Source organism: Peromyscus eremicus, unplaced genomic scaffold, assembly GCF_949786415.1.
Source record: "Peromyscus eremicus unplaced genomic scaffold, PerEre_H2_v1 PerEre#2#unplaced_67, whole genome shotgun sequence".
In the NCBI taxonomy this organism is placed as follows: Eukaryota; Metazoa; Chordata; class Mammalia; order Rodentia; family Cricetidae; genus Peromyscus; species Peromyscus eremicus.
The window spans coordinates 781,909-853,997 of NW_026734308.1; the positions used below are offsets into that span (position 1 = coordinate 781,909).

Genomic DNA, 72,089 nt, shown 5'->3' on the forward strand with positions numbered 1-72,089 from the left:
GGTCAGGGTAATCCATGAGCTTCCAAAACACTATCAGCTAATGTTGCCCTTGATTGTCTCAGAATTTGAAAACTTAACTCTTTTGTTAAAGTCTCAATGCATTTCAGACACAGATGTTTGGGGAATTGAACTGAACCTGACCTGGAACCTCTTTCCTGAAAAGTGGCTTTCAAAAGTGAAAAGCTGCAAAGGGAAAGGATCAATCACTAGACCTATCCAGAGGTTTCAAGGGCTGTCTAATCAGACTTAAAACACACTCAACAAGAGGTGAGCCCTGTCTGGTACTGTAAACATAGACAACCAGTTAAGCACGGAGAGGGCATAGACCCAAGAGGTGAACCTGCTGCTGCCAGTTTAACTAACCAGCATACATTCCAGCTGTTTTCTAAATACCTATCTTTATACACACAGATGAATATAGTTCTCACCCCTCATCAAAGAAACTTCTTTTTGCAACATATGGAGACTATCACAAAGTTCCACAAATAATTCACTGTAAAGTACCCAACTCCAGTTGACACATCTGCAGTGAATATGGGAAAAGGGGCTGGTTAAAGTAACCCAGCCTGACCCTGGAGCCCAGAACCAGGGAAAGAAACACAGCCTGGGTCTGGGAACTGAGCCAGAGAAAGAAAAATTATCCCCAAATCCAGAACCTAAGAAACATGCCCTGACTCTGAAACCATTACCAAAGAAACACTCTTGGTCCCTAGAATCAGAGTCAGTGAAAGAAATATGCCCTAGCCTTAGAATTAGTGTCAAAAAGCTAAGAAAGGCCAGTAAAATAAAAACACAGTTTGGCTCTGAGATCAAGGCTAACTCTGCCCCTAACCCATAAAACTAACCAATCCCTGAGCAGAAAAATCTAACCAATCTTTGGTTGACTCCACCCCCAAGATATTCTATATAGAGCACCCTGCATGTTCAGTTGTGGGCTATTCTCTCAACCCTGTTAGAGGCAGCCACTCTACTGGACTCCTCTTTCTCAAATAAATTCCTTTCTCAAAAGAGTTTTAGGTGTGAAGATCTTAATTCACCCTTTCATGCTGAGCTGTCCTAGAAGCTCCAGGCCTGGCTCTCCTGAGAAGTCAGAATACCTTCCCTTCCAGGGCTGAGCTGTCTCATTCAGATCCAGTTCTCAGAGCTGTCCTAGCAGCTCAAGGTATCTGGGAGACCTTCCCCTCCAGGGCTGATCTGTCCTAAGCAAGTCAAGGTATCTGGGATGCCTCCAGGGCTGAGCTGTCCTAGCAGCTTGAGGTATCCCAGATACCTCACCCTCTAGGGCTGAGCTTTCTCATTGCAGCTCCTGCTGTCAGGGCTGACCTAGCAGCTCAAGGTGTCACCTGACTCTCTAAATAGTAAAGATACCTTTTCCCCAGACCTGCAAAATTCATGTTTTGGTGCCAAAACCTGGGACCAAACCCACAGAGTTGCAAAACTTACTTACATTTTGGTGCCAAAAACCAGGACCAAACCCACAAAGTTTCAAAACTTTTTTACAATGAATCACATCTACCTAAGGCTTGCAAAAAACACAGAGCTTAAGGATATCTGTTGATAGGATTTATCCTACAGCCATTACAGAGCAATACATCTTTGATCTCTCACCAGTATACTTACCCAAATGAACCACCATAATGGCACCAGTTATGCAAATAATGATAGAGGAAATTTTACATTGTCTTATCCCTAGATAAAAAAACAACAACAAAAAACAGGTCAATAAAGGTAGATTCAACTGCCTCAGGAGGGGAAATCCCATATTGGTTGTTCAATCCCAAGTGCTCATCTAAGGACACATTCACATACAAACAGAACTAAATAGACTCTATATGTTATGTAAATGTGTGACCATATAAACATAGCATTGAAAATTAAAGAAAGAATCATGAATATGGGAAAGGGAGGAAGGCAATGGAGGGGAAAAAACGAGGCTGAGGTGCAGTGAAGGCACTATATTTATCAAAAACAATCCCTACTTAAAAAAAATGATTGTATATGACAACTTTTTTTCAGGGCAAAATTTTTATGGTCTCTGTAAATTTTTTGCAAATTTGAAACCATTGTGAATACTTAATTGTATTAGAAAGTATTTTAAAATAAGCCTTATTTTAATGTCTAAGTACTTGTTATTGAGTTTCTGGTTTGGGGTCATAACCTCAGGTTCACAATTCTCTAGATCAATCTCTGAATAAGTTCACAGTTGCTTAATACAGCAACCTTTGACTGATAAATACAATCTGTATTTATTCCTATCTGCAGCTCATTTCAGTACAAACTTTGGGATGTTAATGATTTTTTTGCCTGCACTATAAATTTCACCTCTCAGCATTTGCTTTAAGCTGAACAAGTGGTCAATGCTGGAATTCTCACAGCATCAAGAAAGAGGTTTTGGGATGTCAGCCTACGTTTGGTTTGAAGGAATACCTTTCCCTGCTATAGTGCATAAAAGAGAAATTATTGAAGGAAGCCGTGACAAGTTTGTGATCAGAGATGAAGACACGGTCATAGTGAGTTATCCAAAATCAGGTAAGGGACATCACTGAGAATGATTCTGAACTGTCTGTGGAAGTTTTGGGCTTTAATCATCCTTCATTTAGGTGGTAAATGGAATGCTTTATATATCTCATGTGTTCAATGGTTTGTGGGCTTGGAGAGCTGTGTTTGAGAGCATTTCCACTCAGAGGAAAAAGTCTAACCTAACCAATGTTGTCAGAGGAGCTAGTGCCTGAGCTGATCCTTGGAGCAATGACAGTGTTTCCTAAAGCAGATTCTGGTATTGGTTTTTCTCTGTGTTGAAGAGAGATAATGATGAGAATAAACAGATAAAATAGCATCAAGAAAAAAGGCATGAATGTAAGAATATGTGGAGGAGAGGACAAGGTCAGGTAGAAGAATTACCATGGACCTTCTTCATGTAGAGGAAAGAGTCTCAAAACTCAAGGAAAAAAGAAAGGCATCATGGTCATTTGTGGGAGGAGTGTGGTGGATGGCAGAAGCCGGTTAAGTATTAGGTTGCGCCAAGTGGTGGTGGCGTATGCCTTTAATCCCAGCACTCGGGAGGCAGAAGCTGGCGGATCTCTGTGAGTTCAAGGCCAGCCTGGGCTACCAAGTGAGTTCCAGGAAAGGCACAAAGCTACACAGAGAAACGCTGTCTCGAAAAAACAAACAAACAAAAATTTAGGAATAAAAGACCATGATAAATGAAGACCACATGAGAATAGGAAGAAGCAAAGTGCTAGAGAGGCCCACAGAAATCCACAAAGATACCCCTACAATAGACTACTGGCAGTGGTCGAGAGAGAGCCTGAACTGACCTACTCTGGTGATAGGATGGCCCAACCCCCTAATTGTCATGCTAGAAACCCCATCCAATGACTTAGAGAACCAGATGCAGAGATCCACGACCAGGCCCCAGGTGGGGATCCAGGACTCCAATTGTTGTTGAGACCAAGGTTGGATAAAACACAGGGACAAATAGCCAAACGAATGGAAACACATGAAATATGAACCAATAGCTGAGGAGCCCCCAAATGGATCAGGCCCTCTGGATAAGTGAGACATTTGATTAGCTTGATCTGTTTGGGTGGCATCCAGGCAGTGGGACCGGGTCCTGTGCTTATTGCATGAGTTGGCTGTTTGGAACCTGGGGTTTATACAGGGATACTTGGCTCAGGCTGGGAGGAGGGGACTAGACCTGCCTGGACTGAATCTACAAGGTTGATCTCAGTCCTCAGGGGAGTCTTTGCCCTGGAGGAGATGGGAATGGGGGGTGGGTTGGGGGAAAGGTGCGAGGGGGGAGAACAAGGGAATCCATGGCTGATATGTAAAATTAAATTAAATTATAAAATTAAAAAAAGTATTAGGTTGCCAACATGAAAGGGCAATAACAAGGAAAATCTAAGGACAGTGGAGTGCAGGAAAAGGATTCAGATAATAGCCCAGAGAATAATGCTAGAGAAACACTCATTGACAAATGAGCATATAATCACAAATACATTGTGTATGGTAAATAGACACAGGAAATTTATTTAAGCTAAGGAAAAGCACTACCAATACATACAGTGCAGGATGGATGCATCTTAATGACATTGTATTAAATAAAATGTTTCAATCTCAAGGACAGATACCATGACTGAATTCCTGACAAATATCTGGAATAGTTGAATTCACAGAAACAGAACAGGTTCTTGACTGGAGGGAATGTTCGATAGGCAGGTGGGGTTTGCTGAGATTCTCAGTTTTGTTTGGTGACATATTTTGAATCTCCTGGAAGAATATATTTTGTACTTACACGATGTGGATGTTGCAAATACCACATGCTTTTGTGCTTGGAAACAGCTACATTGTAAATTGTATGGTTGTATATTCTATTTAAGGCTTTTCAGAAGTGTTCTTGAAATGATTGACAATAACTTTTCCTTCTTTTTCAGGAACTAACTGGCTGACTGAGACTGTCTGCTTGATTCAGACCAAGGGAAATCCCAAATGGATCCAATCTGTGCCTATCTGGGAACGCTCGCCCTGGATAGAGTTTCAAAAGGGACATCTAACATTAATCAATAAGGAAGGGCCACGCCTCATGACCTCCCACCTCCCTTTCTATCTTTTCCCCAAGTCTTTCTTCAGATCCAAGGCCAAGGTCAGTGTCCAGTGGTTGAGAAATCTTTGGCCAAATGCTCATTGAACTTATTCTTCTGCATTGGGCCATGGACCTCTGCCTGAAATTCATTCTGTGTAGATTTAGAGAGGGAAGTTGGGATTCTCACACACTAGGTGATGCTAATCTGTCCCCTCCTCAGACTATATCAGAGTACCATGATATCAACCACCTCTCAGTGATGCTGGGCAGATATAATGTGAAAAAGTGTATTATCACATTAGGGCATTCAGGGACTATACATACATGTCAAGTAGAGTTCAAACTCTAGCCGGGCGGTGGTGGCGCACGCCTTTAATCCCAGCACTCGGGAGGCAGAGCCAGGCGGATCTCTGTGAGTTCGAGGCCAGCCTGGGCTACCAAGTGAGTTCCAGGAAAAGGCACAAACCTACACAGAGAAACCCTGTCTCAAAAAACAAAAAACAAAACAAAACAAACTCTAGTGTACAGTGGATATTACTGTTTTGTTGTCATCAAAGTCATTTAGCTAAAATTGATTCTACATACAGCCCATACCTAATGGGTGAATCACCCAAGCAGAGTTGCTCATAGGGGAAGCAGCCTGAATAGGCACTAAGGCTGTTCAACAATCATGGTTTATCTGTATCCATTGTGTCTTGCTGTGTCTAGCTGTCCATTAAAATCAGTAGCCACAAAAAACACTGACATCACTGATAGGGGATCTGCTAAAGGAATCAGAAATATCCAGGTTCTGACACATCATTGCTCAGTGTTAATAAGAAAGTTTTGTGGAAGTCCCCACACCTTAGAAACTATAAGTATTTATGCTTAAACACAAAGACAAATGTAGAAAATAATCTCTCTTGAAACTATCACAATGAAGTTGTGAGCGTAAAGCTATATATGTGTGTCTTATCAGGATTTGGAAAAGTTTTGTCTGGAGAAAGTAAGTCCTAAAAGATGAATTATGTAATAATGTCACAATGAGCATTGGGACAAAATATTAATTTCATTAATTAATTAATACTATATTTTTTGAAATTTTTTCTTCTGTTTTTGAGATTGTACTATAATTAAATATATTATCCCCCCTTCCTCTTCCTCTTCCTCTCTCCAGGCTTACCATCATAACTCTCTTTTCTCTCTTTCAAATTTGTGCTTTTTTCATGATTTTTTGTTACATCTGTATATGTATCTACATATTCCTAAGTACCTTGGTACAATCTGCTCAGTATGTACAATGTCACTTGTATGTATGTTTTCAAGGCTAAGAAACTGGTATGGCATAACCAATTGCTATGCTTTTCCCTGGGGAAGTCTATTTCTTTCTGTCTCAGCATTTTTTAGTGCTCATGGGTCTTTGTGTTCACCATTTTGCAATGAAATGTTAGCATTAAACTCTGCATCATGATTCTTTTGAGAGTTTTCTTTTATAGTTACACTTACAGAAATCAATTAGTTTGTCATTTTTCAGATATATTTAACATAGTATGCATTATTCCATGTGTATAAGACATTCTTTCACAATGGATGGATAATCTTTTACACTGTAAGATAATTGATCTTTACAAGTATTGAATCAATCTTGTCTTTTTCTAGTTTCTGTTGGTTTTTTTTACAGTATTAGTGAACACAGTCATTTTGCTGTTACATTTTTGTAAATCAAAATTATAAAAGAAGATTCTGATAAATATAGCTATTTTGCACTTCTGTTCATATTTTGTTCAAATAAAAATGATAAAAATGTTTAGAAACCTCACTGATATTTGATTGACTTTTCATATAAACTATGCCAGATAAAATCGGTTTATGACTATATTGACCTTCATTTACATGTTTTTCCATTTAAGGTGATCTATATCATCAGAAATCCCAGAGATGTTCTTGTGTCTGCTTATTTTTTCTATCGTAACACAAAACTTATCGATAATCCAGAGTCACTAGGAACTTACTTTGAATGGTTCCTCAAAGGAAATGGTGAGTGTCCTGTTAAATATAGGGGTTGAGGGAGGCTCAGTTACATGTATGAAGACAAGGTGTGATATAGCTTAGGCTGGCCTTGAATTCTCAATAGAGATAGGGATTACCTTGAAGATCTGCTTCTCCTCCCTCTACCTCATGAGTTCTAGAACTACAAGCACTCACTTCTATATTCTGTTTATTTAATTCTGGGCTTCAACCCTCAAGTCATTTATGTTATCTAACTTGGTTACAACTCTAGCCTTTAGTATATTCTGTAATTTTCTCTTAGCTCCGTCTTATTCCTCTACACTCTACCAACCTGTTGATCCAAGGATCATTACCATTACAAACCTAATTGTGAAGTCTTCCTGTTCTCATAAGCCACTGCCTAATGGCACAGCTACAGCTTGACCTATGACTAACCATCCTGGCAATATTTGGAGTAGCTAGTCTTTGTAGTACTAATGAAGATGTTTTATCTTGTGGTTAACAGAACAACAGTGATAGCAACAACACTAGGACCTATTCCCTCCCCATCATTGATACTTGACCATGCTTACTGTATCAGATGTGAAGTCTTCTTAATCAGAAAATGATTGGTTACTCTGATACCACAATTGCAGTCATTGCACCAGTGGGTGAATGTTGTATGGATGTTTGAAATATAGATATCAGTGTCCATAGCTAAGTGTAATATTATTGACAAGAATCTCCCACTAGAATCGTACATAAACCTTCTGTTACAATGAAGGCTATTCAGCAAAAAGGCATATTTCAGCTCATTACCAGTTTTCTTTCCTTATGTTGTGTGACAAGACTGGTTTTAGGAATAGGGTCTTAGCTGGGCAGTGGTGGTACACATCTTTAGTCCCAGCACTCGGGAAGCAGAGACAGGTGGATCTCTGTGAGTTCAAGGCCAGCCCGGTCTACAGAGCAAGATCCAGGACAGACACCAAAATTAGACAGAGAAACCCTGTCTTGAAAGCCAAAATAAATAAATAAATAAATAAATAAATAAATAAATAAATAAATAAATAAATAGGGTCTTACCAACCAGTTTTTGTGGGCAACTGACAATAATGACAATTGCCTACATTATTTGGATCCTCAGGCCCATTTTAAGCAACAACTCCTAGGGAGGTATCCCAATAATAGCAATGCAGTTTTCATTTTATAACCAATAATTTCTTGGAGCAATAGTATCTGTTCATGAAAGCTGCCTTGATTTAAACTCTGTAATAAATTTTTAAATGAGCTTACAAACTAATGAGTTTCCATATGGCATTTTCATATATTCTTGGTTTTTGTTAATTCTATCCCTAATTTACCCACCCCATCTTTGCATCCACATGATAAGTCTCATATTCCCTCATTCATATTGATACCATATGTGTCCTGGTACTTCTCTTCCTTAAGGTCTCTTTTTTCTTGCTACTCTTCTAATGGTTCTTTTCTGCCTTCCTCTCCTTTATTTACACATCAAGGTAAACATGCTAAGAATTTGTCTAGGATCCAAGTATGAGAGAAAAGATGCAGTGTTTGTCTATCTGTGCTTGTGTTACCTCATTAAGTATATTTTCCAGTTGCAACTATTTTACTGAGAATTTCCTAATTTCATCTTTAGATCTCAATGAAATTTCATTGTGTGTACATATCATAATCTCATCTATTTTCAATTGATGAGCATCTAGGCTAAACCTGTTCTGTAGCTATTGTGAATAGAGCTGCAATAAACATAACTGTTCAAGTACCTATGCAGTTGTATATATCTATGTCTATAGTAGTACATACCTACCTAGTTTGAGTATATACCTAAGATTTGATAGCTGGGTGATATGGAATTTCTGTTTTCATCTTTGTTAATGATTCCCACAGTGATTTAAATAATGGCTATGCAGTTTTCAGTCCCAACCGTGTTTTTCTTTCCCTGCAATTTTTCTGAAAATTAAAAAAAATAAAAACTAAATTTTCTTATAAAGCAACTTGCACATAAATAAAAACCAGATTCACCAAAATTATTGAAACTCAAAGTCTATACAATTTACTGAATTTATATACAGTTAGAATTGGTATCCAAAAGAGAAGCTGGGAAACATCATGTTAAATGTTATAATTTCAGTATTGCTTATATTTCACCCAATTTTGGACCACAAAACCCCCAAATCCATGAGAAATTTAGAACAAGAATAACATTTGACTATATACTCTTTCAACAGTCCTGTCCATTACTTGCATCTACTCCTTTCTCATCCCTTTGTATTTAAATTATCTTCTCTTTTCAAACATTTTCAACATACACTTGAAACATTTATTTGTTTTTTTTTTCCTTTTTTTGTCTTTTTTGTTGTTTCTGAGATGCATTTTCTCTATGTTACAGCTCTGGCATAATTTTTTTAAATAATGGTGGCCATTCTGACATAGATAAGATAGACTCCTAAGTTGTTTTTAGTTTTTATTTGTATTTCCTTGATAGCTAATCAAGGAATTTTTGATTTTGATTTTGATCCATTTCTTTCTTTATATTGAATATTTTATTATCTTTAATTCTTTTTAGATACTAGATACACATTGTCTGGAAGCATATAACTTGCAAAGCTTTCTTCCATTTTATTAGCTGAATCTTCACATGATTAATTATTTCTTTTAGTGGATAGAAATCTTTTGATTTCAAGGGATCCCACTTGTTGAGTACTTGCCTTATTTTCTGAGTGAGATGAGTAGCATTTAGAAAGTCTTTACCTGTGGTTACCTCTCAAAGTGCACTTCCTGTATTTTCCTCAACTGTGTCATAGTTTTGTATCTTCTGTTGAGGGTCTTGATACATTTACAACTGGTGTGCATGTGTGTTTGTGTGTGTGTGTGTGTGTGTGTGTGTGTGTGTGTGTCTGTGTGTGTGTGTGATGAAGGATTAAGATTGAAATTCATTCTTCTACACATAGCAATCTAGTTTCTAAAATGCCATGTACTAAAGATACCAAGATCTTGCTTCCAATGCATGTTTTTGATATTTTGTCAAAAATACAGTGCCTGCAGTTGTGTGAACTTATGTCTTGGTTTTCATTTCAATTAATCCACATGTTTGTTTTGTGTCATTGCTTTGCTGTTTTCATTTCTCTATCTCTGTAGCATAACTTGAAATAAGGTCCTATCTTTTTCCAAAGTTGCTTTGATTATGTGCAATTGTTTGTGCTTTTGTATGAATTTATTATTGAATTTGTTCTTAAGAAATTACAAAGATGTATAAATTATGTTCTGCTTATTGAAACCCTTTGCCCTCTTTGATCTCCCTCTCACCTTTAGTAACCCCCATTCCCTACAGTTCTCCTTTATAACTTTCACATCTCTTTATTGGTGACCCATTCAATTTAACCATGATTATTATCTTCTGTGGGAATGTGGGTTTTGACTACCAATGGAAACCTAGTTAGCACCTCATTGGGGACACAACTGAAGACAGTGACTTCCTACCACCCAGAATCATTCAGTATTCATAATTTCATTATGGAGTTGTATTGTCCAGAGAGTATCCGCATCAGTCCATGATACCTCATTTTTGGGCTAGTCTAATGCAGGATCTTTGCAGCTGCTTCAGTTGCTTTAAGATCATGAGTACACTTGTTCTGTCATGCCCAATTGTCAGCACTTTCCATCCCTTCTCTTTCTTTTATTCAGCTTCTAAATTATTTACACTCCCTCTTCTGCAATGATCCCTGAGGATTACACAGACAGCTCTGTAGTGTTGAATTTAAGGATGAGCATCCAACTATCCTGTAATAATTTGAAGATTATTAATTTTTATTTCTATGAATAACACTAAAATCTTGATTGGTATTGTATTGAGTCTGTTCATTGCTTTTGGTAGGATAGGCATTTTCATAACATGAATTTCTCTAGTCTGTGACCATGGGAACATTTTCCATCTCCTAACATCTGCATAAAATTCTGTCTTCAATGTGTTGAGGTTTTCAGTAATGAGGGCTTTGCCTCCTGGGTGTATTCATTACTTTTCTATTGCTGTGATAAAACACCATGAACAAGGCAACATATTGAAGGAATGCTTTGTTTGGAACTTATGATTCCAGAGTGATAAGAGTCAATCATTACTATTATAAGAAGCATGGCACCAGGGAGACAGGCACAGCATGGGGGTAACACCTGAGATCTCATACCTCAACCCACAAACAGGAGGCAGAAGGAGAGCACTTGAAACAGTGCTAGCCCTTGAAACCTTAAATCCCACCCCAGTGACATATTTCCTCCAACAAGTTCATACTTGCTGATCTTCCCATAAGATACACCAGCTGCGAACCAAGTATTCAAACCTGAACATTATATGGGACATTTTCAGAAGCCAGCACACTTGTTTAGATTTATTCTGAGATGTTTTCTTCAGACATTTGTTAAGAGACTGATATCTCTGATTTGTCTCTCAATTTGTTCATCATTGGTATAGAGAAAAACTATTTATGTTTGTTTGATAATTTTGTACCCTGTCACTTTGTTAAAAGTCTTTATCAGATCTAAATGTTTTCTGCTAAACACTTTCAGTCTTGCACTGATAGAATTGTATCACTCAAGAATAGGTACTTTGACCTGATTTTTTCTAATGTGTACAGCTTTTATTTGTTCATTTATCTTTTTTTCTATTTTAGAATTTGGTACTATATTTAAAATGAGTGGAGGAAGTCACTTCATTTTCTTCTTGCTTGTACTGTAAATATATTGGATTTCCCCCTACCTAGTGGAATATAAGCTACAGTTTTCCTACATATGGCCAATACAATGTTCCTTCTATTCTAAGTTCTTTGGCATTTTATATATATGAGGGAATGATAAATTTTATCAAAAATTCTTTTCTTTATCCACACAGATTACAATGGGTTTTCTGTTCTTGAGCTCATTTATAATATTTAATTTATATGGATTGATGTTTGTGTACTGAACCATCCCATCACAGAGTCTCTGGAGTAAAGTCAACTTGATCATGGTGAATGGTTGTTTTGTTTTGATATAGTGTGCGTGTGTGTGTGTGTGTGTGTGTGTGTGTGTGTGTCTGTGTGTACTTGTGCATGTGCATGTACATATATATGTATATTGTGTGGGTCCATGTATACCCAAATGTGCAGGTGGAAACCAGAGAAAAACTTACAAGAATGTGCTCTTTCTTTTGACCATGTGGATTTAGGTATTCAGGTTTGCCAATAAACAACTTTACCTGTTCAGCCATTTTACTATCTTTTGATAAGTTCCTGAATATGTTAACAAAGTATTTTATTGAGAAACTTTGCATCTATGTTAATCATAGATCTTGATAGATAGGATATTTTTGTGGTTGAATATTTGTCTGCTCTTCATATCAAGATGATACTTCAAAAAATACTTTGGTAATGAGCCTTATTTTCCTTCTTTTATGTAACAGTCCAATAATCTTTGCGTTCTCTGAAGGTCTAGAAAAATTCATCTGATCTGAACATTTCCCTTTCTTTAGAGATTTTTATTTACTTTTGCAAACTCGTTGTTGTTATAGGCCTCAGAGTATTTTTATAACATAACTTTTATTGATTCTTTGGGAATTTCTCATGACACATATCAGTCACACTTATTGCCCTGTCCTTTCATATCTACCCTCCACCCTTGTATCCTGCCACCCAAAAGAAAATAAAAAATGAAAACAAAAATAAAGGCAAAAACAAAAAACAAATATCTCACTGACCCCTCTGGGGAATGACAAGCTCTGCTATCAATCAGCAATTTTCTCTTACCAGTCGCAGCTCTCACGTCTCCAATTCTGGCATACTTGTACCTGTTCACTCTTCTGTATTCCCCATCTATCCACCACATATTTGTTCATTATACTTGCACTGGGAGCTGTTGTGTGTCACACCACATACCCTTTTACCCAAAAAGCTTTAATTTCAAATGTTCATTGCAATAAATGGCTGGTCTGGTCCAGGGCCTCTGGCTTCTGCAATGCCATTAATACTGGACCCTCATCCAGACTCCTCTCAGATATCCTACTATTGCTCAAAATCAAGGAAATCCTGTGGCTATGGTTTCACAGGACCAGCTCTTTCCATCATCTCCAGCAGCTTGTAGATAGAGTAGATGTTGGAGAGAGCCAACTAAAGACTGAGGATATGAGCTTCTGTGGTAGCTGAGTTGTTGAGCCTCAGTCTTTGCTGTGCCTTCTCTTGGCTTCAGAAGTGGCAGATGAGAGGCAGGGTCAGGACTGACTAATTTACAGGTTTATTTTGTGTTATGTGTAGAAGGGTTTTATTACACGCATGTGTGTTTTTGGATATGTCTTGTGCCCACAGAGGCAGGAATATAGCATTGTGAGCTATCATGTAGCTCAGTTTTCCAGGCCCTCCTGCATTTTAAAATCTCAGTTGAAAAATCTGTTATTCTGACAGACCTTCCTTTACATTTGACTTAGTGTTTCTCCCTTGCCAGTTTCAATGTACTTTCTTTAATTATAATTTTATGAGGGAAATATATTTTCTAGTCTTGTATATATGGTATTCTAAATTACTCCTTTATCTTACCTGGCATCTGTTCTAATAAAATGCAACCTAGAGAAAAAAGGGCTAATTTTGTTTACAACTCCAAGTTACAGTTTATTTTGATGAGAAGCCTAGGCAGGTAATTAAGGCAGTGTGTTCACAGACAAGAGTAGAGAGACAATAAATATGTTTGCTCTTGCTTTCTTGTCCTCAGTTAATATTCTCTTACCTTATGCTTTCCTGACCTTACCTTATGCTTTCCTGAACCCACCTGAGTAGAGAATGAGACAATAATCCTTCACCTTTTACATCATCAATTAACAATCAGGACAATCTTTCATTGATATAAACACAGGCTTATGTGATCTAGGTAATTCCTCATTAAAAATCTGTTCCAAGGTAGTTATAGGTTGTGGCAAGTTATCAGTAGATAATTTTAATGTAACACCTCTTAGATTTTTTCCCATAGAGTTATAGATATCTTGGAATTCCCACTCATATCTTCTTCCTATATTATCTTTGTTCTTATTGGATTGTCCCACATCTTTCACCTTGCCTTCACACCATGATATATTTTTCTTTTAAAATTTTCTTATTTATTGTGATCTAGTGTACATGTGTGCATAAGTGTCTGTGTGGGTACACACATCTCACAGAACATTTGGAAGAACCTGAGAAAAACCTTGTGGAGTCAGTTGTCCATTTCTAATTTATGCGGTTTACAGAGACTGAGGTCTGGTCATCAGGTTTACATGATAAGCATTTTACCCATTGTCATGTCATTACCACACCATTCCTTTTTGTATCACTGTTTAATTCATTTACAATGTATTTGTTGTGGAGATCATTTTGTGCTACTTTAAACTTTTCATTTTACAGTATAACTTATTCTTTAAAATTATATTATCATAGGAGTTTGACAGATGGCTCTGGCCAAAAGAACTTAATGCTTTTTAGAAGAAGGTGCTTTGTTGCCCAGAGCCCTCACAAAGTGGCATACTACTTCCTGTAACTCTAGCTTCAGAGGAAACCAACACTCTTACCTCTGTAGACACACACACACAGAGACTTGTACTCACATAAGAACATATAAACGTACAAAAATAAAAATACAATAAACCATTGAAAATTTATTTCTTTATCCACAAGTTTCTAGAGATTTGTATATTCTCCAAATATACGTGTTTAAAATCCCCAGTCTCTTTCTACTTTTCCTGCTCTTTCTCTTCCCCCTTACATCTCTTTCTCTACCAGTTGACTTATGTACTAAACTCTGGTCATTAATGTAATTATTAATGTGGTCATATAGCCTTGATACATACCTTCTTTTGATTTCACTCAACAGGTTGCTTTATTGATGGTAATCTTCCTTTCTGTCATATTATGAGATGCCATGCTTTACATATTTGTAACTGGAGCTTTCAGACTTCCTCAGGAAGTTGTCCAGGTGGCAAGAATGTACTTGACTGGTTATTGAATATTACTCACCACTAACACTAAATTTTGTGGTTGTTTGTTGTTGGATACAGCCAGCCACTAGATCTCATAATTTGATACCTATCAATTAAAGTGTAACAAATAATAAATTTACAGGCTGAATAGGATGATGTAAGCCTCAATCAAAATATTAATTGGGTGGAGATGAATAGATAAAAAATTCAAGGCCATCCTTGTTTACATACCAAGATTTAGGACAGCCTGGTGATGGGGAAATGTCTTTCTGTATGCTATGAATATGTGTTGCTCTGATTTTTTGAGAAATAAAGCTATTTGGCCTATGGCAAGGCAGCTTAAAAGCAGGTGGGAAATTCAAAGAGAGAGACAAGAAGAGATGCCAGTGAGCCATCCAAGGAGCAACATGTATTGGGACTCAGGTAAAGCCACAGAACATGTAAAGATACATAGATTAATATTTATTGGCTAATTTAAGATATAAAAGCTACAATGAAAAAAGCTTGCAGTTATAATTAATATAAGCCTCTGTGTGTTTAAATTGGGTCTGGGTGGCTGTGGGCCAGGCAGGACACAGGAAAGCTCAAGCTACATTTAGTGCCCAACATGGGGCAAGAGTTTCCACCCAAAACTTGAGAAAGCTTTTAAAAAAAGGATTCTAAAAGGGAGCTAAAAACAGCTTCCTAGTGTGTCTGTAAGGCCAGCTGCAGCCTGAGGGCTTGAGTATGGCAGGTTGGTGGCATGTTGCCTTGACCAGTAGCATGGCAGATTCCCTCCAGAGTATACAGAAGCATCCCCATGCTGCATTGTGTATTTAGCTTTTGATGGTATGGACAAAAGAAAAAAGAAACAGGCTTTGGGCTACACATTTCTGGAGGGTAGCACAGACCCACGGCCTTCTGGAGTCAGTGGACATCATGGCTCCTAGAGACAAAGGTGAATTATCTCCACCATGTTGAAAAGCTGAGGTGGGCAGAGTCAGCACCCAATACTGTCACTTCAGTACTAGCCACTGCAGTTTAAAGCAATAGACTCACAATGAGACAGATTCAAATGGGATAAACCCTAAAGAGTTTGTAGTGTATGTAAAAATATATATAGGCTTAGAAGAGAGAGGAAAAGGAATATAGAGAGTTATACAAAATAGGTTTTAAAGAATAAAGTTTTTAAAGAGACAGTAAAAGTAATATAAAAATGAGCCACATAAAGATGGAAATCATACACAGAGTCTGGATTATATTGTCATTGAAATTTTTAACTGTAGAAAGACATTTGATTATAAGGGCTTCTATGTTGCTTTGGAAAGGAGGCTCTGCTTTTGTTTACACAGAAAGAAAGAGGCTATAGATTTGTTCCATATTAAGAAAGTTCAGATTTGATCAAGCCAGACATCCTGAACCTTAACAGATGGTACCTATCAAGAAAGGTTATAAGCAGGCTTCCCAGGACTTGAACATTATCTCAAATTTTCTCAGGATTCCCCTAAGATTACCAGCACCCTCAACCAGCAAGGGTAGTATGAGAAGCTACTCCTAAATTCCCAAAATATTGTTTATAAATGTTTATTTTTGTTTAAAGCAGGTGGATTATAAATACAATTTCTTTCTAAAGAGGAAAAGAGAATGTTATAGATATGACAGGATGAAAGGGTAGATTATTATTTAAAAGTGTTTTACATTGCTATGGATTTTAGTTTATTGATAAAATTTAAAGTTATTTTTTGTGCTGTATGTATATTTATACTCTTTTTGGAAGTATTTTGTTTGTGCAACTCATTTAAAGTTGTAATGCATCATTAAGAAATACATATTCATAGTTAATCATCTAAGATAATCAAACTTGTAGTCATGTTAGTTAAGTTGTCAAGATATACATAGATATATTTCAGTTATGTACGTAATCTTCAAACAGTTCAAAGAACTAAAGAATATAGCATTTAAAATATTTTAAGAACTTTGACTTTCTGGACATTGAGACATGTCTGCTCTTGGCAGCACCAATCTACTTCAGAGAAGATAATGGGCCTTGAAGAAACTTATTATGAAGTTTGCTTTCTTGGTTGCAAAAGTTAGCCAATGGACAAAAAATTGCCCTTGTCTTGATTGCTTGACAATATGTTGTATAAAGTGGACATGCAGGACCTATAAAAGGTGACCACTTCTTAATTTTGGCATTACATATGTGTGACACAACATTGCACTTGGCTTCTAGCTTTTCTTTTTATGCATGTATGCATTAGTGTTTATGATGAAGTACATGCAAATGTGAAAATGTAGGTGTTCTTATGCTAAAGACAGATGATAATATCAGGTGTTGAACCTTGATTTCTACCTTGTTTGAGACAATCTTCTTGTACATCCCTGTGTATGGCACATTGGCAGGTCCTAAGCTTGTAGGTAATCTCCTGTCACCACCTCTCATGTCATAGTAGGGGTACTAGGTTAAAAAAAACAGGCTGCATCACCATGTTTGAATGGATTTTGAGGATTGAAACTCAGGTCTTGTGACATACAAGGCAATTGATTTCCATTGAGCTATCACATGTGCCCAACTTTCAATCTCTTTAAGTAACTTAATTCTCTCATATATTATGCAATTCACTTTATCTCTACACATTCTCTGTAGATCATTTATCACCACCAGGTTTCAATCAATCTTAGATTCATTGAATTTATGTATCCTACTTCTCTGGCACTAACTTAAGTCTTACCTTCTCTCCTGACTTGACTCAGTTGGTTCATGAGATAATGGGGAACAATACAAGCCTGCAATGGAGGGTGAGGCATGAAGAGACAGCACAACTAGACCAGGAACAGTTAGGACACTCTGACTAGTGAAAACACATCAAAATAGTACTAGGAATGTAAATGAAGCATTGTGTTGAATGTGGAAGGCTATGCCTTCAACATCTCTAGCTGTCTATGTTTTGATGTCTTTGATCTTAAGGACTCATTATCCACAAGTTGTGGAACCTTAGAGGTGGTTGTTAGTGGGAAGAGATCTCCCTCAGAAGGAGTTAATAGAGTTCTTCAGACATGATGGTAATAAAAAGTCCCAACCTGGAAATGCTCAGAATCCTCTGGCTTCCTACTCTGTGGTGATCTCATTTTACCAACTCATGCCTTTGTCACTGCTACTTGCCAATAGGATATCTCCTCATGGCATCAGTAATAAATCTGTGAGGTGATGAGTTCACTAATGAACTGGATTTTATCTGCTTACTAACTTTGTGTGTGTGGTAAATGGTATCATTGAAATGATCACCAGCCTTCAGGAGCATAAGGATTGAAGGGGAAGCCATGGAATCAGCAAACTAATCACTTAACTTGACTTTTCTGTCTGAGGGTGTAAAACTTAATTTGCTGGGGCCAGAGAGAGGACAAAATTTAACTCTCTGGGGCCAAAAAAAAGGAGGAAACATGCACAAACATTTGTATTTCTCCATCATTTTCTCTCTGTTCTTCCTCTATGTTTCTCTTACAGCTTGTACATCTGAACAAAATCTCTCAGGCAATATAAAACTTACAATGTGGTTACATTCTATTTGTCAAGTGCATGATTACAATGAATACAGTTAGAAAATATGATTTCCAGTTTCCCTCAAATGATTAAACATTCTACATATTATGGATGTAAAACAAATTATCCCAAGAACCCACATACATTCATATCCAAGCAACTTGGTATAGATTAAAAGAATATAAGCCAGTAAGATATATTTCTTAATGATTGTTTTACTGCCAGGCTGAATTTTGTGGTTACAAAGGAAGGATCAATGATTTTATTACTTATCTCAAATGGTAATCTTATAAACAATCTTAAAAGAATCACAAACCTAAATTATTATGTATGAAAAAAATCAGTCTTCTGTCTTTTAAGTACTCAGATTGTGTATTCATTCATCAATAGCTTTTTTGTATCAGGAAGCAGAGGGCATAAATGGGCATTTATTAATCACTGTCTTTGAATTAATTATCAGGATTTAAGGAATTAAGGAATTAATCATCATCTTGGATTGCCAAATATCCTAACAAGAAAGACTCATCTGCAAATAATAACTAGGCTGCTTTGTTCTTGTTTCTTGACTTCAATGAGTCCCTCACTCAACTATGTGCCTTTCTAAACTTTAGATGGTTTCCCCAGGTTTTTCATCTCAAAGTTATTAACAAAATTATCTTATCCTATCTGTAAGTCACATTGAAAGCTTTGTTTTAGCTATGATGCACACTGAAGCCCATCTCACATCTCTCAACATTAAGATTGAAAGAACTTGAGCTAGCTTAACTTCTGGGACACAATTGTGTTGTTGTTCATTTTTTACTCTTTTCGGTGGTCTACCATCCAGCTCCCAAATGTATCACAAAAGGAGGCTTATTCTTACTTGTAAATACCTGGGCTTAGTTTGACTTGTTTCTTGCAAGGTTTCCTTAACTTAAATTATCTCATCTAACTTTTGCCTATGGGATTTTTCCATTCTCTTACATCTGTAAATCTTACTCTTACTCTTACTCCTACTGGCACTGGCTGTGTATCTGGTTGGCTGACTCTGATGTCTTCCTTCTTCTCTCTCATTCATTGATCTTTTTTACTCCCAGAATTCTTCTACATATTCTCTGCCTGCCATCCCCTCCTATCCTTTCTCAAGCCTCACTATTGGCTTCAGATCTTTATTAGACCATCAGGTGTTTAGACAGGTACCATAACACAACTTTACAGAGTTAAATAAATGCAACATATAAAGTAACATACTTTAAAATAATATTCTACAGCACAATTGTTTTTCTTAATCATTAACCTAAACCACAATCCATATGGATCCACAAAAGAAACTAGGTATGTGACATTTCCTTGTTCTTGTTTTCTATCCTCTGCAGTCCATGCTATATCATGGGCAGGGGAAAAACCATATCTTGCTTTTGACTTTATTAGTTTCTCCACTAAACTAAACTCTATCATAATCAATTACTATATTTATTAAAGAACCCAAATCACCAAAATCCCATTTAAATTATCACTATTATTTTGTATAAAACCATTGCTTTAAACAGAATAGCTTAGGAGGAAATCATTTTTATAATAATCCACAAATAAAAATGCCCAGTAGAATGAGATCTTTCCCAGAGATAGTCATAATAAATTAAGAGAAGTGGAGATCTTCCCACATGCATTCACACCATGCCAGATACCATAGGAAAATAGCAGTGGCAAAAATGTAAAGGTGCAACATTAGCAAAAGACATTCTAAAGCCAAAGCCTTTGGGGCCTTACCTATCTGAGATTCACTAATTAGAACTTTCCTTCCCGGTGGATCAACCTACTGATCTTCAGTTTCCACCTACTGCTCCTCTGTCATGGCTACATAAAATATCATATTAAATGCTGTAAATACTCGTTTTGTTTTTCTTAGCAAAGTTGTCTACCATTTTCGGAAAGTGAATAATAATAGACAGACCTCAATTTTATTATTTGTAATCAATAATTTCCTTCCCCTTTCACACAGTGCTATATGGATCATGGTTTGAGCACACCCGTGACTGGCTGTCTATGAGAGGAAATGACAACTTCCTGTTACTGAACTATGAAGACTTGAAAAAGGTAACTGTCATTCTTACAGCAATCACAAAATCCTTTAGCAATTCACCCCATGCAGCAGCCTACATTGTTCAATATCCCTATTCCACCTACTCTATCAATGGTAGGGTCATGAAGAGTCACTAAATGTGAGATTATACCCTATTTCCTTCATTAAGGTGTGTCTGTCATTTACTCTCCAGCCTCCTAGTCACCCTACTTGACCCTGAAGGAGGTTGGGGTAGCTCAAATTTGTTCTAGTGGTGTTTCAATTCTGTCTATGCAACAATTTTGATACAGCTAATAACCTAGTGGTAGTGGGGAAGGGTAAACAGTGTCACACCACTGGTGTGCCAAAATGTATGCCATCTCCCTTTGATAAAAAGAAGAGGGACAAAGGCATTCAACCTTTCAGGGAATAAGGTGTCCTGTGCTCCGAAGTACTGAGGATTTCTGCATGGTGAGCTAGATGACACTGGAAATTTCAATAGTCTTAGAAGAGAATATCTAAAATGTTTCAACACTAAGTAATGAAATATATCTAAATACTCTGATAGGCCATACTCTTATGTTATTTTGCAGGTTTCATTTCATTGAAATGTCCCACTGCAATTCATAAATATGTTTAAGTAATATGTGTGTGTCACAAATATCTCTTACTTTAAAAATAAACAAAACCGTGTCTTGGCAGGTTTTCACATGATTGTAAACCTTGCACTGAGAGATGGAGACTGACTCAGAACTACAGGCGATCTTTGGTTGTCTGGTGTGTTTGAGGCCAGCCTTGGGTACAAGAGAACTTGTTTCAAAAGACTACTAAGGAAAATAATTTTGAAGTTCATTCGCCTATTTTATTTTCATGTAATTAAAAAAATCTTCCCTCCAATGATGGGCTCATAATAATGAAACCAAGCATATAAGCAAAAAAGTATTCTCATTTGATCAGCAACTCAAAAATTTAAGTAGTTTGAAAGTTACATGTGAAATGTAACCATCATTGACACATTTATATATCAATGATAAAGATATCAATTTTACTTTTTACTGAGCAAAACAAAATTGTGCTGAGCAAACAGTCTGTCAGAAAAAATACTTGTCCACCTTCAGAATTCTTCAAATATTTAGTTAAGGAGAAGCAATTTTACAGTCACTGCTAACCTTATAGAAGTAGATTCTAGTGATGACAAAGGCTGCTGATAGTTCTATCTTCTTTTTTGTTGCTTTGATTTCTCATATTATATTTTTTATTGTTTAAAACAATTATATATATAATGTTTTAAACAATTATATATATATATATATATATGGTTTTTGGAGACAGAGATTCTCTGTGTAGATTTTGGAGCCTGTCCTTGAACTCAATTTGTAGCCCAGCCTTGCCTTGAACACGCAGAAATCTGCCTGCCTCTGCCTAATGAGTGCTGGGATTAAAGGCAAGCACAACCACACATAACAATTTAAATATATTTTGTTCATATTCTTTCCCTCACACAATTCCTTCCAAATTGTCTCCCCTTCCTTACACACTGAACTTTAAATTCCTTGTAAAAAAAAAATCCCCAAATGAAAACAATAGCAAAAGAGAAAAACACTTTGAGACTGGACTAGGCCCTATGCATAGGCAAGACTGTTGAGTAGTTTGCTCTGCTTAATGGGCCCCCTGACAGTGGGATCAGGAACCATCCCTGGTGCATAGCAGGCTTTTGAGAGTCCACACATCCTAGGGTGGGACAACTTACACAACCTTGGTGCAGGAGTAGGGAATTGGACCTGCCTCAACTGAGTGTATCAGGCTCTGCTCACTCCCCATCGTAGGTCTCACATTGGAGGAGATGGGAATGGGGGTGTGGGCTGAGGGGGAAGCCTATGGGGATCAGAGGAAGGTGGAGAAGGGGATGGTGGTCAGTATGTAAAATGAATAGAAAATTTCTCATACTAATAAAAAAGGAACAAAAGAAAAACACCAAAGTGTAACCAAGTGTGAGCGCCCCCCACCCAAAACTATGGAGTCTATTATATGTCAGTCATTTACTCCTGCACATGAAGACTGCCCTGGAGTGGTTGATATATACAGGGTCACTGCACTGGAGAGGCCTGATTTTCCCTCTCCCGGCAGGTATAAATGACAGTTCAGTTGTTAACCTTTACCCTAGTGGCTAGATTTTCATTCATTCATTCATTATTTTTTAAATGTTTAACAAAATAAAACACAATATGATGAAACAATACTATCATCTTAGAGTTGGACAAGACAAATCAACAGAACAAAAGCATCACAAGAAATAGCACAAAAATCAGAGATCCCTGTGATTGAACACTTGAGAAGCCCATAAAATCATGAAAGTAGAAACTCTAATTTATAAGTAGAGAACTGGCGCAGACATGGAGCACAGTGCAGCATGCTTCAGAATGTGGCTTCATATGTGTTTTTCTCATGCTGATGTGGAGGGCCTTGTTTTCTTCATGTCTTCACTCCTTTCCGGCTCTTACACTTTCTTCTTCTTCTGAGGAGTTTTGGAGGGATTTAGTGGAAACATACCATTAAGAACTGATTTGTTCAGAAGTATTCACTCTGTGTAATGTCTGTCTGAGGGTCTCTTATTTGTTCTTGCCAGCTTCAGGAGAAAGCTTCTCTGATGATGGCTGAACAAGGCACAAATCTGAGCATAGTAGTATATTGTTAGGACTCATTTTGTCACTAAATTGTTAGATCAGTATTAGTTTCCTTTACACTAGGTCCCCAGGCTATCTAACTTCTGGTCAGCAAAGCAGTGTCAGGTATGGATTCCATCTCATGAAGTGGGCCTTATGTAAAATAAATTATTGGTTGTCTCCTCCCATGAGCTTTGTGCCACCATTACTCTAGCATATCTCTCAGGACAAAATTGTAGATCAAAGTATTTGTGGCTAGATTAACGTTTGCATTACACTTTTGATAGTATGCATAGTACCATCTTTTAATAACGATGATGGAATGTGGAGCTGAAAGCAGTATGTAATCACCAGCATCTCCATGGTTGATGAGTGATAAAGATGTTGTCTTCAGCAATGAGTCCTTGCTGTCCGTTTGTGGAGAGCAAACTATAGTCTTGGCAAAGGCTTGTGTTAGGGGTCCTGTGGAATCCCTTTGGCCAAGAACTCACTAGGTGTAACTCAATACCAGACAAGAGATGGTCTTTTGGAACACGATCTCCCCCATTATTTGGTAATATTATTTAGATTGTCATCATATGTGTATATATTTTAAGAAGTTTTTATTGTACTAGCTTTCCATACATTCACTGATGTGTTCCTTAATTGTAGCTGTCACTCCTCATATTCCCTCCCTCCCTCAAGTCCCTCTCCTTTCCCCATTCTCATTTGATTATTCCATTCCAGGCCTTGCCTATCCATCTGTAACTTGTCTCCATGTTGAGTTCTTTCATTATGATTATGGGCTGAACCAACTTTTTTTCCTGATCTTGTCTGTTGTCTATTTTGGGTTCTGCATGTTTTCTTTTTACTTTGATATGCCTCTCCTTCTTTAGGTTGTGGAGTTATTGTCATGATTTATTTTTGGTTTATTTATTTATTTTTGTTTTTTCATCCAAATCAAAATTTCCCTCACTCCCCTCTTCCTACTTCTTCCAACACTACTGCCACCCACTCCATTCCCCTCCACTGTTAGTCTTCAGATACTGGTGGGCCTCCCAATGATATCAGCTAGCCATGGTATATCAAATAGAGGGGTGACTAGTCTCTTCCTCTTCTATTTAGGCTGGATGAGGTAATCTGGTATTAGAAATGGGTGTTGAAAGGAAGCAAAAGAGTCAGGGACTTCCCCTGCTCTCATTATTAGGAGTCTCACATGAACACTAAGTTACAAAACTGTAATATATATGCACAGCACCTATAACAATCTCATGGAGGTCCGTTGTTGTTTGTTCAGTCTCTGTGAGCCCCTGTGAGCCCAGGTAAGTTTAGTCTTTGGTTTTGGGTTTTTTTTGGTGTCTTTGATGTCACTGGGCCCTACACTCCAGCCATGCCCTGTTCTGAAGGATATTTGTGAGCTCCACCTAATGTTTGGCTTTAGGTCTCTGCATATTTTTCCATCAGTTGCTTTGTGGTGAAGCCTATGTGATGACAGTTGTACTAGACATCAATCTGTGAGAAAAGCAGTATATCATTTCATTGACTTCCTGTGCCATTCACATTTTTGCTATCCTAAATCTCTGGAGTATACTGCCTCTGGGTGCTAGCCCACAGAGGGGAGCCCCTCTCAGGACATGGGTCTGTAGCTCTGCTAGTTATTTCTTGTTCACTCTCCCAATTTCTGCCACATCTTTACCCAAGCAAATTTTGTCAGCAGGACAGATTGTAGGTTGAAGGCTTTGTGGCTGGGCTGGTGTCCCAGTCCTTTCACAGGAAATCTTGCCTGGTTACAGGAGATGGCTAGTTCAGTTGCCATATTCCATGTTACTAGGTCATTCTCATAGATTCCTGAGTGTTTCCATTGCTCTAGGTTTCCATCTTATCCCATAGATGCCCCCATATTCCATTGTCTCTCCTAATTCTCTCTCAACCCATCCTCCACCCACATGATCCCTCCTGTTCCCATCCTCATTCTCCCTTCTAAGTCCCTCCTCCATCCACTAGCAATGTTCATTTTACTTTCTCACAGTGAGTCTCATGCATACCCCCTTGGGCATACCTAGTTATTTAGTTTCTCTTGGTCTGTCAGTTTTATCTTAGTTCTCCCTTACTTTCTACGTAATAGTCACTTATGATTGAGTACATACCATTCTTGTATTTCTGTGTCAGAATTGCCTTAATCATGACTATCTTTTCTACATCCATCAGTTTGTCTTCATATTTAATGATGTCATTGTTTTTAACAGCTGAGTAATACTCCATTATATAAATATACCAGATTTTCTGTATCCAATTTTCTATTGAGGTTATTTACAGTTTCTGACTATTACAAATAAAGCTTCTATAAACATAGTAGAAAAAGTGTCCTGTGGTATGAAGTGTTCTTTTGGCATATGCCCAGGAGTGGTATGGTATAACTGAGTCTTGAGGTAGATCAATTCCCAAATTTCTTAGAAACTGCCATATTTATTTCCAAAGTGGCTGTATAAGTTTGCACTCCCCGCAGCAGTGGAGGAGCATTCCTCTTGTTCCACGTGCTCTTCATCATAAGTCTGTCAATGGTAATTTTGGTCTTAACTATTCTGACAGGTGTAAGATAAAACTCAGTGTTGTTTTTAATTGCATTTCCCTGATGGCTAAGGATTTTAATATTTCTTTGACTATTTCTCAGCTATTTAGACTCCCCTGTTGAGAATCCTCTGTGCAGATATGTACTTCAGTTTTAAATCAGGGACAGTGATATCTCTGGACATTATTTTCTTGTCCAAGATTGTTTTAGCTATCCTGCTTTTTTTTAGTTTTTCATAAAAAGTTGAGTATTGTTATTTTAAGGTCTGTAAAGAATAGTGTTAGAATTTTGATGGGTATTCCATTGAATCTGTAGATTTCTTTTGATAAGCTGACCAGTTTTACTATGTTAAACCTGATGATCAATGAATATGGAAGACATTTCCATGTTTTGAAATCTTCTACAGTTTCTTCCTTCAGAGTCTTTAGGTTCCTGTCATACAGGTTTTTCACTTGCTTTCTTACAGTTACACCAAGATATTTTATCTTACTTGTGGCTATTGTGAAGGGTGTTGTTTTCCTGATTTCTTTCTTACCCCATTTATCATTTGTATATAAGAGGGCTACTGGGATTCTTTTTTTAGTTTTTTTATGTATCCAGCTACTACACTCAAGATGTTTATCAGTTTTGGATCTCCTTGGTAGAATTCTTTTTAGATTATGTATACTATATTTTTTTGTTTTGTTTTTCGAGACAGGGTTTCTCTGTGTAGTTTTGTGCCTTTCCTGGGACTCACTTGGTAGCCCAGGCTGGCCTTGAACTCACAGAGATCCGCCTGGCTCTGCCTCCCGAGTGCTGGGATTAAAGGCGTGCGCCACCACCGCCCAGCCATAGATTATGTATACTATTGTATCACCTGCAAATAGTAATTTTTTTGACTTCCTTTACAATTTGTTTCCCATTATTCTCCTTAAGTTGTCATATTCTGCTAGACAACACTTCAAGTACTGTGTTTAATAGATGTAGAAAGTGTGGAAACCTTGTCATGTTCCTGTTTTTTGTGAAATTGCTTTGACTTTCTACCCATTTAATTTGATGTTGGCTATTGGTTGCAATATATTGTCATTAGTATGTATAACTATGTCCCCATATCCCTGATCTCTCCAAGCTATTTATCATGAAGGGGTGCTCCTGTTTGTTAAAGGATTTTTTTCATCTAATAGGATAATCCTGTGGTGTTTTTCTTCCAGTTTGTCTATATGATGGATTAAATTAACAGATTTTCATACGTTTGAACCATCCTTGCATCTCTGGGATGAAGCCCACCTAACTAGGGTGGATTATCTTTTTGTTTACTTGGATTCAGTTTGTGAGTACTTTATTGAGTATTTTACATCTATGTTCATGAGGGAAATTCGTTTGTAATTCTATTTTTGTTTCTTCTTTGTATGGTTCAGATATCAGTGTAACTGTGGCCTCATAAAATAATTTGGCAATATTCCATCTATTTCTATCTTGTGCAATAATTTGAGGAGTATAGGTATTAGCACTTCTTTGAATGCCTGGTAGAATTATGTACTAAAACCAACTAGTCCTGGCTACTATTGGTTGGGAGACTTTTAATGACTGCTTCTATTTCCTTGGGCATTATGCATCTATATAAATTGTTTTGAACTTCATATATCTTCAGTAAGTGATATCTAACACAAATGTTGTTCCCTTCTTTTAGATTTTCCAAGTTTGCGGTGTATACATTTTTGACTTATGGCCCAATGATTTCTTTAATATCCTAGGTGTTTCTTGTTATGTCTCTCTTATCATTTCTGATTATGTTAATTTGGATATTCTCTCTCTTCCATTTAGTAAGTTTGGATAAATGTTTGCCTACCTTGTTGTTTTTCCTCAAAGAACCAACTCGATGTTTCATTGATGGTTTGCATTGTTCTCTTTGCTTCTATTATATTGATTTTAGTCCTCTATTTGACTATTTCCTGAATTCTTTCTAAGATTTGTGTCTGCTTCTTATTGTTCTAGAGCTTTTAATTGTGCTGTTATTTCTCTGGTATGAGAATTCTCTAATTTCTGCTATCAGGTTCTTAGTGCTATGAGTCTTCTCTTAACACAGCTTTAATAGTGTCCCATTAATTTCGGTAGGTCGTGGATTTATTTTAATTGAATTCTAAGAAGTGTTTAATATCTTTATTTCTTTCTTGACCCATTGTTAATTCAGCTGCGAGTTTTTCAGTTTTCAAGATTTTATAGGCTGTCTACAGTTTCTGTTGTTTTCAAAATGCAAATTTTACTCACAGTGGTCTCATAGTATATAGTGGGTTATTTTAACTTTTTTGATGTGTGGATACTTGATTTGTAACTGAGTATATGATCAATTTTGGAGAAGGTTCCATGAGAGAATGAGAAACAAGTATAACCTTTTGTGTTTGGGTGAAATATACTATAGATATATGTCCTGGTCATTCACGCCACAATGTCTGATAATTCTATTATTTATCAGTTTAATTTCCTTCTGGATGGCATGTCCATTTGTAGGAATGAGCTGCAGAAGTGTCCCACTATTAATGTTTGGGATTTGATGTTTGATTTTAGAACTGAAATGTCATCGTGGTGGGTTTTTACCTTAATAAGTATAAAATATCCTCCACCTTCCTTGTTGAATAATTTTGGTTTGAATTCTCACTTTTGCATTAAAATTAACCCATTTTTATTAATCTTTGTATTGTCACAGGTCCTGTGGTTTCACCTGCCTATAACATCTTGTTTCTTCAGTGGCTCACTCCAGTCTGCTCTTCATTTCCTCCTCCATACTTTGATTTTATTGCCTAACCGTATCTTGCTGGACTATTGGTCAGTCAGCTTTTTCATTAAACCAATCTGGGCATAATTTATACAGAGTACAGGAACATTCCATAGCACTTAGAAAAGGGAGTGGACTATGAGTGGGGATAGGAAGGACACCAGGATGGAAGAAAGCAGAGTTTTCCAAAGGAACTACATAGATAATCACCTGGAAATGGGGCTACTGAACGAGGACAGGCCACAGCAAAATTTTGATGTAAAGCTTTGAATGAAATTGAATGATTGACCTTGGGATAACAGAGGTAGAGGTGAGGATCTATAGTTAGCCTACTTGCTTTCCTGGTCAGAGTGACCTGTGGGTTCTTATGGAGTGTCTTCTTGATCTGGAGGTGAAGGGAAAGGAATGAGTAGGTAGAAGGAACTTTGGAGACTAAGACCTATGTTATACACATTATATTGGGGAATTTTGGGGAGAGACTATAGCAGGTGTTCTGCACAGAGATGAGGGTGAAACTAGGAGAATGGACTTGAGGAGGAAATGGAGAGATAAAGCTCTGCATTGAGTCTACTACTTCCACGCCCAGTTTTGCCTGTGGGTTCTTGGGAAATGGTTGATTGACTTGAGGTGTGGGTCCAATCAACAATTTATGGTAGGGGTATTTAGGAGGGTCTCTGAGATCCGCTAGAGATGGAGGTGTCTGATGTAGGTGTTTTGATGCAGAACTGGGGATAACACTGGGGGATGGGACACAAAGGAATGGAGAGTGAGCCAAAAATCTACAGCTGGCTTACTTTTCCCTGGCCAGAGCAATCTGTGGGTTCCCAAGGAGGGCCAGTTGAAGTAGGAGCTTGGGATAATCCTATGAGTTGAAAAAGTCAGGATAGGAGGAGAAGCTCTTTGGGATCCACTCTAGATGGGGCGAGATGCCACAGATATTCTGTGGCAGAACTTGGTATGAGAGTTTCGAATTGGGACGTGAGGAGCAGAAGAAAAGGAGAAAATATGTGGTCAGCCTACCTACTTCCCTGGCATGAGTCAGAAAAATAATCTTTGATGAAATTTATTAAGGATAATCAAAAACAGAAAAATTGGATTTTTCCAAAATAATTTGATCTCTTGATTTTATCTTTTCCAGGGGTACAAATTTTCCATGTAAAAAGCAAAGCCATCCATCAGATACTTTGTCTTTTGAGGAATATTTGAATTTTTCATTGTAAAATTCAATTTTTCCCAGGAAACTTCATTACCCACCTCTGCTGCATGCTCATTCATTTTCCCAATAAGTCTCCTTTGCAACCATTCCATGCACTGTTTTCAGTTATTGCCATGGTTGTTTACCTTTACATTAAATATTAACTGAGTCTGTGATAAGATATGTAATAAAAGTTTAGAGCCAAAAATTCCTTTATGAGCCCATTTGTAGGGCTTGGATTCTAAGCAAAGTCTTCCTTATTCCAAAGTTTTGCATTCTTATGACTAACTTCTAGAAGTGAGCCAGTTGTGGCAGTGCACAGTTATAATCCCAGTGGGGGGTCTGAGGTAAAAAGGTTGTGAATTTGATGCCCATCTAAGTAACAGCATGAAATCATAATTCAAAACAAAATAACATATTGGCAGTAGCCCCAAGTAAAAATTATTGAGAACATTTTTATAAAAGTGTTTTAAATCTGTGTTATGCTCAGTTACCCATAGGAAAAAGTATCATTTGGCATAAACATGAACCCGGATCAAATTATTGTGCATATTGCCTTCACTCACATTGACGCTTTCTATAAGTATGTCTACAAGTATCTTTAAACTTCTGAGGGCAGGTTGGGTATGGTGGTGCATACCTTTAATGCTTGCACTTAAGGGGAAAAGCCTCTTTGTGTTTGAGGTCAGTCTGGTCTCCACAGCAATTTGCATCAGACCAGATAGGACTCCCTCCATAGCATACTGTCTCAAGACAAAAATCCCATTGCATTTAGTAGGTAGGTTGGCATATACCTGTGAATATAGCAATAGACAATTGAAGTTAAGATGATCAAAAGTTTAAGGTCTTCATTCAATACAAAGTAAATTTGAGGACACTCTAAGTTATATGAGACCCATCTAATATAAACTCCCCCATAAAAAACCATAGCCTCTGTATTTTAGGGGCCAGAAATCAGTCACATTGCAAGCCGACTAAATATACAAATGTTGTGTGTGACTCTTGCCCTCTTTACAAGGCCTGTTTCTTTCTTAAACCCCATTCAATACTTTCTCATTTCGTGGTGCCATTTCATTCTTCATGTTTCTTTTTCCATCTTCCATCTGTAGTTACCTTCTCTGCATCTGTTTTCTCAGAGCTCTCTAATTATTAACCTCATTTTTGTTTTGATTCTTCATTTAGAATACAAGGGGAACCATAGAGAAGATCTGTGACTTCCTAGGAAAGAAACTGGAGCCAGATGAGCTAGATCTGGTCCTCAAGTACAGCTCCTTCGAAGCTATGAAAGAAAACAGAATGTCTAATTTCAACCTCCACCCAGAAGCTGTGAATATTAATGATTTGGTCCTCATGAGAAAAGGTGAAGAGACTCTTTAGTCCCAAAATATGTCAGAATATGTGGAGGGTTTTTTGTTCCAATGAGGCTCTAAGAAATTGTTGTGAATGTGTCAGCAGTCATTGCTCATCACTCATAGTTTCTCAGAGATCTTCCAGGGGAATCTTTCTGTGGTGATGATATGGATTTCAGAAACTCTGAAAAGATTGATTTTTTGGGGGGAGATGATCTTGGGTTTGTAGATGGTTGTGTCCAATATCCTCAATGGAAAATGAGAGACATGTTTTTGTTTGTCTTTCTTAGGTTTTCTGTATCATAGCCCTATTCTCTAAGAAAATGTTTAATGGAAAGAACCAAAGATATATAATGGATGATAACCACAAAATATACTTCCATTCACTGCTGTAAAAGATGTTCAACAGGTCAAGATTGTTGATCCACTGCAGGCTAAGATTAGAACTTATAAGAACTAAGTGAATTATCCTCCAGTGTTAAAATATGATGGCATTTGCCAAGCTAAATTTGGATTGCTTCATGATAATATTTACTGTCTTTTTTCTGAATTGTCTACCTTGAAAAGGGAATACCCATCTTCTCTATGTCTGTGCCACCTCTCTATGCTATGAGCAAATTGTTGGTATGGTTTCATAGCTGTGCAGTTGAGGAGTGACTGCCAGAATACACCACACCAAATTAGTGAATGATTGGTGAGGTGGGAATCAGGGTTGAAGAAGGAATGAGTTAGATGTGAGGTATTTGGGGATGACTAAAAAACATGGATATAAATGCAGAAAGTGGAGAGTTATGCGTTTAATTTTCCTCTTCTAGTTTTTTTTTTTTTTTTGGTTTTTCAAGACTGGGTTTCTCTGTATAGCTTTGCACCTTTCCTGGGTTTCAGTCTGTAGACCAGGCTGGCCTTGAACTCACAAAGATCCTCCTGCCTCTGCCTCCCGAGTGCTGGGATTAAAGGCGTGCCCCACTACTGCCTGGCTTCTTCCAATTATTTACATGCTTCAGGCTTAATCTTCAGTCAACCTCCAACCTACAGTGTGAGGATCAGATCATAAGACTCTAAGGACATCAGGAGTATAGATAGAGATAAGTAAGTTAAAGTCATTAGTGTATTGTATTTAATTCAGTACTCCTGGTATCCTCACAAGAGGAAATTACACTCAGATTTGGGCACACAAAAATGTCATCTCAAGAAAATGGTCATCTGTACACCAAGGACTGAGGCCTATAGTAGGGTCCACTGCCATTGACCCATAACCTCAGACTTCTGTGCTCCAGAATCTATGGAGATAGAGTTCTCTGTACAAGAACTGAAGACCTCAAGTAAGAGAAGTAATAGCTCATTATTGGATTTCTTGAAATGAATAATAATTTGGCAGAGATAAAAGAGTATGTGTACAAAATGGCTTCAATGAAATGCCAAAACCAAAAAGTGGCTTGTTTAATAGAGACAGGCTACTGAAACTAACAAAAGTTTTATCTGAGACACATTGGAGTAGATGAAATAGAGTTTGGAACAAAATTACATGAAGAAAACTGTACTTTCCTCTTTTCCAGCTATGTTTTTCCAGAATGAGACCACATTGGGATTTTAGTTTAGTCTCTTCTAAAACATAGTATTTTCATGTATTATATTTTTTAGGAGAAAAATATATAGTAGTTATTTCAAAAAACTGGATATGGCCCTAAATTCATGTGTGCTTTAATTATCATAGTCATCATATAAGACACCCATTTCTTTTGTATTTGAAGATAACTTTTATTCTGAGAAATTGTTTTCCTTGTATTAAACTCACTATAAGCCATGAATCCCACAAGAAACCAGGTCAATGAAGGGGGAGACAAACTTCATTGCACCCCTCACCCTGATTCATGACTCCAGTGCAGAAGTTGCTGAGATGCATATGTTGGGAAACATTTTGAAAAGAATAAGAAGAATGAGGAAAATGTTGATCTTCTTAATTCCTACATTAGATTGATTCCTTTGCTTAATATGGAAAGTATGAGCATATCAAAAATTAATTCTAAAATTATTTCATTACTTACCAATAGACCGAATCCTTAAATCATAATGCATGAAAAATTGTGTTAAATGTTATACTAGCTTTGAACAAGAGGAAGTCTCTCAACTTGTTTTTGTTGTCCTTTAGTTGCTTTTCTCAGGACACCAGAGAGACACATTTCCTTGCCTCTAGAGAGATAATCTGAAGAGCTAATATTTACCTGGGAGACTCACTTATCAGGCTAGATAGGATTAATTTAGTTTAAAGCTCCAGTGAAAATTTTTCCTCAAACAATTTGGTCATTATGATTCAATATTTAGATAGTTCATGAAATACAGACCGGAGAGATGTTCTGTTTAGTTGACATAATTTTGATAAAGACATTGTCACAATCAAGACACATGGGAGGAAATGTCTTCTGACAAACTACAAAGGTTTTGACCCTCATTAGTTCACAGTAGATATTTACTAGACAGAGTACTTGAGTCAGTAATCATTTTCTCTGGTGTACAAAAAAGATATTAATCTGAGAAACAGAGGGAAGACCTATGGAGAAGCCCACTATCTACAGGCCGAAAAAGCCAGGAGGATATGAACAACAACATTTTATGAGACCTGCAGCCTTTGAAACTAGGAGGAAGTTCCTTTCCAACAGGAGTTAAGCCACTGTGCATTAGGGTTTTGCTGACCCTGGACACATCAGAGTTTCAGGAGGTTTTTAGAAAGAAGCATTGAAGAAAAATACATGCATGATAGGTACACAAGATTTTGAGATGGTTGGACTGAGAACTTCATGAATACACTCCACAGACATGATTCTCTCATCTGGATTGATTCATTCCATTTGGCAGACATAGTGAATTTGCTGAGATTCTGGTAGCTCAGCATCCAGTCTGGCTTATGAGGATCAAGATTACTGTGGGATACAATAACGCAACTTGTTTCACTAATGAGTATAATAATGAAGCTGAAAGTAGCAGTGGGCATTGATAGATTCCAGTATTAATAGATGACACTCTTACAGTCATCACAAGTAATGGTATATTATTTGACTATTGTGTATCAATAATTATACTTTCTTTAAAATGTACAACTGGGCATTTAAAGTTAACTTATGTGATACACAAAGATTGTATTTTAGTAAGGAAAAAACATGACTTCTGTGGTCAGTCTTTTTGGCTTCAAATCTACATGCATCACTATACTGCTGGTAAGTTCTCAAGGACCAATTTTTCTTCATCAGCAAAATGGCAACAAGGCCACTATCTTCCTTACTCATTTACTAATCCTTTCAATAATTCCATACTGAGATTATTTTTGTATGTCTGATACACTTTGATAAATGAAGCCTTTGATAATTTAAGAAATATTTTACTTTTCAAATATATTAGATGCATGTTTCAAGCATGTTGAAAAAGAGGAAATTCATCAAAGTGTCACAGCTATGAAATAAAATACAGCAAGGATGGTGCCTGTAGAATTCTACATAGAGAGAAGATAGGAAGAGAGGGTCACCATCACAAAAATAAGGAAACAGAAGAACAAGAAGTAACTATGTGGAACACATCAGCACTTCATGGTTAAGGAACACATAATACAATGTGATAATTTGGACTAGAGGATATTTCAATGTCCAAGCCTAAAGAACTCTTAGAATGTGGTTATGAGAACCAAGGTATGGTAAAAAAAAAAAAATTCTGGGAATGAAATCATCTTCACGCATCAGCAAACTCCATATTGACTGAAAACAGACATCCTGAGATGCTCTCAGCAGGCAGTATTTTGTGTCTGTTGTATTTGATGGAAATATCAAGATGACTGATATGGAACTTACCTTTGTGTGTATATCTAGCTCCATGGTGTCTGATACCTTCAACCTCTGCAGGCATGTGCATTCATATGCAGCTACAGACACATAATTAGAATTAATTTTAAAAGGTGTTTTAAAAGTTTTTGGCATAGTTTGCAGAACAGTTATAAGTAAACCATAAAAGGAAGAAAGAACGATTGAGTGTTTTTGGGTATTTGAGATATGAAACTGTTGGGCTCGATAGTATGATGGAAGCATGTCTAGTGAGGAGAAACAATCTGGACATTAAAAATATAGATCCAGTGTCCATATTGTTATATTGTGGAGTTGATATGTTGATATAAGAGATGGTTGACATTACTTATTCAGAGGTACAAGTCTGTTTGCATACTTTTCAAAGCATAAGAATTGTTCTCCATAGAATAACTGTTAGTTCTACTTTATTGACTGTGTGGTCCTACTTAAGCAGATGATAATATCATGTGAATAAAGGAATGAGAGCAGATTTACAATCATCATTAACCCATCTCTGTGTCTGCTTCACATTTTCCAGGTGTGGCTGGGGACTGGAAGAACCACTTTACAGTAGCTCAAGCTGAAACCTTTGATAAAGTATTCCAGGAGAAAATGGCTGGTTTTCCTCCAGGGCTGTTTCCATGGAAATAAATTCTTAAAATTTTAAAATCTTACATGGACACTGGTGTTTATTTTTCTGTCCTTTTTCAGGAGACTGAGTGGATATGGTCATAGAATACATCCTATTATTGAATTGTGTAGGTTTTTTCTAAAATGTACTAGTAGTAATAATAGCAGTAGTAATAGTGGTAGTAGTAGTGGAGTAGTGGTGGTGGTTTTATGTGAGTCTGTGTGTGTGTGTGTGTGTGTGTGTTTGTGTGTGTGCGTGTGCGTGCACACGTGCGGCCACAAGTGCATGTTGCAGGTGTGCATCGTGCACATGGGTGTGCACACATATTTCTGTGTGTAGTAACTTTAGCGATGAGAAGAATGCATTGGTTCCCATCGAGTTGCCACTGCATGTCTGTAGGCTCCTTTATTTGTGTCCTAGGAAGTAAATTCAGGTCTTCTATGTGGGTAGTACAGTGATCTTAACCTCTGAATCATCTCTCCAGCTCTGAATCTTGTAGTCTTTAGTTATCAAATACTTGTTCCTATTATGATTGGTCTACTATACATTGACAGTCAAGTCCAATTTGCTTCACAGAATTCCAGCTTAAAACAACCTTTGTAATATCTGAAATACAAAGCATACTACAGAAATTTGTAGATAATTTTTGCTCTGTTACATCTGGGCAAAACATAAATAAATTATATTTATAGAGACATTCAAACCTAATTTAAGTAGTGTATGGTAGAATATCTTCATAAACTTACATTTCTTCTCACAACTGTGTATTTGTATTTCAGCTTTTTCCTTCTTTGTGGGTAATTTTTACGGGCGTATACAATAATGGGATTCATTATAAAACTGGTTCATACATGCACATCATTGCTATTTTCTCAGTATTGCTCCTCTACTGTCAAGTGTCATACATTCACTCATGTTAGCACTTTTGCCTCCTACATAGCACCTCTCTGCTTGGGTGTCCTATAAACATACTTATATTTAAATATAGATGTTCAGAATGGAGAAATAATGCAATATTTTCTTTTCTTTATATGATTACAGGGAAGTTATTTATTTTAGGTATGATGAAGAATATACCTAGGGGCATCTAGAAGAGTCGAGAGCAGAGAGAGAAAGTAGTAGACAGAACATGGCCAGCAGAATAGGCCAGGCTACTAAGTGGGGATCAAGAAAGCAAGACTAAAACAGAATAAGATGAGAGAGGGTGGCCAAGAAGATAAAGAGTGCCAAGAATAGGCATTATCAAATTGACACTGTTATATATAAATCAGAGGCTGGAGAATAGAAGTCTATGACCTGGGTAAGTTTAGGATAGGGACTGGGGTGAGAAGAGCAGAGAGGCATCAGGATACTGAATACTTGTGTGAACTCTGTACCAGTATTTGCCATGAGAGCATGGAGGCCAGCATGTGTTTGGTATGCTAATAGGCACCAATTTAGCCATTTGTCCTAAGGATGTTTTTGGTCCTGACATTCCAGACTGTTTTTTGGTGATGAAGGCCTATGTAATCTGTTCTGTAACTGCTTCTTGGCTGAAATTACGATGGTGTTGTCAAGACCTTGGATCTTTGGAGTGCTTATCAAAGATTGGAAGGAAGGAGTTGAGTTAAGGTTGGAGACATCTGTTTTGATTGCTATCCAGGTATACAGGGACAACCTGAAGAAGGCAAAGTACAGAGAGCTTTAGAGCAGTATGAAAATTCTGGTTAAAGCCAGAGGCTCAGGGCCAGTTTGGAATTCCGTCAGAAACATCAGTTAATATGGTTTACAGCAAGTGTAGGGGTAGCTGATTTTAATTTGAAGCAGTTTATAGTTTTTAAATAATTAGAAATCTGATGGGACAGATATAGACTGGAGAAAAAAGACAGAGTTAATGAGCATAGTGAAAATCTTTTTCTTGGGTATATGCTTGAAACTTCTAGATCCATTAGTAATAGGGTGTGCAAATAGTCTGAAGCCTAAGATTATCAGAGTTAGATAGCTAGATGCACAGATAAATAGGTAGATAGTTAGATAGATAGATCCCAATGTTAGAAATTGACAGTAGGTAAGTAGGGAAGCTTACGGTGTTGGTTGACAGGAGTACTTATCAAGAGTATGAGTTGTGACAGATGGATCCAAGATGTAAATGCTTGAATTTCGTAAATATACACAATGAGATAAAAATTTTATATATATTATCATTGCTACTGCTTATAATCTGTACTTAAAATTTCACTGTTGAAAAATCATTTAATAGGTGTGTAACACAAATTGCTAAATGGTCTTACTAATAAAAAATAAAACCCAGAGCCAAATATTGAGGTAATAGCTGAAAGTTTGGAGAAGCAGAGCAAGCCCACCATGTTCTTACCTATACAAAATCCTCAGCCACAAGAGAGAGACTTCTTCTTTACTCAGGCCTTATAAACCTTTTTCTGCCCTGGCATCTGGCATTAAAGGCTTGTATGCTTCCCAAGCAAAGACATGAGATCTCAAGAGTTGTGATTAAAGATGTGTTCCACGACATCTGGCTCTGTTCCCATTGTGGACTTGAACTCACAGAAACGCTGATAGATCTGTATCCCGAGTGAGAGGATTAAGGCTGTGTGCCATCACTGTCTGGTCTCTATTTCTAATCTAGTGGCTGGCTCTGTCCTCTGATCCGCAAGATAAGTTTTATCCAGGTGTACAATGTATAACCACATTTCCCCTTTTTGTCTAAAATAATAAAAGATTATTTCTCAAGTCCTTGTTTAAGTAGACTCTAAGGCTGGATCATTTCAGCTAGCCAACTTGAAATTGTCCTGAGCAGTTTGTAGTCCAAAGCTGATCTTTGGGTGGTGATTATCCTCTTAGTGGTATTATCATCCTCCTGATGGAATCCTTGTTATGGGGTCCCTTCATCATTTTTGGAGACTTCAAAATCACTGTTATATATGGTCATGGTACACTGCAGAAAATTGATAGAGAGTCATACCCATAATCATGTACAGGCAGGTAAATAAAGCCTTTTTTTCTAGGATTAGTTAATACACTATGACCATGAATATCATGTCAAAAGTTTAAAATATACATGTATACATATATATGTACACACTCACACATACACACACACACACACACACACACACACACACACATATATATTAAGAAAAGTTTTAAAGAGTCAAAATAAAACCAAGGAATTATGAAAATAGTGGCAATAGAATAGTCTCTTATTTTTTCCCTGTCCCATTTCCAGAATCTCTTCTGACTTGATACAAATATTTTTCATTTTCTTTTAACAAACATGCTTAGGTTTAAAAAAAGAGAGAGCCATGCTCCACCTCCAAAAATAGCTATAATTTTTAATTGAACTGGGACTGCATAAAGAGTATTTTCATTATATGCTCATAGAGATCATCAAAAACAAACTTTTAGGAAGACTTATGAAATTTTATCTTGTTAATTATGAGATATACCATGTACCAACAGGCCAATTTACTCTTTTTCTTAGAACATTTCTTAGATGCTTGTCTTTTTCCTTAAGCTCTCTCTTTTTCTCAGTGAAAAGAAAGAGTTTTTTAAAATCAATAACTATAAGATGTTATCCTTTAGGTAACAGAGAAGACAAAGGAATCCCATATTGTAGAGAGCCCACTGGCTGAATTACCTTTTAAAAAGCTCTTTTATCTGTTACCATTCTCCACTTACCAGATTTCTTTAAAATAACAGATACAGGAGAATTCCAAGGTCTGATTGATTCTTCAGTATGCTGGGAATTTAACTGCTCTTGTACCACCTGTTCTAAGGCCTGTAGTTTATCTCTTGTTGAGTTGATTTGAATTCTAGCCATTGTCCTGAGTCCTCAAGGTATTATTGGCTCAATAGTTTTATTACATATTTTATCACAAGGTAAGTTACTGTTTCCTGGGAAGGAAAGAACCATGACAATAACTGAAAAGAATGTGTTGAATGGTTGCACAGGGGACTTTGAGAAACTGCACTACTAAACAACAGAGACAGCTGTGTAAGGAAGCTTCCTGGGGAATATTGAATTTTATAATGAAAAAGTAAACTGTTTTACAATAGACTAAACAGTTGTTGGTGTTGCTACTTACACGGGAACTTTGTTTCCTGGATGATAAGATTAATACCAATTTCTTTTGAATGATCTAGTTTTTCTGTTTTTATTGCTCCTTAATATTTGTCATTAAAAACGAATTTGCTTTTGCTACTCCTGCCTGTGGTGATATATTGTGTACCATAAAAATGCCTGTCTGAACATCAGATGAAAGAGCCAGCCACTAGATTAGACATAGTGGTCAGCATTGGTGGCACACACCTCTAAACATGGCTCTCAGGAGGCAGAGATGCATCTGCACCTCTGTAAGCTCAAGGCCACGCTAGACTACATGAGATTGACTTAGTCTCAGAGAAAAATTGAGCCAGACAGTGGTGGCACAAACTTTCAATCACAGGACTTGAGATCTCATGCCTTTTCTTGGGAAGCAAGTATGCCTTTAACCCAAGAAGTAATATGGCATAGCAAAAGAGGTGTATGGCGGTTGAGAAGAGAGGATCTAAAATCTTTCAGGTGAGGAAAGCTTCTCAGGCTGAGGAGTCCTAGCTGTAAGAAATCATTTGTTCTCTTGTCTCTCCGAACTTTTAATATTTACCCTAATTTCTGGCTCAAGGTTTTTTATTAAAAGACCTTGTAGAATTTGAGTAACATCTGGTATACAACTTGTGAAACATGAATTCACATAAAAGCCACTTGCGTATGACCTTGCAGTCCCCCCTGCTCAGGCTGATCTGCACACAGCCAGAGTCTTCACCTCATTTGGGCTGGGTTTTATACTTTCTGGCTAAGTTTTTGTAGCAGACTCTCTGCAGCAATTTCCATAGATATTTTTTGACTCCAAAAACGACAGGAGTTAGCCACTTCTAAACACTTTCCCCATGCAAATGGCTGGATATTTTGCTTCTTTCCTCTCCTTGTGGGTTTTGGCTTTCTCTTGGTAAACTCCTCTGGCTGCTGCCACACAATCATCTGAATCTCATTGTTAGCAGATTTGATGATACAGTTGGGATTTCTTAAGGAGAAATTAGTTAATAGAAGGGTTTCTTCCTATATTAAATATGGGAAACATTTTACAATGGAGGAATTTTGGTCTCTGTTTAATAATGCAATTGATGCTCTAAAAATGGAACAATTAAATGAAAGGATAATTAATGCTGATGGGATTTACATAACATCAATGATAAATATTATTTGTTTGATCATTTCTATTTTATCATTAAAAAAGTTGGTTAATATCAGTCCAGAGACAAAAGTTTTAGAAAACTTGTTTAAACAGATCATAGAGATATTCAGACCCATACAGAAGAATTTAAAAAAGAACCAATCTCAATATTGTATTATACAGTAACAGAGAAATAGCCTAAGTCTTTCAAACAACCAACGTTAATCTATCCAGAAACCTTACAGGAAATACCAAGTGATTTTATATCCTCAAGACTTTGTAAGAACTGATTTGACTCATGAGAAAATGTTAAATTTCAGGAGATTCTTAGAAGTAACCATCTCATATGGCATCCACTCATCTTTTATGAAGTCGATGTTCAACCCCTAATCAACTTGTAATAGAATTATCCCTCAAGACTGGAGAAATTTGGTTATAGCGGTTTAGATGCTGGTATTCAATTACTATGGAGAATCTGGTGGAAAGATGATACTAAGACCATTGAATAACAAAATAAAGCTAAAAGTATAGAAATTTTGGGAGACAAACTTCTTGGGGAAGATGATTATGCTGATATACAAAGACAATCTTCATATAAAGTGGCAGACTTGAGTGCTTGGGATGGAATTGAAGACATAGAAAAAGAATGAATCATTTACTAAAGTTATACAGGGCCAAAAAGAACCCCTTACTGATTTCTTGAAAAGACTGCCTTCAGCAGTAAATACAATGACACCAATTTCAGAAGCTAGACAGATAATAATTGAATCTCTGGCTTTTAAAAATTCTAATGCACAATACAAAAGGGTAATTAGGCTGTTACAGGCAAGACAAGTACCCTAATATGAATGGATCTGAGTTACAATAAATATTGAATCTTATGGCCATGACGATGCTTAGAAAGAAAAGCTGATTTTTGGAACTTTGAAAAAAAAATTGTATATATGTCTTAATTGAGTTTAACAAGGTCACCAAAGAAAGGGACTGAAAAGAGGCATTCCTATAAATAACCTTTTATTTAGGAATAATCCCAACAGAACTGCTGGATTACGCAGATTATGTTGTGGCAAAGGCACATACAGGAATAATGAATGTAGATCAACAATGGACACATGAAGTAATCCCTTGCCTTTGCCATTGAGAAACTCCCTGAGGGACTTTCCACAGGCCCCCATGTCAAATTCTGTTGAATCCTTTCTTGTAATCATGGAGGAAACTCCTTTTTAGAGTAAATAAAGAACCTAATGCCTATTAAAAAAAAAGAACATACTGCTCTGAGTGGTAGAACAGCTATTAAAAAGAGAACAAAAAAATTACAGCTTTAGAAAACAAAACAAAAATTTAAAGAGAAAACATAAATCAAATTTGATGAATATTAGAAAAGGGAAAGTCTCCAAAGTTAGGATTGGGGAAGGGATTATGTTTTTCTTTCAGGAGAAGGAAGGCTAAGGAATCTGAAGAACACTGGACAAATAAGACATCTAATGTAAAAGGAAAAATCATGTAGAGAAAATATTCCAAGAAAAAGAGTAAGTTGGCCTATTAGTGTATCACATATCTAACAGGATAAAATTTCATAAATCTTCCTAAATGTGTTTCTTCTGTTCTCTATAGACACTTAACACAAATGGTCTTTATGTACTCATAGTTAAATTAAAAATTAAAGCTGACTTTTGAGTTAGAAAATGGCTCTCTCCTTCTCTATACCCAAGCATGTTTGTTAAGATGAAAATGCAAAGTTGCTGTATCATTTCAGAAGATCCATCTTATATGAGACAGAAGAAAAACCAAAATTAAGGGAGTATTCTATTGTTATGAATCTCTTGATACTTTGGTTATATTTTGACTCTTTAAAACTTTTCTTAAGGTATAAATTTCATAACAAAATTTATAATATATATTGATATATATGTATATATGTATATATGTATATATATATATATATATATATATATATATATATATATATATATATATATAATTTTGGCATGATATTAATGGTCATATAGAGTGCTAACAATTCTAGAAAAAAAGGCTTCATCAAGCCTGTACATGATTTTAGGTTTGAGGCTCTATCTGTTTTCTGCAGTTAAACATGACCACACCTAACAGCAACTTTGAAGTCTCCAAACAGATGATGGGACCCTACTATGATGAATCCATGTGGACTATGATAATTCCATTAATCTGACAAACACCGCACAAAGATGGCTTGGGAATACAAACTGCTCAGGACAATATCAAGATGGTTAGCTGAGATGATACTGTCTCACACTAAACAGGACTTGACCATATCCTAAATATTATTTCTGTCCCCCTAAGACTACTAGCACTACCAATAAGAAGGAAGTAGCCTGGAAAACTGTGTGGACATTCCCAAAAATAGATTATGGATGTTTGTCTGTTTATTGGTTGGCTAAAAATTATTATTGGTCATAGTCTATATCTTTCTAAAAGAAGTAAGGGGTATGATAGAGAAATGTGTTATATGGAAATGATAAGAGAAATTTGATTATTGAATCTACTATAAAAATATAGAAATGATAAGATAAAAAAGTAGATTGTTGAATCTACTACGAAAGGAAAAAAAGAGGATATAGAAAAGAGGTAGATTACTCAATCTTCTCTAAAAATATCATAGAAATGATAGGAAAAAAGGATAGGTTACTGAATCATATCTTAAACATCAACTAGTAGTTTTAAATATTTTACATCAGATTGAATTTTTGTATGTTGTATACAAATTTTGTATATCAATACAAATTAGAGATTAATTTTGTTAGACCATATGGTGATATTTTCTTTGTGCTGAAATGTGGTGATAGTTATTTGTGCTTTGTTAAAGCTTCTCTGGAGATCAGGGTTAAAAGGCCAACCATTTTAAGTAAACAAGTCAGGCAGCACATGCCCTTAATCTTATCACTTAGCAGGCAGAATCTCTGAGTTTTCAAGCCCATACTAGAGAGCAGAGCCATGTGTGGTGACACAAGCCTTTAATCCAAGTACCAACTATAGAGACCATGATATCTGTACAGACAGACAGTGACAAGGAAGCTAAGAGCCAATAAGAGGGCAGAAAAGCAAGGTATATAAAGGTGTGGGTAGACAGGAAGTAGCTTGTATTTGGAAACTGTAGATTTGATGAGGTAAGGTTGGCTAGTGGCTTTTCCTATTTCCCTGATCTCTTTAAGGCTCTCACCCCTATATTTGGTTCCATGTTTTTTATTTAATAAGACCATTTAGAAACTCGTCTATAGTTGGCATCCAACAGTAGGGCAGAAATTCACGAAAATCCAATTGCCTGTGGCCTTGCATGGCCCCAGCTCCACCAGAGCTGGGCACTACACTCAACTGAAGCTGCAAGTGGCCAGAGCTACATGCAGCCAGACTACTTCTGGGCTTACAGAGCCCCTGGCTCCAGTACCAGTTGTATGACTCAGGCCCAAGCATGTGGCCAGAATCTCTTTGGTGTTCTCTCTACTTGTGGGTACCAGACTCCCACCACCTCTGTCTCTCTCTGGATTTCCATCTTGTACTGCCACAACACTTGGTAACTGCTTTGAAATTTCCTCAGACTTCTACTGTTCTATGTGGAAGACAGATTTGGTAAATCAATAAAGATATTTTAAAGGGTGAAATTAGTTAAAAGAGAATTTTTTCCCACATTAAAAATGGAAAACATTTTTATAAGGGAAGGAATTTGGTCTCAGTTTGATAACACATTAGGCAGTCTTAACATGGAACAATTAAATGAGAGGATAATTAATGTTGATGGGATGTATAATAACATCAATTATGAGTATTATTTGTTTAATCATCTTGATTGTAGTATTAAATTGTTTGTCAACTTAAGTGCCAATATAAGAAAGAGTTTTAGAAAAACTTGTTAAAATAAATCATATAAATTGTGACCCAGAGAGAAGAATTTAAATGTGAACCTCTCAGGACTGACAGTGGTGATATTTTATTTGTATGTTAATAAATAAAGTTTGCCTGGAAATCAGAAGATATAGCCAGCCATAAACAAATGTCAGGCAGTGGTAGCACGCACCCTTAATCAGATCACATGGCAGGCAGAGTCTGTGTGTTCAAGGACACAGCCAAGAGTGGTGAAACATGTCTTTAATCCCAGCTTCCTAATTGTCTCTCTCAAATGAGCGGCAGCTGCTGGTTTGAGCTACTGGTGGGTTCCTAGCGTGCGTGCATGCTCGACCTGCAGTATGGCGGGAATGAGGCCTCTGCAAGTGGCACATTAAGCTGTGTGGTGGATTTAGCCTTTGCTAGTACAAAACAAAAAAAAAGAGGTTTCTGGACTACACGCTGCTTTGATAGAAGCATAGACCCACTATTTCTGAGAGTTGATGGCTCCCAGAGCTGGCAGAAAATGTATCACCGCCATGTTGGGAAGCTGAAGTGGGTGGAGCCAGCAGCGCCAGCGCCCTTTCAGGCTCAGAAGGCTGCAGTTTAAAGCTATAGGCTCAAGCTAATATAAAAAAAATTAGCCACGTAAAGATGGCTACTACACAGAGAATCTGGATTATGTTCTCTTTGTTATTCATAACTGAAGAAAAACATTTGATTACAAAAGCTGTTGAGTTATGCCAAAATGTATATTTTAAAGGTACCTTGACTTCAAAATTTGAATATAAGGATATGTTGCTTTGGAAAAGAGTCTCTGCTTTTGTTCCCACAGAAAGCCAAAGGCTATGGATTTTTTCCAGATTAAGATACATCAGGTTTGACCAGCCAAGACCCCCTGAAAGGTCTCCAATGACACCATGGCACAGATGATCCAACATCTGGAATGGTTTCAAGGCAACTGGCTCATACGATACAACCTCACGGACTACTCCATGATCCTAAAATTTTCTTTGTGTCCCCATAAGATACAGCACCCCCCTCCAGCAGGAAGTAGTAAGAGAAGCTACATCCAAATTCCCAAATATACCAAACTGACTTTGGAGATGTGTAAAGGTTAAAACCTTACCTTTTAAGAAAAAAAAGGGGAAGTGCTGTGGGATGGTCTGTATGTCAAATGTGTTGCTGATTAGTCAACAAATAAAACACTGATTGGCCATTGGCTAGGCAGGAAGTGTAGGCAGGACAAGGAGGAGAATAAAGCTGGGAAGTGGAAGGCTGAGTCAGAGAGACACTGCCTATGGAATTCTCCTTTATTTGTTATTAAAAAGAAATCTGGTAAATGGAGAATGGTAACAGACCTAAGTGCAATTAACAAAGTAATTCAGCCAATGTGCTCTCTACAATCTGGAATTCCTTTGCTTACTCTGTTAACTAAAAGATAGCCTATTATAGGTACTGATTTAAAAGACTATTTCTTTACAATAGCCTTACAAGAAAAAAGACAGAGAAAGAATTGTCTTCATGGTGCCTATTTATAATAATTTTCAGCTGGTTAAGAGATATCAATGGAGGGTTATCCCACGAGGAATGTTGAATAGCACAACCCTGTGCCAGTATTTTGTACAACAGCTACCGGAAGCTGAAAGACCCCAGCCTCCCCACCTAACATAGCCTAGCTCAGCTGTTTTTGAAGAAAGCCTGAGAGGCACTGAGGAGTTCAGTTAACGGGCATGGAATAAACAGAACATTTGTGGTTAGCCACCTGGCCCCAGAGCGAGGAACTAAAAGGTCAGAAGAACACCCTGTACCCTAGACAGGAGCTGCGTGGCGAGCTCGGGGAGAAACCACGAGCTGACCTGGGTTTGAACCTGGCCTCATTTGAATCATCCAATCAGAACCTGGCCTCATTTGCATCATCCAATCAAAACTCTGTAACCAGGCTTCTTGCTTCTGTACCCGAGCTTCGGCTGCCCTGACCCTCTAAAAACCCTCTGCTCCAGCCCGTGGGCGCGCCAGTCCCTTGAGCTTCTTGAGAGACTGTGTCGCCCCGGGTACCTGTGTTCCTGAATAAAGCCTCTTGCTGTTTGCATCTGATTCGTGGTTTCGGTGTGTTCCTTGGGCGAGGGTCTCTCCTGAGGGAAGACTGCCTTTAGGGGGTCTTTCATTTGGGGGCTCGTCCGGGATTTGAGACCCCCTGCCTCGGGACCACCGACCCAATGTCAGGAGGTAAGTTGGCCGGCCACTATTTGTCTTGTCTCAGTCTGTCTATTTGTCTTCCGTTTTCGTCGGGCGCCCTAGGTCAGGTCTGAGTCGGTGGGGGCTGAAGGAGCCGACGGGCTCGGACTTTGCCCACCGTGACCCTGGAAGACGTTCCACGGGTCACTGAAGTCCCCTTTGGGGCACAGTTTTTCGGGGCCACTCCCGTATCAGAGGGATACGTGGTGCTGGTAGGGGACGGAGATCGAGGTTCCTCCGCTTCCCCGTCTGAGTTTCTGCTTTCGGTTTTACGCCGAAGCCGCGCAGCGCGAATTTCTGTCGTCTGTCTTGTCTTTTTGTTTATCGTTACTTGTCTAACACTTCTTTATCCAGAGACCACCATGGGACAGACCATCACCACCCCACTGAGCCTAACCACGGACCACTGGTCCGATGTTAAGGCTCGAGGAAACAATGAAGGTGTCATTGTCAAAAAGAAAAAATGGATCACCCTCTGCGAGGCCGAATGGGTCATGATGAATGTTGGCTGGCCGCGAGAAGGATCCTTTAACCTCTCTCTTATTTTACAGGTAGAGGGCAAGGTTTTTGCCCCTAATCCTTATGGACACCCCGACCAGGTCCCATACATCGCCATCTGGAGATCTCTGGTCGAAAATCCATTTCCATGGGTCAAGCCTTTCCTTCCACAGCCCCCTCCAGTCTCTGGGCCCTCTGCACCCCTCAACCCGGACTCTTCCCTTTACCCTGTGCTCCCTCACAAGGAGACTCCCAAGCCCCCTGTCCTCCCCCCGGACCCTAACTCCCCTCTCATAGATCTCCTGGTGGAGGAGCCCCCTCCTTATCAGGCTGGGCCTGCTCGGCGACCCGGCAGAGCGGCGGCAGCTCCCGCCGCTGCGGAAGCGGCTCCCGCCGCCGCAAAGGCGGCGGCGGCAGCCCGCATTAGCGGCCGCGATCCGGCCGTTGGCAGATGCTAAGGTTTCCTCAACCAGCAGGACCTCAGATGAAGACAAGGAAGATGAGGTGTCGTCCCCCATTGCCGGCCGCCTTCGCGGCCGCCGGGAGAGACCCCCTACTGAGTCCCAAGCTTTCCCACTCAGAGGAGGGCCAAACCAACAACTCCAATATTGGCCTTTCTCTGCTTCAGACCTTTACAACTGGAAACAACATAACCCCCCTTTTTCCAGGGATCCTGTGGCATTAACTAACTTGATTGAATCCATCCTGGTGACTCACAGGCCGACTTGGGACAATTGTCAGCAGCTTCTGCAGACCCTCTTAACAGTAGAGGAAAAGCAGAGAGTTTTCCTGGAGGCCCGGAAGCAGGTTCCGGGCGATGACGGGAGGCCATCCCAACTCCCGAATGTCATCGATGCGGCTTTTCCCTTGACTCGCCCTAACTGGGATTTCAATACGCCTGAAGGTAGGGAGCATCTACGTCTCTATCGCCAGTTGCTCTTAGCGGGTCTCCGAGCGGCTGCTAGAAGGCCTACCAATTTGGCTCAGGTAAGGAATGTGATACAGGGAAAGGAAGAGACACCCGCTGCATTTCTAGAAAGATTGAAGGAAGCTTATAGGATGTATACTCCGTATGATCCGGAAGATCCAGGTCAGGCTCCAGGTATTATCCTATCATTTATCTATCAGTCTAGTTCAGACATCAGAGCCAAATTGCAGCGGTTGGAGGGTTTACAGGCGTTAGGGTTGCCAGACCTAGTGAAGGAAGCAGAGAAAGTATTCAATAAGAGAGAAACTCCTGAAGAGCGTGAGGAAAAGAGATGGCAGAAACAAGAGGAAAGGGATAGGAAACAGCATAGGGAGATAAAGAAAGTTCTGGCCGCCGTTGTATCTCAGGGACAGCGGAGAGAGGGAGACAGGTCGGGAGAACGAAGGAGGCCACCCCTAGATAAAGATCAATGTGCTTACTGCAAGGAGAAGGGACACTGGGCCCGAGAATGCCCCAAGAAGCCACAAGGACCCCGCCGGCCCAAGCCCAAGACCGTGGACCTCCTTAGTCTGGAGGACTAGGGGGGTCGAGGCCAGGAGCCCCCCTGAGCCTAGGATAACCCTCAAGATCGGGGGGCAGCCCGTGACCTTCCTGGTTGATACTGGTGCCGAACATTCAGTCCTAACTCATGCCGGAGTGCCTCTTAGCCAGCATTCTGCACTGGTGCAGGGGGCAACTGGAAACAAGAGATATTATTGGACTATCGAGAGAAAAGTCCAACTGGCTTCAGGGCAAGTAACTCACTCCTTTCTGCACATACATCTGCGGGTAAGGAGATCAAGAACAAAAAAGAAATCCTGGACCTCCTGAAGGCCCTGTTTCTCCCGCTCCAACTCAGTATTGTCCACTGCCCGGGGCACCAAAAAGACAACTCCAAGGTAGCCAAGGGAAACCGGCTGGCGGATTTGACCGCCCGGACAGTGGCATCCCAGCCAACAGGGAGCAGCCAGTTAATGGCTATACAGGATACTCCGGAGCCTCCTCCGCCCAGGAGAGAGCCCATGCCATACAGCCCCGAAGACCATGAGCTAGCAAAGAAAATGGGGGCGGACTGGGACCCACAGAGGCAAGCCTACATGCTGGGGGACCGAATGGTTATGCCTACTTCCCATACCCAGTATATGTTACAATTCCTCCATGCCTTAACTCATCTGAGTGAGACAAAAATAAAGACCTTACTAGACAGAGAAAACACCGGAACAATTCTGCTAAACCAGAAACGGGTGCTCCAACGGGTGACTTCCACCTGCCCCGCGTGTGCCCAGGTCAATGCAGGTAAAACGCACCTGGCCAAAGGGGCCCGGCTGAGGGGCCACCGTCCTGGTGTGCACTGGGAAATAGACTTTACAGAAGTAAAACCCGGACTCTATGGGTACCGGTACCTCCTGGTCTTCGTGGACACTTTTTCAGGATGGATTGAGGCATTTCCAACCAAGAATGAAACGGCTAACGTGGTAACAAAGAAATTGTTGGAAGAGATCTTCCCCAGGTATGGGATGCCTCATATATTGGGGTCGGACAACGGGCCTGCCTTCGTCTCTCTGGTAAGTCAGAAAGTGGCCAAATTATTGGGGGTTAATTGGAAACTCCATTGTGCATACCGCCCCCAGAGTTCAGGACAGGTAGAGTGAGCTAATAGGACAATTAAGGAGACTTTAACCAAATTAACGCTTGCAACTGGCACTAGAGATTGGGTGCTCCTACTTCCCTTGGCTCTTTACCGAGCCCGGAATACTCCTGGGCCGCACGGCCTAACCCCTTTTGAAATTCTATATGGGGCCCCACCTCCAGTCGTGAAATTTCTCCATCCTGATATCTCATCTTTTGCCACCAGCCCCACTTTAGAGGCACATCTACAGGCCCTCCAGCTGGTGCAGAAGGAGATCTGGAAACCCTTGGCTAAAGCCTACCGAGAGCAGCTGGACAAGCCGGTGGTCCCCCACCCTTTCCAGATTGGGGACTCCATTTGGGTCCGGCGCCACCAGACTAAGAATCTAGAGCCACGGTGGAAGGGGCCCTACACTGTCTTGCTGACCACCCCCACTGCACTCAAGGTAGACGGGATTGCTGCATGGATCCACGCCTCTCATGTGAAGGCTGCTGGGGAGACCGACCCAGCAGGATCCAGAGAATCAACATGGACAGTGTACCACACACAGAACCCCCTAAAAATAAGGTTGGCCCGCGGCTCCTCTTCCTCCCCCTCTTCTTGCTCTCTGTCTACCCCCAGGGGACTAGGGTGGCAGAGAGCCCGCACCTAGTCAAGAAACTCACTTGGCAGGTCATCTCACAAACTGGGGAAATGGTCTGGCAGACGACCGCCCTTCATACCCCCTTTACATGGTGGCCCCCCCTAACCCCTGACTTCTGCCAGTTGGCATCGAATTTGGGACTCTGGGGGGTTGAGGGCATTAAGCTTGATGCCTTAAACTCCTCCACCCACCCGGGGGGGGGGTGCATTGGCCGGATCCGGGATGCCGTCACCCTCAAGCAAGATGTAGATTCGCCCAGTCGGACTTTTATGTCTGTCCGGGGGATGGGAGGGGCTGGGCCCTCGCCAAGAAATGCGGGGGGGAAGGAGATTTCTTCTGCGCCCAATGGGGCTGCGAGACCACTGGCGCAGCATATTGGAGTCCTAGCTCCAGCTGGGACCTGATCCAGACCAATAGAGGTTTCAGGAAGGCTACAGGCGGGGGGTCTTGCTCAGCTGGGTCCACCGAGGTCAGCCGATTCGAGCCTGGGCTCTCACTTCCCCTAAATATAACTTTCACTGGCCCGGGGAAGGCTGATAGAAACTGGCAACGGGGGCGCACTTGGGGGCTCAGGTTATATGAAACCGGATATGATCGGGGCGTAAGATTCACTATCAAACTTAAGATTGAGGAGGCCTCCGCCCCTATAGGCCCCAATCAGGTTCTCTCTGACCAGAAGCGCCCCTCCTTACCTGTTCCAGCACCCCCGAAGATTACCCCTCGACCCGGTTCGATTACCAGCCCAGGTATAACTCCGGCCACTACCAAACCGCCCCAGCCAGGAACCGGAGACCGGCTCTTGGGTCTGCTAGCAGGGGCTTACCAGGCCTTGAATATAACCTACCCAAATAGAACGCAAGAATGTTGGCTATGTCTGGTTTCCCAACCTCCCTACTACGAGGGGATAGCAACCCAGGGTAATTATACTAACACTCACAATCCCCCTCCGAGCCAATGTCTAGGGACAGCCCAACATAAACTCACAATCTCAGAGGTGTCAGGACAAGGACTATGTCTAGGGAGCGTCCCCCGCACCCACCAACACCTATGTAACCGCACCCTATCCATAAGCGCTGTCTCTGGTTATGTCACCGGCCCTAATGGTACCTATTGGGCATGTAATACTGGGCTCACCCCCTGCGTTTCAGCCTCAGCCCTCAATGATACCTCTGATTTTTGTGTACTCATTGAGTTATACCCAAAGATTATTTACCATACACCAGAGGAAATTTACCCCCACTTTGAAATGAGACCCTACCGGAATAAGAGAGAACCGGTATCCCTCACCCTGGCATTATTACTAGGAGGGCTGACTATGGGAGGAATAGCAGCCGGGGTAGGGACAGGCACCACCGCCCTAATGGAAACCCAACAATTCAGACAGCTCCAAGCGGCCATGAATCAGGACATTCGGGACCTAGAGGAATCAATAAGCGCCTTAGAAAAATCCCTGACCTCCCTCTCTGAAGTAGTGCTCCAGAACAGAAGGGGACTCGAGACATTCTATTCTTACAGGAGGGAGGGTTATGTGCCGCCCTTAAAGAGGAATGTTGCTTCTATGCGGATCATACTGGGGTGGTAAGAGATAGCATGGCTAAGTTGAGAAAACGATTAGAACAGAGACAAAAATTCTTTGAAGAGCAACAGGGATGGTTTGAAGGATGGTTCAGAAGGTCCCCCTGGCTCACCACCCTCATTTCCACCCTTCTGGGACCCCTTCTAATTCTATTACTCCTCCTGACGTTTGGGCCCTGTATCCTAAGTAGACCTGTCCAATTTATCAGGGAACGCGTCTCTATTGTTCAGACTTTGGTATTAACCCAGCAATACCAAAGGCTCAACCAGATGGAACTTGAGTCACGTCACCAATCTTCCCCATGAATGGAGGATTCCATTCCTGAGATAAGAAAATGGGGGAATGAAAGACCCCCAGCCTCCCCGCCTAACATAGCCTAGCTCAGCTGTTTTTGAAGAAAGCCTGAGAGGCACTGAGGAGTTCAGTTAACGGGCATGGAATAAACAGAACATTTGTGGTTAGCCACCTGGCCCCAGAGCGAGGAACTAAAAGGTCAGAAGAACACCCTGTACCCTAGACAGGAGCTAGGCGTGGCGAGCTCGGGGAGAAACCACGAGCTGACCTGGGTTTGAACCTGGCCTCATTTGAATCATCCAATCAGAACCTGGCCTCATTTGCATCATCCAATCAAAACTCTGTAACCAGGCTTCTTGCTTCTGTACCCGAGCTTCGGCTGCCCTGACCCTCTAAAAACCCTCTGCTCCAGCCCGTGGGCACGCCAGTCCCTTGAGCTTCTTGAGAGACTGTGTCGCCCCGGGTACCCGTGTTCCTGAATAAAGCCTCTTGCTGTTTGCATCTGATTCGTGGTTTCGGTGTGTTCCTTGGGCGAGGGTCTCTCCTGAGGGAAGACTGCCTTTAGGGGGTCTTTCAAAGCAATACATACACAGTTTCTCAAAATCTATAATTTATCATTATATAGACAATATTTCACTAGCTGATTCAAATGCAGATAATTTAGAACAAATGTTTGAAGAAGTAAATGAAATTTTGCCTTGTTGGGGATTGCAAATTGCTCCTGAAAAGCATCTTGTTAAAAGAAAAATGCAAATTCTCTGTATCATGTCAGAAGAAAGAGCCATCTTCTGATAATGGGCAGAAGAAAATCAAAAAATTAAGGAACTGTTCTATTGCCACGGATCTCAATTTTTGGTTCTGTTTAGATTATTTACACTTTTCTTAAGGTATGAATTTTATATCAAAATTTATAAGATTAATATATAATAACACATATATTAAATTTTTTGTCATGATGTTAATGGTCATATAGAGTACTAACTTATTCTAGAAAAAAGGTTTCACAGGAACAGACATGTTCCCAGCAGCACCAATCTACTTAAGAGAAGATATGGGCAATGAAGGAAATGCATATGGACTGAACTTTTTTGTGGCAAAAGTTAGCCACTGGGCAACAAAGTGACCTCACATTGACTGCTGACAGTGTACTGTCCAAAATGGACAAATAGTACACAAAATAAAGGATGACCAATTCTTGCCATGACAAGTGTGGTTGCAGCTTTGCCAACAGATGTCCTCTGAGACCAGGACAATATGACACAATTACCAAGTGGCTTTGCAATCCAGAAAAGGAACAGTGCCCCTTTATTGGAAGGCAGCTGAACAAACAGTGCCCTGATGGCTTCTGGTGTGCAGTGGAACAGTAACTGAACAGTTATTCTTGAAGGAGTGATGGAACTAGGGTGATGGAATCCATCCCCTCATTGGTAAACTGGCATTTAATTAGGGAGGTGAAGCCACCCATAAGCTGAGAATGATGGGATTCTGAGATGAAGCCACCCACAAGCTGAGAAGAATGAACAACCGAATTCCAAAATCAACAACAATTTCCAGAATTTAAAATTCTAAATTGGGCTTGAGAGATGGCTCAATCCTTAAAGGCTAGGCTCAAAACCAAAAACATAAACTCCTGAATCATGACAGGATACTGATGGAATTCAAGTTTATATGACACATGGAACATTTGCACCAGATATGATGTCAAGCTGTAGGCCTTGCATACACCCTACTTCACAAATGAGTCTGTCAGATACTCTAAGCTCATAGGCTGAAGATGATGCCCCAACACTGCAGAGAAACCTCAGATGACTGTCAAGGCAGCTGACAGTTTCTCTGAACTCTCATTTTTTTTGGAAGTCGCTTATTTGCACTTCCTGTTTTACTAGGTAATATTATTTCCTTCTTTGGCCTCCAAGGGAGTTAAACAGTAAATAGGTGTAGTTACAAATTTCCTACTTAAGAAATTTAGAAAAGAAACTCACTAAGCTGTGTTAAGTGTATAAGTCTGAAAGACATCATAAGATAGTATTCTGTTGGTAATATAAGTTAGGATAAAAAATTAATTAGATACATTTTGGACTTACCAAAATAGAATAGATTAATGAATATTTTCTCTAAATCTGTCAAATGCAAATGGACTAGACATTGTTGATGTATTTATTGCTTGTATATATTGAATAAAGTTATTGTACTTATTGTATATAGTTTTTCTTATATTAATTATACATTTTTACTTTTTTAAAATTTTTATTAGACAAAAAAAGGTGAAATGTGAGAACATTTTATTCCTGCTGAAATGTGGTGATATTTTATTTGTGCTTTTAGAAACAAAGTTTGCCTGGAAATAAGAGACCAGCCATTTTAAGTAAACAAATTCAGGTAGCACATGCCCTTAATCTGATCACTTAGCAGGCAGAGTTTCTGTTTTTTCAAGGACATTCTAGGGAACAGATTCAAGTGTGTTGACACATGCCTTTAATCCCATTACCAACTACAGAGATCTGGAGGTCTGTACAGACAGACAGTGGCAAGGCAGTGAGGCAGTTGCTCTAAGAGCCATTAAGAGGTTAGAAAAGCAAGGCATAAAGTGGCATGGGTAGACAGAAAGTAGCTCTCATTTGGAACCTCACATTTGGTGAGGTAAGGTTGGCTGGTAGCTTTTCCTGTTTTCCTGATCTCTCTAAGGCTTTACCCCTAAATTTGGCTCCGTGTTTCTATTTAATAAGACCATTTAGAAATTTGTCTACAAGACCATATTGTAGAAACTATTTTAATCTTGTTCAAGGCTTTGTACCTATACAAATCATTTAAAATGTAATGCAAATTGTTATTCCTTGAAATTTTTTATTACCATCTAATTATCATATAAAGAAATGCAAGTTAGTGGTTAGTCACCTATTAGACTTGAACTTGTATTTATATTAGGTACATTTTCAAATTCAAACTGAAATATATTTTAGATAGACAGATGATCTCAAACACCTCAGAGGTCTGCAGAATATGGTATTAATGATGTTTTCATAACATATAATCTTTTTTATGTCTATGAGACATGTCTGCTCCTGGCAGCATCAACCTACTTCAGAGAAGATGAGGGGCACTGAAGAAACTCCTTATGGAGTTTACTTCCTTTGTTGCAAAATGTTAGACACTTGGTAAGAAAGTGCCCTTGCCTCAACTGCTGACAGTAGATTGTCTGAATGGACAAGGAGGACACAAAAGACAGGATTGCTGAACCTTGCATAGGCAAGATAGAAGGCCCTTTAGAAAATACTGCTTCATTGATGACTCTGTCCAAAATACTAGGCCTGTGGGCCAAAGATGGATACCACAACTGAGAAACCTTGGGTGAATGTCCAGGCAGCCATCAGTTTCTGTCATTTCTCACATTTTTTTGGAAGTTGCCTGCTTGCATTTCCTGCTTACTTAGTTAATATTATTTCCTTCTTGGGTCTTTGAGGGAGTTGAAGACTAGATATTTATAGTTTTACTTGTTAGCTAATTCAGAAAAGAAATTCACTAAATAGGTGTAAAGCATATATGTTTAAAAGACATTAAAAGAGAGTATTCAGTAGCTAATACAAGTTAGGATAGAAAGTGAATTAGTTACAACATTTTGGACTCACCAAAATGTAATAAATAATGGAATAATTTCTCTGAGTCTGTCTAATGTTAATGGACTAGACAATGTTAATGTAATTCTTGACTATATATATTGTATATACTTATTATACTTATTGAATATAGATTTCTTATAATCTATATTCTTATAATCTTATAATCTTATAATCTTCTTTTATTACTTTAGACAAAAATGGGGAAATAAAACTTTCCTGAGGATCAGAGGGTAGAGCCAGCCACTAGATTAGACATAGAGGTCAGGCAGTGGTGGCACACATCTTTAATCCTAGCACTTGGGAGGCAGAGATGCTGTGAGATGTTCTATATGTTAAATGTGTTGCTCTGATTGGATAATAAATAAAACACTGGTTGGCCAGTAGCCAGGCAGAAAGTATAGGTGGGACAAGGAGAGAGGAGAATTCTAAAAATTAAAAGGCTGAGGCAGAGAGACGCTGCCAGCCGCTGCCATGACAAGCCAGATGTAAGGTACCGCAGCGACACAAGCCACATGGTAACTTACAGACTAATAGAAATGGGTTAATTTAAGATATAAGAACTAGATAACAAAAAGCCTGCTGTGGCCATACAGAATATAAACAATATAAGTCTCTGTGTGTTTATTCAGTTGGGTCTAAGCAGCTGCAGCACTGGCAGGTAAGAGAGATTTGTCCTGACTGTGGGCCAGGCAGGAACGGAGAACTCTCCACCTACACAGAGATTCATCTGCATCTCTGTGAGCTCAAGCACACCCTGGACTACATGATACTGACTCAGTCTCAGAGAGAAAACAAAGCCAGACAATGGTGGTGCACACCTTTAATCCTAACAATTTAGATCTCATGACTTGGTGAGGAAGTACACATGCCTTTAATAACAGGAAGTAATATGTGAAGATGAAGAAAGTTCTATAAGTTACAAGGAGACTAGAGGCTCTTTTTGGCTTATGCCTTTACAGTTATGACTCAGAGGCTTTCAGGACAGTCTAAGGAGTTGGTGAGTAGAAGTTGGCTGTGGCTTGCTCTGCTTCTCTGATCTTTCAGCTTTTACCCCATTATCTGGCTCATGGATTTTTATTAATAAGACTTTTTTTTATTTTGCAGCATGGTTTCTGTGTAGCTTTGCACCCTTCTTGGAACTCACTCAGTAGCCCAGTCGGGCCTCGAACTCACAGAGATCCACCTGTCTCTGCCTCCAGAGTATTGAGATTAAAGCCATATGCCACCACCACCCAGCTTTAATAAGACCTTTTAAGATTTGAACAATACCTGCTAAGGAAGCAGTTAGGCTGACTGAAGATTTTTAACTGTGCTTGTGCTTCTTCAGCTCCAATTCCCCTGTCTCATCCTCATTTGTGCCACAGAATAATCTGTGGTATCTCCCTTCATCTAGAGTGAATCCAACAAAATTTCTTACCTCAATAATCAAACTCGGAGTACTGTCTCAACTTTTAACTCCAACATGGCCTCCTTGGGAACCCAGAAACCACTGTGGTCAACGAAGAGCTAACCTAAAAACAGATCTTTACCCTTCCTTATTCCTTTGAGTCCATTCCTGCAGCCTTACCCCCAGCTCTGCAGCAGAGCACTTGCCTTAGCCACCCACATCTCTAGTGGATGTCTGAGACCCCTCCTAACATCTCTACCACAATGCAAGGATTTGCCCCACACCTCAACTCAATCAAGCATTCCCTAGAAACAGACAGACCAACCTAGGCAAGGAAACAGGTTAAATGCAGATCTTCACCTCTCCATTTGCTTCTCCATGTCCAGTCTCCTAGTCTCATTTCAAGCTCTATGTACAACACCTGCTGCAGCCTCCCTCCCACATATGACCCTGTCTCCTGGAGATAACACAGATCTTAACAACCAAAGTTCCTTCCTTCTCCCTTCTCATTTCTTTGTCCTAGCAAATCATGAAATCCAGAAGATACTATCTAAAAACTTACTGGCCACTCTAACCAGGAAACAATTAGACTAACTGCAGATCTTGATCTCTCCTTCCATTCTTCCAAGTCCAAACTTCAGTCTCATTCACAACTTTATTTCAAACCTTCTCTTGTGATCTGACTTCACTAAGTGGTCCCATTCCCAGGTAACTAACTACGTAGCTCTGATGGAATAATCTGTACTCTTCCCTTCTGTGGATCTGCTTATGCCTTCCTCCTAGATCATCTCTAATCTTAAATGTCAGCTTTGTAAACCTGGAGACATTTTACCTGAAACCCCCAGTGGCCTCACTTACAGGATTCCAGAAGAATTTTCTACCAGGCAACTCACAACCAACACACTATCCTAAGTACCAGACCCAGCAACAGAAAATAAGGAAGGAAATACCAACCCAGCAAAGACAGTACCAGATATCAGCATGTAGAATTACAATTTTACCAATCCCAGATGCCTAGATGCCAGCCTAAAAGCACAGTCAATAACATCCAAGACAGTACGGCTTCACTAGAGACCAGAAAATATACTACAACAGGCTCTGACTATTCCAACAGAATTTCAGAATAAGAAAAGAACACTAAAAAGCTGGTATGAAGATGATACAGGTAGTTAAAGAGGAAATGATAACTCTCATAAAGAAATCTGTGAAAACACAAGCAGTAGAAGGAAATGAATAAAACCAATGGCTGAAAATGGAAAGAGTATTAGATATAAAAAATTGAAATTGAAGGAAACACAAAAGAAAAATTTAGGAAATCAAACAGGAATCTCAGAGATGATCTTCATGAATACAATACAAGAAATGGATGAGAGAAACTCAAGCATTGAAGAAAATGTAGAAGATATGTAGACATTTGTCAGAGAAAATGTTAAATCTAAAATATTCCTAGCACAATACATTCAGGATATCTGATACAGCATAAAATAATAAGTTTAATAAGAAGAATAGAGGAAAAAAAATACAGTTCAATAATTATATAAATATTATAATTTATATAATATATAATATATAAATATAAGTAAACAACAAATATAAATGTACATACATATGAATACCATATAAATAATATAAACTAATAATGGGGTAGATGGTGTCCCAAATGTCTATCTCTAGACATCAAAGTAATTTTCTTTTACTTTGAATAGATCAAATCTAATTTAGTTGTTGGCAAAGAGACATTATTGAAACTTTAAACAACATAGTTTGTAGGTTGCTCTTTACAACCTGCCATAAAGGACTCATTTTTGAAGAAAACACCTTCAGAATTCATTGAACATGGAGATGATTGATTGGTGACTATATAGAGCTTTCACCCTTAGTTTCTAGCATCTTTGATAGAGGAACTTACTTTGCACACAATCAAAAGAGAAATGTAGACATGAAGCCAGACACAAATCCTTTGATCAATAATGATGTCTGCTGTTCAGCAATCCTTTTCTACACTATGAATATGTTTAATCTCATTAGTTAATAAAAAGCTGATTGGAAGTGAGTAATAGAGAAAAAAACAAAACTGAGATTGATGGGAAGAAGAAGGGTGGAGTTAGGAGATATGCCAGCCAACCACCCAGGAAGCAAGACTTGCTAGAGGACAGGTAAAGCCATGAGCCACCTGGCAATATATAGATTAATAGAGATGGGTAAATTTAAAGGTAAGTGTTAGCTTGTAACAAGCCTAAGCTATCAGCCAATCATTCAAAATTCACATTCAGCCTCTGTGTTGGTTATTTGGGACCAGTAAATTAGAACAGGAAACATTCATTTACATAGTCCTACTTGCAAGATATGTATGCTAGGCCAATGATGCCACAAATCTCATGAGAGTAACCAACCAGTAAAATATTTTCCTTAAGGCCCACTCCATGTGATGGGATACATACCTGACACTGCTTTGATGGCAAGAGACTAGGGTAAAACCAAATAATACTGTCCTAACATATTGTGAAAAATGACAAATAATGATGTTCTGCTATATTCAGATTAGAGCCTTGTTTAGCCAACATTAGAGAAATTTCATCCCAAAGCAGTTGGGAACAAACAGACAGACAATACACAGAGTTTGAGATGCTCTTGGACAATCAGCCCTAAATCATCTGTCTCTACCAAATCTCTCACTTTAGAGCTCAGAGAACTCTTCAGAAGAAGAAAAAAGAATGTTAGAGCCAGGGAAGAAGGAGGACACCAAAAAACAAGGCCTTCCACATCAACACAAGGAAAGCACATATGACCCCACAGACTGGTACAACATGCATAGTGCCACTCCACTCTGCACCAATTTTCTGTTTATAAGTTATGACTTCCAGTTTAGTGATTTTATGGGATTCCTGAGTTTGTGAACATGTGGGTCTCTGCTTCTGCTTTCCCTTGTGCTCTTTTCCTTCTGTTGGTTTGTGTTGTCCAGCTTTGTGAGGTAATATTATTTCAACATATTGTACTTTATTTTTCTATATTTTTTAAAATGAATGAATTAATGAGTAAATGAATGAATGAATGAAAAAATCTATGCACTAAGCCAAAGGTTAACAACTCAGCTTTCACTTATACCTGTTGGGAGAGGGAAAATCAGTTTTTCTTCAATGCAGTGAACTGGTATATCAATCATTCCAATGCAGTCTTCATGTTCAGAAGCAGTTGACCAACATATAATAGACCTGATTTTGTTGCTTCTCTTCTGTACTCAAGCTTTGGCAGAAGAACAACCATATTCACACATTTGTATCCACACCATCATAAACAAACATACCTATGCACATAAAAAAAGCTAAAAGCCAAGTCAAATGTGATGGCATCTATCTGCGATACTAAAACGCAGGAGGAAGAAAGAGACTTGAGACAACCAAAGGTTCAGTGTCATTTTCCAGTTCACATAGCATTTGTGGCTATCCTGGAGTACATCAGATGCTGTTAAAAAAAAAGCCAAACTCTGTTAGCAAAAACACAAAAATAACCAATGTCATAAATGTAGCTGATAATTAACAGTGGTTCTGACTTGGAAGTGATATTAAAAATATGTGTTTATTTGGAGGCAGGGATTCCAGAGGGTATGTCAATAAGGTTGTCTCAGTCTTGGCATGTAGATGAGGATAGTCATGAACTATTGATCCACTTGAATCTGTCCCATGAATGTTGTGATTGAAGGCTTGCATCATAATAATCAGCCTTGATATTTATTATTTTGTTACATTTTCATTGATGTGTATCAAGTGATGACACCTAATGGCTGGATCCAACAAAAACAACCATAAAATCTATGTGTTAACAGGGAGTAATGTTCAAAAAACAAACAAGTACATACCTGCCTCCTGGTGAAGTATGCTAATAGAACAGAAAGATTGCATGACAGAGATGGGAAGAATAATATTTTGTATAATGATGGGATGAATGATTCCCATCAATACAAAAACATGTTGAGTGAAAAGAATTGATGGTATTAATCAAGGTTATATAACATTGTTAATTATCACATCAATGAACAGAGTGAGGAGAATAAATCATCTGGTAAAGACTGAGGTGGGGAAGCAGAGAAGGAGTGGGAAAGATGGAGAGAGAGAGAGAGAGAGAGAGAGAGAGAGAGAGAGAGAGAGAGAGAGGTTTCACATGGGCATTCAGATAGCATGCAAGGCCCTAGAAACTTGTAGTTAATGAAATCATTTTCAAAAGATTTATTTTTTATTTTTGTATATGCTTGTGTATTTTCATAGAAGTATGAATCTGTGTGTGTATGTGTGAGTGTGTATATGTGTGTGTGCCCACTGAAGTTTGAAGAGTGTCATTTCCCTGAAGCAGTAGTCATGAAACAATTTGAGCTACTTAATGTGAGTGCTAGGAAACACAAGCCACTCTTCTAAGTACTTTTTTCTGTACTTCTAAGTACTTTTGATTACTGAAGTAACTATCCAGCACTAATGACTTAATTTTGAAGAATAAGTTATAAAAACAATTTGATTAAACAAGGAAGTATAGAAATTTTCACAGACGCTCTACACAACAAATAAATTGTGAGTAAATTAAATAGATATACAAAAGGGAATGGTGGCACTATGAGATAACAATGGGTAAAAAAAGTGTTTATCATATAAACCTGATAACCAATCTGTCTCTGTAACCCACATAAATCAGTAGAAAAGTAACTCTGCAACATTGTTCTCAAGTTTCTCAAATGTTCTTTGAAATGTGTGTAACCACATAGCCACTCCTGCAGACATACACACTAGATCAGAATTAATAAGATATTTTGAGGGCTGGGGGTGGGAGGAGGGAGGAGGGCAGATCTGTGGGTGGTATATGGAGTGAGTAGATAATCTCTTTATAAAGAAAAATGAAAAAATGAATAAATTCTAAAAAAGGATATTTTTAAAGGAAAACAATAATAGTGTGAAGGCAAGATGGAGGACTTGGGACGATCCAGTAATAACAAAGATAACAGAATAAGAAGATAAAAGGGAAAATTCCAAGATATCTGTCACCCTATGCAAAGATGAAATCTAAGTTTCATAGGTATAGAAAACATTTTATGATCATTTCTTGTAGTTAGGAAATGAGATGTTATGTTTAGTAGCTTTTATTGTTAATTTAACACAACCTATATCCACCTTGGAAGAGATTTGTAATGAGGAATCATTTAGACTACATTGGCCTGTGGGCATGTCTTTGAAAGAGTATCCTGATAGTTCATTAATAATGTAGAATGATGAATCACATTGTGGGCAGCATCATTCCCTACTCATAGGAGTCCACAAAAGTATAAGGGAAGAGAAAGCTAGTTGCAGGTAAGAAAGCAAGAGTAAACACATTGTCTGTCTGATTTTGACTGTGAATGCAGTGTTTGAACTTCCTACCAAGACTTCTTATCAATACTATACTATACTCTGGAGTTGTAAGCAAAACAAACCCTTTTCTCGCTAAGTTGATTTTGTTAGAATGGATACAAATTCACCTACGGGCAGAATTTAGAACCTCAAATAGACAAGACCAGAAAAGAACCACCTCTCAAAATATTATATTTAAATAAAGAATATGTATTGACCTTGGTAAGAGAGAAACGTCAAGACAAAATTAAAGGAAGGTCTGTCAGAATAACAGATTTTTAGCTGAGATTTTGGAAAGAAGGAGAAACTGGAAAGCTGTATTTCATGTTCTAAAAGATAGCTAATGACAATTCAGAATACTCATCAAAGCTGCTTGTCATTACTGAAGAAATATAAAAATTTATGTGCTAAAAATATGCAAAATGAAATTATGACCACCAACACAGCTCTACAAAGTATATTTAAAGGAATCTTTTATAATTAAGAGAAATATAGGTGTACCCTTAAGAGTGCAACAAGCAAAACTCATGTCACCAGTCAACTTGACACAACCTAGAATTATCTGAGAAAGCCTCAGTTAAGATATTGTTCTCATCAGGCTGACATGTCACCAGGTGTTTGAGACATCATCTTCATTGATGATCAATGTGTTTGGGCCCACAGCATAGGTAGCTGAGACTGAGTTGTATAAGAAGGAAACTGAGCATGAAACACTGATGAAGTTAACAAGTAGATTAGTAAAATGGTTTCTGCTTCAGTTCCTTTTGGAGATACTGCCCTGAATTCTCCAATAGATAAATTGTGACCAGAAAGTATAATAGTTTCTTCCCCTACAATGATTCTAGCAAGAGTGTTTTTTCACATAAACCATAAAGCAAAGTAGAACAACCGCTAAACAAACAACAATAAAAGGAAAACAGCTCGAGCACATTGGCAAAATCATCAAAATTACAATAATGAATACACACCTTTCAGTAGTATCTTAATTATAATGGAATCAATTTCTTAATCAAAAGTCACAGGTTAGGAGATTAGAATAATAAAGTATGAAGCATTTTTTGTTGTACTCCATCATAAAAGACATATGTAACCTTACAATGAAATGACGAAAAAAGATGTTCGAGGCAAATGGAGCTTGAAAACAAGAAACTGTTGCTAATGCAATCTAACAAAATAGACTTAAAAACACATGTAATGAGAAATGATAAATATCACTTCCTACTAATTAAAGGAACAATTCAGGGAGAGAACTGTACAATTCCACACACAAGTGCACCCAGTACTACACAGAAAATACTACTAGATGTAAAGCCACAGGCTATCACTGGGTATTATAGTAGTTCATTCTAAGAATTAACCCATCATACCAAAATAAAGTAGACAGAATTAAATGAAATCAAAGGCAAGATGGCCTGAAAAGGCAACTAGAGAATATTGCATACAAACACTGCAGAATACAAATTGTTCTTAGCAGCCCATGGAACTTTCTTTAAAATACATCATATATTAGGACACAAAGAACATCTCACCAAATATGGGGAAACTGAAATATTTCCTTTTATTCAACCTGACCACAATGAAATAGCTTCAAATAATTAAGAGAAATTCTAAAAGCTAAACAAACTCATGGAGATTAAACAAATCACAACATAATCATGAACGATTTCTTGAAGAAACCAAGAGTAGAAAGACTCCTTCAATAAAATGAAAATTGAACACAATATCATTTAATCTGGGAGATGTAATGTAAATAGTCCTAAGAGAGATGTTTAAAGGTCAACATGCCTACATTAAGAAATCAAAGAGATTTCTAATTATTTAGTTAATGTTTCACCTTAGAGCTCTGGAAAAAACAAGTTACACATCAAAATCTGGAGCTAGAAAGAAAGTACTGACATTAATGAAATTAGTGAGATGAAAAGGAACAAGGAAACAAACCACAGAGTCAATGAAATCTATTTTGCTCCTTCAAAATGTAAACAATATTGACAAACTTTAGATAAACTAACCAAAAAGGAAGAATGTATGCCAATGCTGATACAGTAAGACATGAAAACGGAGTCATTATGACAACCTACAGTCAAATTCAGAAAATTATTAGTTTACCTTAAGAACTTTCCACTAAACTGGAAAATCTAAAATATATGAATGAATTTCTAGATAGATTAAAAACTACCAAAATTAAACTAAGATGATGTTTTAAACATTTAATCAAGTGTGGATGGAGATAAGGCTCCGCAGTTAAAAGCATTCACTGTTCTTATAGAGAAGCAGAATTGAATATCTAGTACCTGTATGACAAATAAAATGCCTTTGCCGAGACACTTTGGGCACCAGACACGTATTCAACAAACACATACATGCAAGAAAATCACTTCTACACATAAAATAAAATGAAACTTAAAAATAGTCAGGACTGACTCTGCCCCTTGCCTGTCACCTCTGGGGTGGGAGAAGGCACAGCAAAGACCAGCACTAACTAACTTAGCTACTTGTGAGGCCCAATCTAGGGCTTTGAGTTGGGTCACCCCAACATTGACCCTATCTATGAGCTGGTGGAGAAGGTGAAGAGGGCTGGTCCTTCAGAACCTAGTCACAGGATATCCATGATTGTGAGCAATAGTAGCATATCCAAGATGTGTTTAGGTGATGGTCAGTATTGATGGGGTAACAGAATGCAGAGGCCGTGAACCGGACCAACAGCTCATTGCAATGTACATTACTAGTAAGTAAAGCTGTTTGGGCAAAATGATATACTGTATGACACACCCCAGTTTCCTATGCCATTATGACGTAAAAATAATTAATGGAGATGTAGGAAAAATGGAGTAGCAAAGTGGTACAAGTATGTTGGAACTGGAGGCATGACTTGTTTGACTAGTATGAGAAAAGACTGCTATTGATAGTTGAGCATATCTATGCCCAGAGTGTTCGACAAGATGGTTTGATGTCCCGGCCAGAGGGATCTTCAGCAGAGACCCTAGAAGGGGGAATGTTAAATGAAAGGGACAAGAGACACAAAGAATTGACAGCAAGACAGTATTCTGATCAAGCTGCAAAATTTTATTTTGAAATCCTGCCCCGGACTCCCCTTCTGGACCAGAGGTGAGTGTCTGGGCTCAGCCTAGACCCCATGCATCCCTGGGCACCAGCCACTCCTGGGAAGACCTGCCCAACTTGGCCCTAGGTTCTGGCCACCAGGCAGGTTCCTTTCTAGCCCTACCAGGAAGGCTCCCCTTCTCCAAACCCCCAGGAGATCCTGCAATCTCCATGCCCTACCCCCACGCCCATCCGCCCGAGACCCCAGCCACTTCCTGAGACTTAGAGACTGGCCCCCAGCTCCCATCCTGCCCCCGGACTTCCCTTCTGGATCAGAGGTGAGTGTCCAGGCTCAGCCGAGACCCCCATCCCTGGGCACCAGTCACTCTAGGGAACCCTGTCCAACTTGGCCCCAGGTTCTGGCCACCAGGCAGGTTCCCTTCTAGTCCTACCACCGGGAAGGCTCCCCTTCTCCAAGACCCCCGGTAGACCCTGCAATCTCCATGCCTTGCCCCCTCGCCCATATGCCCCAGAACGCAGCCACTTCCCCAAGACTTACAGACTGGCCCCTAGATCCCATCCTGCCCCAGACTTCCTGTCTGGACAAGAGTTCCCATCCTGCCCCGGACTTCCCATCTGGACAAGAGTTCCTATCCTGCCCTGGAGGTACGATTTGGACAAGAGAGCTCCGATCTGGACAAGAGAGCTCGATCTGGACAAGAGAGAGAGACTTCCTGAATCTGTCAGCTCTGCCTGAACCAAGTGCACTGATAAGACCAAGAACAAACCACAAGGAGATGGGCAGATGTCAAGTCAGAAGTACATACAACAAAATGAAGAGCAATACGGCATTACCAGAACCTAGACCTCCTCCAACATCTAGACCTGAACATCAAAAATTGGAAAAAGCAGAAGAAAACAGACTTATGAATAACATCATGAAGAAGGTAGAGGCTTATATAGAGGAAAATACAAAAAATGGGAAGAATGCTATAAAAATAAAACTAGAGGAAAGGACAAATAAAGTAGAAGAAAACAGTAAAATCCTGGAAGAAAACAATAAAACACTGAAAGAAAATCATGAAAAAGCAATGAAACAAATGAAGGAAACAGTCCAAGACCTGAAAAGGGAAATAGAAAAAATGAAGAAGACACAAACAGAGTGAATGCTGGAAATAGAAAATCTGAGTAAATGATCGGGAACTTCAGATGCAAGTATAACCAACAGAACGCAAGACATGGAAGAGAGGATCTCTGGCGTTGAAGATATGGTAGAAGAAATACATTCATCAGTCAAAGTAAACACGAAAGCAACAAAGTCATGAACTAAAATGTCCAAGAAATTTGGGACACCATGAAAAGACCAAACCTATGAATAATAGGGGTAGAAGAAGGAGAAGAATACCAACTCAAAGGCACAGAAAATATATTCAACAAGATCATAGAAGAAAACTTTCCCAACTTAAAGAAGGAAATGCCTATGAAGATACAAGAAGCCTATAGAACACCAAACAAACTAGACCCCTCAAAAAAGTCCCCTTGCCACAAAATAATTAAACAACTAAATGTACAGAATAAAGAAAGAACATTAAGGGCAGCTAAGGAAAAAGGCCAAGTGAATTATAAAGGCAAACCCAACAGAATAACACCTGATTTCTCAATGGAGACTTTGAAGGCCAGAAGGACCTGGACAGATGTAATGCAGACACTAAGAGACCATGGATGCCAGCCTAGACTAATACACCCAGCAAAACTTTCAATCACCATAGATGGAGTGAACAAGGCATTCCAAGACAAAACCATATTTAAACAATACTTATCCACAAACCCAGGCCTACAGAAAATACTAGAAGGAAAATTCCAACCTAAGGAAGTCAGATACACCCTGGAAAACATAGGCAAGCCACAGCAGTAAACCCCAAAGAAGAGAAGTACACACACACTACCACCCAAAAATAACAGGAATGAACAATCACTGGTCATTAATATCCCTTAATATCAATGGACTTAATTCACCTATAAAAAGACACAGGCTTACAGAATGGATAGGAAAGCAGGACCATCTTTCTGCTGCATACAAGAAACACATCTCAAATTCAAAGATAGACACTACCTAAGAATAAACGGCTGGGAAAAGACTTTCCAATCAAACGGTCTTAAGAAACAAGCGGGTATAGCCATCCTAACATCCAGCAAAATAGACTTCAAACTAAAATCAATCAAAAGAGATTAAGAAGGGCATTACATACTCATCACAGGAAAGATCCTCCATTATGAAGTTTCAATTCTGAACATTTATGCCCCAAACACAAGGGCACCCACATATGTAAAAGAAACATTACTAAAGCTTAAATCACATACAAAACTGCACACATTACTAGTGGGAGACTTCAACACCCCACATTCACCACTGGACAGATCTGCCAAATCAAAACTTAACAGAGAAATAAAGGACTTAATTGATATCATGACTCAAATGGACAATATCTACAGAACATTCCATCCTAACAAAAAAGAATATACTTTCTTCTCAGCACCCCATGGAACCTTATCTAAAATCGACCACATACTTGGCCACAAAGCAAATCTCAACAGATACAAAACAATTGGAATAACCTCCTGTATTCTATCACACCACCATGGCTTAAAGTTAGATTTCAACAACTACAAAAACTACAGAAAACTTACAATCTCATGGAAACTGATTAATACCCACCTGAATCACCAATGGGTCAAGGAAGAAATAAAGAAAGAAATTAAAGACTTCCTAGAGATCAATGAAAATGAAGACACCACATACCCAAACTTATGCGACACTATGAAAGCAGTGCTAAGAGGAAAATTCATAGCACTAAATGCCCACATAAAGAAGTTGGAGAAATCTCACACTAGTGACTTAACAGCACACCTGAAAGCTCTAGAACAAAAAGAAGCAAAGTCTCCCAGGAAGAATAGATGCCAGGAAATTATCAAAGGGAACACTGACATCAATAAAATAGAAACAAAGAGAATACAAAAAAAATAATGAAACAAAGATTTGGTTCTTTGTGAAAATCAACAAGATAGACAAGCCCTTATCCAAACTAACCAAAAGACAGAGAGAGAGCATCTAAATCAACAAAATCAGCAATGAAAAGGGGACATAACAACAGACAATGAGGAAATCCAGAGAATCATCAGGTCATACTTCAAAAATCTCTACTCCACAAAACTGGAAAATCTAAAAGAAATGGATAATTTTCTGGATAGGTACCACATACCTAAGTTAAATCAAGACCAGACAAACTATTTAAATAGTCCAATAACCCCTAATGAAATAGAAACAGTAATTAAAAGTCTCACAAGCAAAAAAAAAAGCACAGGACCAGATGGTTTCAGTGCAGAATTCTACCAGATCTTCAAAGAAGAGTTAATACCAATACTATCTAAATTGTTCCACACAATAGAAACAGAAGGAACATTACCAAACTCCTTCTATGAGGCTACAATTACCTTGATTCCTAAATCATACAAGGATACAACAAAGAAAGAGAACTACAGACCGATCTCCCTCATGAACATTGATGCAAAAATACTCAATAAAATACTGGCAAACAGACTCCAAGAACACATTAAAACAATTATCCACCATGATCAAGAAGGCTTCATCTTGGCCGGGCGGTGGTGGCGCACACCTTTAATCCCAGCACTCGGGAGGCAGAGCCAGGCGGATCTCTGTGAGTTCAAGGCCAGCCTGGTCTCCAAAGCGAGTTCCAGGAAAGGCGCAAAGCTACACAGAGAAACCCTGTCTCGAAAAACCACAAAAAAAAGAAGGCTTCATCCCAGGGCTGTAAGGGTGGTTCAACATACATACAAAAGTCCGTCAATATAATATACCATATAAAAAACTCAAAGAAAAAAACCACATGATCATCTCACTAGATGCTGAAAAGGCATTTGACAAAATCCAACACCCCTTCATGATAAAGGTCTTGGAGCGATCAGGAATACAGGGAACATACCTAAACATAATAAAGGCAATTTACAGCAAGCCAACAGCCAACATCAAATTAAATGGAGAGAAACTCAAAGCAATTCCACTAAAATCAGGAACGAGGCAAGGCTCTCTGCTCTCCCCGTACTTATTCAATATAGTACTTGAAGTTCTAGCCAGAGCAATGAGACAACATAAGGAAATTAAGGGGATACAAATTGGAAAGGAAGAAGTCAAGCTTTCCCTATTTGCAGATGACATGATTGTATACTTGAGTGGCCCCAAATATTCAACCAGGGAACTGATACAGCTTATAAACACCTTCAACAACATAGCAGGATACAAGATCAACTCAAAAAAATCAGTAGCCCTCCTATATACAATTGACAAAGAGACTGAGAAGGAAATCAGAGATACATCACCCTTTAAAATAGCCACAAATGACATAAAATATCTTGGGGTAACACCAACCAAGCAAGTGAAGGACCTATATGACAAGAACTTTAAGTCCCTGATAAAAGAAATTGAAGAAGATCTCAGAAAATGGAAAGATCTCCCATGCTCATGGATAGCCAGGATTAACATAGTAAAAATGGCAATTTTACCAAAAGCAATCTACAGATTCAATGCAATCCCCATCAAAATACCAACACAATTCTTCATAGACCTGGAAAGAATAATACACAACTTCATATGGAAAAACAAAAAACCCAGGATAGCCAAAAGAATCCTGTACAATAAAACAACCTCTGGAGGCATCATGATCCATGACTTTAAGCTCTACTGTAGAGCTACAGTAATAAAAACAGCTTGGTACTGGCATAAAACCTGACATGTGGGCCAATGGAATCGAATGAAGACCCTGACATTAATCTGCACACCTACAAACATATAATTTTTGACAAAGAAGCCAAAACTGTACGATGGAAAAAAGAAAGCATCTTCAACAAATTGTGCTGGCAAAACTGGATATTAACATGTAGAAGGCTGCAAATAGATCCATATCTATCACCATGCACAAAACTTAAGTCCAAGTGGATCAAGGACCTCAACATAAATCCAGCTACTCTGAACCTGATAGAAGAGAAAGTAGGAAGTAGTCTTGAACGCATTGGCATAGGAGACCACTTCCTAAATAGAACACCAGTAGCACAGACACTGAGAGAAACAATCAATCAATGGGACCTCTTGAAACTGAGAAGCTTTTGTAGAGCAAAGGATATGGTCAACAAGGCAAAGCAACAGCCTACAGAATGGGAAAAGGCCTTCACCAACCCACATCTGACAGAGGACTGATATCCAGAGTATATAAGGAACTCAAGAAATTAGACATCAAAATGCCCAACAGTCCAATTAAGAAATGGGCTATAGAGCTAAACAGAGAATTCTCAACAGAGGAAACTCAAATGGCTAAAAGACATTTAAGGAATTGCTCAACATCCCTAATCATCAGGGAAATGTAAATCAAAACAACTCTGAGATACCACCTTACGCCTGTCAGAATGGCTAAGTTCAAAAACACTGAAGACACCTTATGCTGGAGAGGATGTGGAGCTAGGAGAACTCTCTTCCACTGCTGGTGGGAATGCAAGCTTGTACAACCACTTTGGAAATCAATATGGCGCTTTCTTAGAAAATTGGGAATCCATCTCCCCCAAGATCCAGCTATACCACTCTTGGGCATATACCCAAGAAATGCTGAATCATACCACAAGAGCATTTGCTCAGCTATGTTCATATCAGCATTGTTTGTAATAGCCAGAACCTGGAAACAACCTAGATGCCCTTCAACTGAACAATGGATAAATAAAATGTGGTACATATACACAATGGAATACTACTCAGCAGAGAAAAACAATGACATCATGAGGATTGCAGGCAAATGGATGGATCTAGAAAAAATCATTCTGAGTGAGGTAACCCAGACTCAGAAAGACAAACATAGTATGTACTCACTCATAGGAGGGTACTAGATGTGGAACAAGGATGACTGGACTGCTACTCACATCACCAGGGAGGCTACATGGAAAACAGGACACCAAGAAAGACACGGTGATCACCCAATGATGGAGAAATGGATGAGATCTACATGAACAGCCTGGACATGAGTGGGGGTATGGAATGACGAGGGTCAAGGGAAAGAGAGCTTGGGGGAGCAGGAGGTCCCAGCTGGATCAACAACAGAGAGGGAGAACAAGGAATAGGAGACCATGGTAAATGAAGACCACATGAGAATAGGAAGAAGCAAAGTGCTAGAGAGGCCCACAGAAATCCACAAAGATACCCCCACAATAGACTGCTGGCAATGGTCGGAGACAGCCCAAACTGACCTACTCTGGTGATGGGATGGCCAAACACCCTAATTGTCGTGCTAGAAACCTCATCCAATGACTGAGGGAACTGGATGCAGAGATCCACAGCTAGGCCAAGGTGGAGCTCTGGGAGTCCAATTAATGAGAAAGAGGAGGGTTTATATGAGTAAGAATTGTTGAGACCAAGGTTGGATAAAGCACAGGGACAAATAGCCAAACGAATGAAAACACATGAACTATGAACCAATGGCTGAGGGGTCTCCAACTGCATCAGGCCCTCTGAATGGGTGAGATAGTTGATAGGCTTGATCTGTTTGGGAGGCATCCAGGCAGTGGGTCCGGGTCCTATGCTCATTGCATGAGTTGGCTGTTTGAAACCTGGGGCTTATGCAGGGTCGTTTGGCTCGCCCTGGGAGGA

At 38.9% G+C, this 72,089-nt stretch overlaps 1 protein-coding gene across 2 annotated transcripts; it reads left to right on the forward strand.

The window, feature by feature from the left end:
• The first annotated feature begins 2,396 nt into the window (after window positions 1-2,396).
• On the forward strand, window positions 2,397-35,083 carry LOC131901274 (sulfotransferase 2A1-like). Of its 2 annotated transcripts, XM_059252486.1 has the most exons (6): window positions 2,397-2,529; window positions 4,434-4,642; window positions 6,472-6,598; window positions 20,039-20,133; window positions 30,439-30,616; window positions 34,971-35,083. In XM_059252486.1, the coding sequence occupies exons 1-6, from the start codon at window positions 2,397-2,399 to the stop codon at window positions 35,081-35,083; spliced, it is 855 nt and encodes a 284-aa protein (XP_059108469.1). The 2 variants fall into 2 exon arrangements, with proteins under 2 accessions (XP_059108469.1, XP_059108470.1); XM_059252487.1 differs by lacking the exons at window positions 20,039-20,133; window positions 30,439-30,616.
• Window positions 35,084-72,089: the final 37,006 nt, after the last annotated feature.

Bases quoted from the DNA above. Each gene is read 5' to 3' on its own strand.
- LOC131901274 (XM_059252486.1), top strand. From the start codon at position 2,397: ATGTCAGCCTACGTTTGGTTTGAAGGAATACCTTTCCCTGCTATAGTG. The intron at 6,599-20,038 runs GTGAGTGTCCTG...CCTTTCACACAG, and splicing joins ATGGTTCCTCAAAGGAAATG to TGCTATATGGATCATGGTTT. The intron at 30,617-34,970 runs GTGAAGAGACTC...CACATTTTCCAG, and splicing joins TTTGGTCCTCATGAGAAAAG to GTGTGGCTGGGGACTGGAAG.